The 64,763-nt window shown below is 41.1% G+C and overlaps 1 protein-coding gene across 1 annotated transcript; it reads right to left on the bottom strand.

Moving 5' to 3' along the window:
- Positions 1 to 4,148: 4,148 nt before the first annotated feature.
- GARS1 (glycyl-tRNA synthetase 1) lies at positions 4,149 to 46,824 on the bottom strand. Its single transcript, XM_058527707.1, has 17 exons — positions 46,588 to 46,824; positions 35,763 to 35,864; positions 34,908 to 35,010; positions 33,505 to 33,646; positions 32,164 to 32,252; positions 31,717 to 31,793; positions 27,911 to 28,056; positions 25,714 to 25,863; positions 21,724 to 21,886; positions 20,458 to 20,622; positions 17,147 to 17,259; positions 15,907 to 16,047; positions 11,133 to 11,218; positions 9,390 to 9,499; positions 6,589 to 6,682; positions 5,731 to 5,921; positions 4,149 to 4,326 (listed from the first exon to the last, which is right to left on the bottom strand). Exons 1-17 carry the CDS (start codon positions 46,807 to 46,809, stop codon positions 4,201 to 4,203), a joined length of 2,220 nt encoding a protein of 739 aa, XP_058383690.1. The 5' UTR covers positions 46,810 to 46,824; the 3' UTR covers positions 4,149 to 4,200.
- Between the last annotated feature and the right edge of the window lie 17,939 nt (positions 46,825 to 64,763).

Genomic DNA, 64,763 nt, shown 5'->3' with positions numbered 1-64,763 from the left:
AAGGATTTTGCTGCCCCGGGCATGCGCTCATTCAATTTCTCAGCACATGGGCACCTGTGTGCCTGCTGGCACTGGGTCTGGGCCGGGCTGGGGTTAAGCGCTGGGCAGCGCACCAGAGTGAGACGCGGCTGGGTGAGCCCTGCCTTCACTCTTGTCCAGCAGGAGGGTGGTGGAGCGCCCACTCTGCACTTTCCCACAAGACAGAACTCAAGTGTTATGGAAAGTCTTCCTGTGCACGTACATAAAGAATTGTAATGGCTGCTTCCATTAGCATCATCGGGGGCTCTTGTAGAGCATGGAGCTACAAATGGCTCGGCCCCAAGCGGCCACTTGATTGCTCTACCGGCCGGAAGACACTGAGCGCTCATCAGAGCAGAACCCAGGGCTCCGCAGAGCCTCAGCGCCAAGTCCTACCACTCATCACTGCTCCTCAGATGCCGCACCCGGCTCATTACCCTGCTGACCCTGCTCCCTGAGGGCCTGCCGTGAAGAGCATCCAAGTCGCTAACCTTTTTTCAGCAGGCAGTTTGACCTGCTCCCTCTCCAGTTTGGAGGAGGCCCCTCCTTGGCCCCACGCTGATCCTGCCTCCCCTCATTACTGGGGACCCTGGCCATGGCCCCTGCTGAGATCTGACCCTGAAATGCCACCAGAGCCATTAGGCTCTCTCTCTGCGTCCCCCACTTGTTAGCCTCGTTAGGCACCTGTTCTTCGTAGCCAAGCCAGTCCTCGTTAGCGTCTGCTTCAGCACAGGCAGCCCCTGGCTGAGCTGGCCTTCCTGGGAAGTGGCCTCATGAGCAGACTCTCCTCTTTTGCTGGCAAGTTCCAGCATCCAGACCCCTCGGGCCCTGAGGCTCTCCTGTTTAACCCTTTCACCCCCACCCCTCGATTTATAAAGCTGAAGAAGACTTGAGCTCACAGGGTATTCCTCACACCAGCCGCTGGCCCCACTCCCAGTGACAGACCACAGACAGAGCCCTGACCCCAGCACGGCTCCAAGCCCCAAGTCCATCATCAAAGTGGGGCCATAAGGTGCCTGCTGCGGTAGGAGCCAGTAAGTGACAAACAGGCCAGCAGGAGTGGCAGGTGCTGGAGCATCTGTGGGATGGGGAGTGAAAGATGAGGAGGACATTTCCTTCCCTGAGGCCCCGGCTGGGAGGCTCTGTGGTGGAGGTGCTACTAGAGGGCTGAAGCCTCAAGACTCCGTTTCCTGTGGAGGAGGTTAACTAGCAGCAGAAAAGTAAATGGACTTAAAGTGGAGTTAAGACATTCGCAGAAACTGACCACCAACACGTGGACTTGGGTAGAGGCAGAGACACACACGGAGGCTCACAGACGTGGAGGCAGACACTCCTGGGGCCAGAGGGAGGCCCAGATGGACAAACAGAGGCTCCCAGGGACACGCCGAGCTGGAAAAAATACTATGAAGAAGACAAGGGTCTTGTCTTCAAGAAACTCAAAATCTAGTTGGGAAGCAACAGCTCCCAAAACAGTACAAGGTAAAAGCAGGAAAAAGGATTTGTGCTCTGCGTCTCTACCTGGGTGGGTCTCGCGGCATCCATTTCTACCTGTCCTGGTGGGGAGAAGGGGGTCAGGCCTGAGGACTGGAAACGAGTCAGCTTCTGCAGTCTGCACCTGCCTTCTCCACATCTCTGAGCCCACGCCCACAGTGGCCCCCAGACAGATGAGGTTTATGGGATGCAAGAACCTCAGCCGCCCTCCCCCATTTCTTCCCTACTTCCCACCATCCAGGCCTCAGAGACAGACAGAACTGGGAAAGGAGCCCAGTGTTTGCCGCTCGTACTTCCTGAGCATCTTCAGAGCCCCGTGGCAGACGGGGCTGCATGTGTGGTGAGGCAGCTGGATGAGAAGCGGGCTGTCACAGGAGAGACAGGTGAAGGGCAGACTCAGAACAAGTCGTCCCCTTCACAGGTCTGAGGCGGCCTGGGGCATGTCTGGGGGTCCCAAGGGGAGTCCTTACCCAGAGTGACATTTCAGCCAGGGAGCCTGGCTAGGGGCCCACTGCCCTGAGAACACACCTGGGTGTCACATTGGAACCAGCTGGATTACTCGTTGACAGCAGACGTTAGGAACCTTGATTTCCAGACTGGGTGGGATCCAGGAATCTGCACTTTTTACAAGCCCCCAAGTGATTCTGTTGCTGACTGGTGTGGGAGCCACTGAACAAGGAAACATCTCCTGTCTCTTCTTCTACCACACACACACACTTGGGTACTGCAGAAAGTGAAAGTGAGTGACCTGCCTTTCTGGAAACCTCAAAAGGAAGGCGGCTGTAGCAGGAGGGAAAGAGGCAGGATTAAAGCATGTACATTTATTCATCAATACGCTCAGTATGGTCTCCAGGCTCTGCCCCTGAGGTGCCACTAATTCTCCTGAGGGGACAGCCCCACTTAGAGATGTTATTTAGCAGGAGGACCAGGTAGAGGGTGGACTGAGATCACTGCCCTGTGGACTGAGTTTCCTCCAGGTTTTCCTGTCAGGGATTTCTTTCCTTACAGCTGAAGGCCCTCCCACAGAGCTGTAGCACGCCTCCCCCACCACAGAACCATTACAGTGGCCTCCATCTGGCAAATTCTGTCCATCCCACAGGACCTGATTCAAAGAGCCTCTTTCAGGAAGCCTTCCTACCAGCATCTGTCTAATTTAATAAGGAATGCCTAAAAAGCACCAGGCAGAAGAGAAATAAGCTTCAGTAAAAGGCTTTCTACCCCAAAAGGTCTATTCAAAAATTTAAGACTCATCCGAAGTCTATTTACCAAATACCTACTATGTACAGTACTGTGGTGGGCATCATCAGAGATGAGATGAACATGAGAGAAGCCCTGGGGGATCCACTATCTCAATTGCTCTTCACGCCTGAGACAAAGGAAGACAGTCTGGAGACCACCCCTCCCCACCCTAGACTGTCTGAGAGGAGGTTGGGACATGAGACAAAGTCTTAACTCTTTATACAAATAAAGAGCTGTTCAAACTGGCGCATCCTTGAATTTTTTCCTAACTAATAAACATATGTGTTCTGAGTGTTCTATACGAAAACATAATAGAAGAAAAGTCCCTCAAAAGCTGAGCGAAAAACTACTAGGCTAGAATCGAGACACTGCGATGGCTGAGAATTGCTCAGTGAGACAAGGCAGACGGGATGCCTCTACCAGCAGGAGTTCAATGATTTCGAGGGCTACCTGGGAAGCCAAGTATAAGCCCACCTTAAAATAGAGGGCTTCTGTCAATGCACCCCCTCCTGGAGACTCTGAAGAGCAAAGACTTCTGTCAGCAGAACATTAGGGTTAGCAGCCTCCTGTTCTCCTCCTCTGCTCCCGCCACCCCCTCCCCACCTCAGCTTTTCCCAGAAGCCGTTCCACCTACTGAGAGACTGCTGTCTCTTTAGCACAATGCATCACTGTTTCAGAAAAAGACAAAGAATAGAAAAGGCAAATCAGGGCCAGCCTGGTGGCGTAGAGGTTGGGTTCGCGCACTCTGCTTCGGCAGCCGGGGGTTCGCAGGTTCAGATCCTGGGCGCAGACCGGCTCACCACTTGTCAAGCCATGCTGTGGCGGCGTCCCATATAAAGTAGAGGAAGATGGGCACGGATGTTAGCCCAGGGCCAATCTTTCTCAGCAAAAAGAGGAAGATTGGCATCGGATGTTAGCTCAGGGCTCATCTTCCTCACAAAAAAAAAAAAAAAAAGGCAAATCTATAGAAACAGAGTAGATAAGTGGTTGCTTGGGGCTGGGATTAGAATGGGGAGTGATGCTAAATGCACATAAGATTTCTTTTTGGAGATGGAAATGTTCTAAAATTGGATTGTGGTGGTTGCACAACTCTGTAAATATACTAAACATCACTGAATTGTACACTTAAAAGGGGTGAATTTTATGGTATGTAAATTTTATCCCAATAAAGCTGTTAATTAAAACAATGTATTAATTGTGTTTAACATTAAGCCATCAGAATGTCTACCCAAAGGTGGGAGAAAATGCTTTGCTGAAAATGTGGAAACATGAGCAAATGGATTACAAGTTTGTTAGAATTCCTTCAACTTTAATTGTTGGGGGTAAGATCAGGCAGCCAGAGGATAAAATGCAGTCCCCAGGAGCAACTGCAATGCTGTTTGTTTGTAAAGTGGACACGATAAGAGTTATTTTTTTATTAGCACAAGTTGTCAAAAGTTGCAAAAACTGTCCTCATTCCTCGATTGTCTCTTTTTTACCAGTCTCTTGCCCTTCAAAGAGAGGATACCTGGCCTCCACATTGGCCCACGTGGTGCTGCCATTGGCCAGATCGCGGACTACGCTGGGCAGTTCAGAGACCTAGGGTAAAAGGAGAGAAGTCCAAGAATTAGCCATCTTGATTAGACTGTCAAAAAGAGGATTCACCCTAAACTCAGGAAACCTGACAGAGGGCCACATCAGTGTCTGAATAATGACAAGACCTCTCTACAAACTGGTCCCACAGAATGTTTCTCGTCACTCTCACTGAAGCCTCCTTACTTAATTATACTCACCTCCCTCCCAGGCCTGGGTTCATGCTCTTCTTCCAGCCCAGAATGCCTGCCAGCTCCCCTGGATAACTCAATTCTCCCGCAAGGCCTTTCCTATCTACTCTAAAGCTCCATGTCACCTGAAGTTCCTTCGTTAAACTTAACTCTTAGAACAGGAGTCAGTCAAGTAACGTGAGTGAGGGGAGCCAGGGGAGACTGGCAAACTGGACAGCACCAACCAAGGGGCCAGCTGCTCCCCAGCCTAACCAAACACTGGCTGTCACAGAGCAGCAGTTCTCAAACCTGAGTGTACATCAGAATCATCTGGAGGTCTTGTTAAAACAGTTCTGCCCACTCTTGCCCTCTCCAACTTCCCACCCCACCCTGACTTCTGACTCAGTAGGTCTGGGGTGGAGATTTCCCTTATCTAACAAGTTTTCAGGCAATGTAAATGCTGCTGGTCCAGGGACCACACTCTGAGAGCCGGACCACACTCTGAGAGCCGGACCACACTCTGAGAGCCACCGCAAGATGGGAATCTATGTCAAGTAGCCAGATCTGGTTTTGTAAAAAGACATGCCAGAAATCCATGACTTCTGAATTAGACTATAAACTCCTTTGGAAAAAAGTAGTCTTTTACTTCTGTTTTCCTTACTACTAACACTCTGTATCAAGCTGAGCATATAATAGGCACTCTAAATAAAAACTTGCTCAAAATTAATAAATTAGTCAGACAGTTATCAATTAAAGTGGCCACTCTTTCCTTTCCCTTCTGTACTCTTCCCATCTCCATTATTCCCTTCCCGTTAAGTAAAATTACTGAAACAATGCATTAACATGGAAAAGTTCATGCACATGTCTACATTTATATAGAACTATAAAGATAAAAATGTTTAAGTCCCCCAAAACCTGCCAATAAAACTATGGCAACAACCACTTGGGATCACATTTCTCTTGCCCAAATAAACAAACAACTATAAAAATGAACTGCTGGAGAATGAGCCCAGGGTGATCCAAATGGCTATAAAATATTAGAGAAGTGTTAATGGATATTTTCATAATTAAACCAAGGGGATTTGGGAATCTGTGCTCTGTCTGATACAAGCCTCTGATTAAATTTAAAAAGAAAAAAAAAGGAAGGAAGTGGAGCATAAATACATCAAAATTCAGCTCAAATCAGTAGGAACCAGTACACGTCTCTGAGACTAAAAATGCCAAAGAGAAGGCCAGCCACCTCTGCTCTTATCTGCCGCATGGAGTCTCGGTCCCGCAGGGTTGCCGTGTGAGGGGTCTTGTTCACCGTATCAAAGTCAATGGTGATGCCGAAAGCCACGCCAATCTCATCAGTCCTGGCATAGCGTCTTCCAATAGACCCGGAAGAGTCGTCTACTTTGTGAGAGACGCCATTCCTGGTCAGGGCTTCCGCTATACAAAATAAATTAAGTAAATTAAAAATTAAAAAATGGAGAAAGTCCCAATGTCATCTACATGTCGTCTTGCACGCTCAGGAAACATAAAAGGGACTAAAATGAGAGCAGTAAGTTACAGTTGCAAGAGAAAGAAAAATCCCGTAAGTTTAGTAAGTCCCTGCCTGGAGCTCAACCCCTCACTCACTCCTACATCTCACACAGCTGCAGGGGAACGAGTGTCAGACTAAGAGCCAAGGCCAGGGGGCCGGTCCTGACCCGACCACCTCTACTTGCACGACCCTGAGCAGCTCAATGAACTCTTCCCACTTCCCAACTACGAAATAAGTGGGCCACACCAGATGACCACAGGATCCCTGTCAGTGCGTTGGGTCCAGTGGCTGTAGACCCACTAGGGTTCCCCTGATGAAGTGAGCACCACGGTCAGCAGGAGAAGCAAAGATGTTTTCAATCTGACTCTCAGGTCCTACTCTGACTCACTTAAATGCTAGGAGAAAACATCCTGAGCAAGCATACTCCTTCTCTTAGAAATAAGAGGAGAGGCTAAAATCACTCAGACTTATTCATCATTCAATATGTATTTTTATTGAAGAAAAGACACATTTCCTAAAATTCAGTCTACCTGACAGTGTTCCCATGGAGGTTACCCAACTGGATTTGCTTACATAATTCCTTGACAAATGGCATGAACTCCTGGTTTTGGCTCAGCGGAAGAACGGAACATTTGAATGGAGCTACCACGGCAGGGAAACTGAAGAACTAGATGGTTTAAGAAGAAAGAAATCCAAATACGTTAGTTTATAAAGATCTAAACATTAATGTCCAAAATTCACTATTAAAATACCAGAAAACACGATATGAAAAGCAGTGTGACAAAAGAGAAAAAGCAAGATACCCAGAACTATAATCAGCAAGATGTGGTTTTCAGTTCTGAATTCAGTCCAACTCAGTAAACTCTATCTATCTGGAACTTAGCTTCTCAATCTAAAAAGTAAGTCTCTACCATCTGCTCTGCTCACTTCACAGGTCTGTTGTAAAAAGTTAAACGATGTAAAAACATTCTGAAAGCTACCATATAAGATGGTAATTTTTTGCCAACACATAAAAGCCTTACTTCTTTCTGTGAGACCCCTAAAGAACCTCTCTCCAAATCGTCAAATAAGTGGTAGCACCAAGAAACAAAATCCCACTCCATCCTTTAAGAGATGCAGCATAGAAGGATCTATGAGCCTTAGCGACCACATGAAACAGAGAAGTTTAATTACCTCACAAATATATGTCCAAAAGAAACAGTATAAAACATAAAAAGATGATCTGTATACCTATACTGAAAAGTACAGCCCTCCTGAACTGCTCCTGAAACAGGCTTCAGAGTTACTCAGAAATTAAAGAAAGCAAAGATACTCTGTGGAAGGCAAACTAGGCTACCATTTTGGGTTAGAAATGAGAGCTGAAAACAGTTCTTAAATAATATTTGTACAGGGGCCGGCCTCGTGGCTTAGCGGTTAAGTGCGCGCACTCCGCTACTGGCAGCCCGGGTTCGGATCCCGGGCGCGCACCAACGCACCGCTTCTCCGGCCATGCTGAGGCCGCGTCCCACATACAGCAACTAGAAGGATGTGCAGCTATGACATACAACTATCTACCGGGGCTTTGGGGGAAAAACAAATAAATAAAATTATAAAAAAAAAAAAATATTTGTACAAAAGCTTCACTTGATGGCAAGAATATGCAACCCGGAATGAATAGGTCCCATAAAAATAATGAATGACATGGGTTCCAGTTTAGTCCCCCAAAAGCCTAATTAACCTTAAATGCCAAGCAACAGGGACTATCCCACACTAAGTAAACCCTAGACTCCACCAATACGGCTTCCTGAACCACAGAACGTTCAGAATTCCACTCCTCTCCTCCAGCTTGTCATAATTCTATTTAAAGTGAGAGAGAAGCAGGGACCTCCCTTTACAGAAAAATATATTTTTTTATCTCATTAGCAATGTTTTTACACCAAATTTATAGGAAAATGGATTAAGGGACTATGTGCTAATCATTTAGAAACATTTTTGGCTTCCCACAGCCTAATCAAATTTCTCTTCATGGCGGGAATCTCTATGCACTTCATAAAACTATCACTAATTTAGTCTTGCTTAGCCCTTATGAAATGTCTATTAAAACTCTAGTTATATCAATACTGTTAGAGTCAAAGGAACAGCTCAAACTTTTTTTTTAAATCTTTTTATTAGAAAAATAAGCAGGAAAAGCTTGAAGCAAACTTGACATCTAAAAAGAACATATTCAGTTATGCATGTCATCATTCCTCAAGAAGAACCACGCCTTATGTTTGCATGTCTGGGTCTAGCCCAGGTTCTTAGTATCTGTTGAATGAATGAAAAGCTGCTCCTTAAATGTCAGGAAATGAAGATGCAACTTTAGGGCAGAGAATAAAATAGTAACTTTATTAGCTACGTATTACCAACAGTATGTCAGACTTTTTAAAATACTGGCACCAAGAACTCATCAGTCCATTCCTCAAGGTTAAATGACCCAGAAAGAACTACAGAGTTGATGTCCAACGTTATGTACACACTCAGCTTTAGAATGGTCGTACAGATAGAATGTTTCTTTCAATTAACTTGACATATACTACCTCTCCTCCCTAGCCGTTCTTCTCCTGATTGATTTTCCTAGAAATCTGTACCTATAAATTAAAGGCGTATAATTTCTGCAGGCAGAAGAGAGGTAAGAAAGGTGAAGGCAGGCAAAATGAAGAGAGGAAGGGGATGCCATGGAGCAGCGAATCAGAAGCATCAGAGCCAAAAGAAAACTTGTGGGAGTTGAAGACTTCTTATAAACATTTATTTTTAGCAACGCCTGAATGCTAGGAAAGGCTGTATCTCAAATACTATTACCCAATTTATGATCTGTCAATCTCCCACACTGGAATCACCTGGGGTTCTTATAAAAAAAAAATACAGACCTAGGTCTCAGACCTGGTTAAGCAATACCCCTGGAATAGAACCTAAGAATTTACATCTTTACCCCAAAAGTACCCCAGACAATTTTATGCAGTTTGAGAAGATTCCCTTTAATGCTTTACCAGTGTGTAGATGCAGTTTTTTGGTTTGGCCAAATTCTATGAGCCATCTCCTCCTCCCTAATTTTCTGAATGTATCATTCCTTCCATTGTTACAATACAGATAGTTCCCCAAAGTACTATGTTCTATCTCAGAATAGAGTACCAGGCAACTAAAACAGTGGCATCTAGAATAACCTACACATACTAACACTAAAATGAAATAAGAAAGTGCTTTGCTTTGTAAACAGGTAAGCAAAGATGCGTGTCAACAACAGTAGTACATTAGAGTAAATAACAACTAATTGATCATTCCAGAGTTGTCTTAATGTACCTAAGTAAATTTCATTCTCCGACCCTGTAAGACAATAGCATACCGTACAAACAACTCACCGTTCTCTGTTCATCTCCCTCGCGTACATGGAATGTATGTTCAAACACCGTATACATGATCCTGCCCAGGCCAAAAGATGGTTCAATTACATTCGGAACAACTTCTTCCACTGCAAAAGAGATAGAAATTCAATAACATTCTCTCAAACCCCACATAATGCATTTCAGGTCCTCTCTAAACCATTCTTATTAACACTAAAAATAGCTCTATTCTAGATGGATTTTGATCAACCCTGTACATCAGGACAAAGAAATCAGAACGTTCCTAAAAACTATCACTGGTAGAAACATGATGCTTTTAAAGAGAAAGCTGGAGTGAAAAAAAATTTCACCAGATTTAATTCTTTGTTTATATAGCATAAAAATGAAACAAGGTACCAGGGTATTCCTTATGCAGGTGGTAAGCTATGAACAGCAACAGCTACACTCTATTATCTGCCTTGTCTATACAGAAAGTATTAAAACTCTAGAGCTTTTATAAGACTTAGCTAGAATTAAAAATCCATCCCCATAGCTGGCAAAATTAACAAAAACAATTCCTACTTGTTCCTACAGCAAGAAGTATCACACGGGTAGTGTTTGTTTTACTTTTTATCTTGCTATCTTGACAAGAACTCTTTAAGAGAGCCAAGTAATTGCCACTGTATATTTCCAAGGTCCTGGGGCAGGAGGCCCTTAAAGAAGAGTCTGCTCAGGGATCAGCACTCAGTCCAGGACATTTAGCAAAGGCCCCACAGCTCTTCCCGTGGGTGAGGCTACACCTGTGGTATACAGAGGCAATATATTCATTATTACCTATTATTCAAAAAGGAAGCACTGCTAAGCACTGTCCAGATCTAAGGTAACTGGCCCTAACCTTAGAAGAGTTTATGTTTCAAGGGAAATGAGATAACTAGAACCGAAAACTCACATATGTGGAAGAAAAGAGAGGCTGTTTCTTTTGTTTGTGATAAAGAGTAACATTTTAGAAATATGATCAAGGCATTTTCTGCCCATCCCTCCATGCCATTTGAGCAAGGGTGAAGTATAGCTTTGAACTAGCTGTCAGGATAGTGGCTGAAAAGCCCCAGAGCATGAAAAAGGATTCCTGCTTACTCCTCTCACTGCTGAGACTGCTTTTACAGCTCCCTGAAGCCTGGCCACAGGCAGGCCAAAAACAGATGGAGAAGGAGGCCTGCTCTCTCCACTGGCAACAGCTTCTCAAATACACACTACTCTCAGCCACAATTAACCATAAGCATCCTTCATATGTTTTCCAAAATGCTCATTTCCCAATTCATCGAATGTGCTTTACAAAAATTAATCATCTCCTTGGCTTTCAAAAAAGCACGCAAGATCACTAATCCAAATGACTTTTAACAAGCTAATCTGCCCAAAAAAGACAGAAGGGGTGAGTTCCCTCTTTTGCTTAGAAAACAGAAGGATTTTTCCTTAAAATAAAAAAAAGATGTTTTTAAATCAAAGAAATATTCTTCATATGCACCTCAGGTCATTGGAAATATAAAGGTGGAATTATAAATTATTCTTTAGTTCTTCAGTTTATATTTTATATTTAAAGGAAAAAAGGGCCCAAGATAATGCCTTAAACATATTCACCAAATTTAGGGTTGTGGCATTAAGAATTTATTTTTCCTCTTCAAATTTTCTGTAAAATGGTTGTTATATAAAACTTAAAAAATATATATAACTTTAAGGAGCAATAATATTTTTTTGTCTGTTTCTTAATTATTTTTACAAATTTACCATGTAGCGTTTTCTGGAATCTCTTCACATTGACCATGTCTTTTGTTAACTGAAATGTTTTCCCTTCAGTTTCAACAGTGAATTCCCTATTTAAAAAAAGCAAAGCACATTATATATTAGTGAAAACATGCATTCCTATGTCTTAATTTAAAGGAGTTTTACAGACTGGTAACCATTTTTCATTTTAAGTGTAATAACAACTTAACTCTCCAGATAAAAAAGCTGAAGTCAAATTTAAATTATTTCATAAGGAATACCAAATTATTATTCTAACGATACCAAACAGTATTTTGGGAGGCACCCAAAAATAGGTTAGTTTTATAAAATTCCACAAGTGACTTAATGACTAATTCCTTTGGTTCTGAGATCAAGGTAAAACCAAAAACAATTTTTTAAAAATTCAGTTTTAGAATAATTACAATAAATTTGTCAGAAGCAGGCCTGCTGGCAAAAGACCACCATTCTCATTACTGTCACACAAATGTAAAAATGACCAGCTTGTCATCTTACAGAAAGTAATTTTAAAACTCTCACATTATTTCCAAAATAAACTTTGACACTTATGTTGATGGAGATCAGCTTACAAAAGTTTAACGATTTTGTTTGAGACGTCAATATAAAATATTACCCCCCCAAAAACCGTTGACTGCAGTATGTTCATATCCTGAGATATGCCCACTTCATTTTATGTCATAAGAATTCACCTTTGTAAACTGCTTCATGTAATACCTATATTTCAGCTTATGAGGTTTTCATCATATTATGGAGATCAATTTGGATTTGTCCTCACAAGCAGCTCAGTGCTGGGAGAAGAGAGCCCTCGTGTGGTTGTCTTTGAAGCTATATAGCTGGCACACATTGCATTGTATTTTGCCGGTTTCTTGCAGTAAAAGTGTCATACAGCATATGAATGGTTTTCATTGATTTCCTTCATTTTTACTATTCCGTCTGAAGTTTGTGTATGTGTGCTTTAAAGACTCCATTACATAAACAATTTCATATATATTCTCTCTGTAAGCACAGTCTAGGTGTAGAGTAGGTAATAGTTATCAAAAAGCTGAAATTAGCAAGGAGATAGCCATCATTTGAGAATAATTAAAGGAAATCATCCTGTTTGTGGATAATGATATCTAACTAGTGATCTATGTCCATTTTAATGTGATTTGATGTTGTTTTAGCATAAATAGATGTTAATTCTGGGAGACCAGAAATGTTTTAAAATTTTCCTACTGAAATGGGTAATTATACCTTCAACTTACAAGAGTTCATCTGATGATAGTTCTTTTGACAAACGTATATGCACACGCAACCACCATCCCAAAGGTTCCCTTGGGCCCCTTCTCTTTCAATCCCCTCCACTCCCTGTCAACCGCTGATGAGTTCTATCACCATAAACTAGACTTGTCTTTCTTCAAGTTTCACATATAATCTTTTGTATAAGACTTCTTTCACCTAGCCTAATGTCTATGACAGGGGTTGGCAAACTTTCTCTATAGGGTCAGATATAAAATATTTCAGGGTTTGCAAGCCATATGTAGTCTCATATTCTTTGTTTTTTTAAACAACCCTTTGAAAACGCAAAACTCATTCTTAGCTGGAGGGCTGTACAAAAAACAAAAAACAATATGAAAGATGTTTTAAGTGTACCTAAAAAAATGTGTACTTTGGGGCCGGCCCGGTGGCGTAGCGGTTAGGTGCACGCGCTCCGCTGCAGTATGCAGTAGCCTGGGGTTCGCCGGTTCGGATCCCAGGCGCGCACCAATGCACTGCTTGTCAAGCCATGCTGTGGCGGCATCCCATATAAAGTAGAGGAAGATGGGCACGGCTATTAGCCCAGGGCCAATCTTCCACAGCAAAAAGAGGAGGAGTGGCATTGGATGTTTTTTTGTGTGTGTGTGTGTGTGAGGAAGATCAGCCCTGAGCTAACATCCATGCTAATCTTTTTTTTTTTTTTTTTGCTGAGGAAGACCGGCTCTGAGCTAACATCTATTGCCAATCCTCCTCCTTTTTTTTTTTTTCTTCCCCAAAGCCCCAGTAGATAGTTGTATGTCATAGTTGTACATCCTTCTAGTTGCTGTACGTGGGACGCAGCCTCAGCATGGCCGGAGAAGCGGTGCGTTGGTGCGTGCCCAGGATTCGAAGCCGGGCCGCCAGTAGTGGAGCACGCGCACTTAACCGCCAAGCCACGGGGCTGGCCCCAGGCACTGGATGTTAGCCCAGGGCTGACCTTCCTCATACACACACAAAAAAAGTGTACTTTGGTTATTAGGTATTCTATAAATGGCAATTAAGTTGATTAATGGTATTTGTATTTTCGAATTCCCATTGATCTTTTTGTCTACTTGCTCTACCAATTACTGAGAGGTATAGAAATCTCCAACTATAACTGTGTATTTGTCTATTTTTCCCTTCAGTGCTGTCAAGTTTGCTTTGTATATTTTGAGGTTGTTTTTAGTCGCACACAGTTAGAAGCAATATGCCTTCTTGATGAACTGATCCCTTTATCATTAGGAAATGCAACTGGGCCCCAGGTAATTTTCCTTGTTCTGAAGTTTGTCTGATATTAATACAGCCACTCCAACATTCTGATTAATGTTTGTATGGGAAATATTTTGATGCTTTTACTTTTAAGCCTATTTGTGTATTACAATTACTGAGTTTCCTGTAAACAACATTTAATGGAGTCTCGAATTTTTTCTGACTATCTGTGGCTATTAGATCATCATATTTAATGTAATCGTCGATGCTGCTGAGTTTAAATCTACCATCTCACAAGTTATTTTCTTTTTGTCCCATCTGTTCTTTTTCATTTTTCCTCTTCTCCTGTCTTCTTCTAGGTACTTTTTGTGTGTATGTGAGGAAGATTAGCCCTGAGCTAACATCCAATGCCAATCCTCCTCTTTTTGCTGAGGAAGATTGGCCCTGGGCTAACATCCATGCCCATCTGCCTCTACTTTATATAGGACGCCGCCACAGCATGGCATCGGTGCACGCCCAGGATCCAAACCCGCGAACCCTGGGCCACCGAAGCAGAGCGTGCACACTTAACCACTATGCCACTGGGCCGGCCCCTGGAATATTTTTTATTATTCTATTTTATCTCCCTTATTGGCTTATTAGTTATATCCCTTTGGTTTTTGTGGGGTTTTTTTCCAGGTAATTGCTCTAGAGTTTCCTATGTGTACTTTTTTAAACTTATCATAGTCCACCTTCAAATAATATTACGCCCCTTCACCTATAATGTATGTACCTTACAACAGTATATTCCAGTTCTTTGCTCCCATCCTTTGGGCTACTGATGGCATACGTTTCATGTTGGTACATTATAAATTTCACAATACATTGTTATTGTTTTTACTTTAAACAGCCCATTATCTTTTAAAGAAATAAAGAGATGTCATTTTAAAGAAATTAAAGCAAATGTCATTTATCTTCACTCACATATTTATCATTTCTAGAGCTCTTAATTTCTTCGGGTAGATCTAAATTTCACGAACTTCCTTTAACATCTCTTGTAGTATAGGTCTGCTGGCAACGTATTCTCTGAGCTTCTGTTTGTCTGAAAGTACTTCCTCTTCATTTTTGAAAGATACTTTTGCTGAGTATAGGGGTTTTGTCTGTAAGCACTTTAAAAGATTTTACTCTATTGTATTGTGGCTTGCATAGCTTTTGACAATAACTCTAATTATTTTTATCTTTGCTCCTTTTTATGTAATGAGCCTTTTTTTCCCCTGGCTACTTTAAAGATTTTTCTCTTCATTATTGGTTTTTGGCAATTTGATTCTGATGTGCGTTCATGCGGTTTTCTTTGTGTTTATTCTGCTTGGGATTGAACTTCTTGAATCCATGGGTTTATAGTTTGCATCAAATTTGGAAAATTTTCAGCTACTGTACCTATCTTCAGATATTTTCTCTGTCTATCCTCTCTCTGTGACTCCCAATTACACATACAGTGACTGCCTCACATTGTCCCAAAGGACATTTTTTTTTCCAGTCTCTTTGTTTCTATGCTTCATTTTGGATAGTTTCTATTGCTGTGTCTTTAAGTTCAATGACCTTTCTTCTGCAATGTTTAATCTACTGTTAATCCCATCCAGCGAAATTGTCATTTAAGATATTGCCTCTAGATGTTCCATTTGGTTCTTTTTTATATATATTTCCATTTCTCACCTTATGTGGTCACGTCTTTCCTTACATCCTTGAGCATACAAGGCATATTTATAATAACTGTTTTAACATCTTTATGTATTAATTCCATCATATTTGTCATTTCTGGGTGTTCCTTTTGACTTACTTTTCTTCTCATTATTGGCCTCATTTTCATGTTTTTTATATGTCTAGAAAATTTTTATTGTTTGCCAGACACAGTAAATTTTACATTGTTTAGTGCTGGATTTTGTTGTATTCCTTTAAAGATTCTTCTCTACTGTTTTTATATTTATGCTTAAAACAATTACAGAGACCACTCTGAAGCTCAAAAAAAGAGCTCAGACTTGAGAGATAGATGTAGTTTCTAATCCTTCGTCAGTCACCATCTTGGACAAGTCTCCTCCTCTAAGAAAGTTACTGGGGGGAAAAAATGATTTTATAGTCCATTTCAAATCTATTTCCAGGCTATAACGGCAAAATCTTGGCAAACACAGTCTTTGGAACCAAGAGACAATACTTTCCCGCAAAAAATTTCTAAAGAAACTAATCTCACCCTAACTTTCAGAACCTGGCAGAGGACACGTCTGACTGGAGCCCATGTAGAAGGAGACATCTTAAATCTTACCCTTTTTCATTCAGTAGTTCCTCCATTTCTGTAACGTAACACTCATCACAAAGGGCAAGGTACTCCATCAGTAGCTTTGCATCTTTCTTATACGCCTTACCAATTGCTCCTTTATTGGGTTCAAACTGAATGACATTGACTGTTTTGTATGAAGTAGTCAAGGAATCCAAAAATACAGAACTGCTCAGTATTTCAAGAAAGAATCTTGAGAATGATCAATCATTGACTTAAAACAATTACTGGTTCTCTACTGGTACTCTAGATCTTGTGTATGCTGACTCCAAGTGCAAGATGAAACAACTACCCACAAAATCATTTAGACAAACCTCACTCAAACTAAGTAAACATCACCAATAGAGACTTTTTCAAAGTTATAGTGAGATAAAGTGGTATTATCTAATCAGCAATATAACCCAATACACAGCATAATAAACTTTGCTAATAATTTATCCATTTCTAAAATGTCCCAACACAACAGGATCTATTTCCTGTCACTGGCTTAGCTCTAAGATCGCTCACAAGCTCACTGCCTGGTAAAGGGAGAAATTTCTACTTTGCTGATTTACAGATCAAGTGAGCTAAATTATTTCATCTACCATAAAATTGCACTCATCTTTTTAATAGAGAAAGTATTCACCAGATACCCTTATTTAAAGAGCATGTAGGTAGGTGCAGCTGTGGAGAAATGCATCTTGGAAATGGCTGAGAAAAATTAGTCAACACCCTAAAAGACATTCAGAGCATTTCTCTAAATATCCTTCTTTTAAAGACCAAACATTGAGTTGGCACATGTCAGATGACAAATGAAGAGAATAGGAAAGGAGCAATGAGATGGGTAAAATAGGTTTAAATAATTGTTACCACAATATCCAAAACATCTCAATTTATCCATAGAACAAGGTATAGACGTGGACTTATTCATTTCCAAGATGTTTGTTTACACGTTAGTCCTGAGGAGTTTTTTTTGTGTGAGTGTGTGAGGAGGACTAGCCCTGAGCTAACATCTGATGCCAATCCTCCCCCTTTTCTCTTGAGGAAGACTGGCCCTGAGCTAACATCCGTGGCCATCTTCCTCTACTTTATATGGGATGCCGCCACAGCATGGCTTAACAAGTGGTGCATCGGTGCGCACCCGGGATCCGAACCTGCGAACACCAGGCCAGCACAGCAGAGCGCGCGCACTTAACCTCCTGCGCCACCGGGTCAGCCCCAGTCCTGAGTTTTTAAAGTGACCAGAAAGGATATGGGCTCTTTCAGAGGTTTCTCAGCTACAAGTGGGACTTTGGTGGCTCGTGCATGACAAGAAAGGTCATAACAGGAACGATCAGCACATCCGACAATCTCAATCCAGCCCTAAGAAGACACAACAGATAAAAACATTTACTGCTTATACTGGGTTCATTCACAAATGTATGCGCACTATAACAACTCTTTCACATATTCGAGGATAATTCAATAATAGAATCTCCACTCAACTATTATAAATGTTTGCAGTGGGAATAGTTTTACACATTGGGCAGCTAACAACCTTATAAAATATAATTTGCACACGTACACAAAGTGGTCTTATTTTCTGGACAGATTTTACCATATTGTGAATGTGGGGTAAACTAATATATTCTGGGATTTAATAATGGAAATAAAATGTGAACCTAGACAAAACCAGTAGATTGGTTTCAAATTTGTGACCAGAATTCAAGATGAATCTGGCAGAAACCACTACTCTCCTTGGATGAAGTGTCTACTGCTCTCACAACTTGGCATCAGATGGCTGTACTAAAACATACTCAGCTGGCTATGAATGTGGGCACTTGCACTCAATTCAGTTTCCTACCCAACAAAAGAAAACTCAGTAAAGGGCAGGTAATGTTTAGGTCACAGAATAAAACTTAATAACAGCATTACTATCACACTGGTGCCAGGTTCCACTTCTTGTTAATACCTAAGATACTTTTCAAAAGCAAAATCTAAATTGTTTTCAAAGACCTTAAGAACCTGTTATTTGAATAAGCACAAAAGAGGTAAAAGGCTTATTTTAGTAGCTGTCTAGTTAGTCCTTCTCATGAATACTTATTTTTTGCCTTTGATCCAAAGAGTTTGGGAAAATGCAACCATCACAACTACTAAGCTTTCCAAGCCCATGTTACCCCGTGAGGTGCTTGGAATAGAGGGCAAACGTAAAACTCACATAAGCTCAGAAACCCCAACACATAACAACAAAGGAATTAAAGGACAAAACCTAAAAACATGTAACTTGATCACCCGACATTCTCTAAAGATGTCAACTAGCATATTTATGTTCTTAAACATATAACTTGGTGGTTATCAGTCACTAAAGACGTCAACTAACATATTTATGTACCCACAGGTAAAATTACAAAAACACGCCTGAGAATAGTAAAACAACAACTTTGGGATACTGGTTACCTCTGAAGAGGGAGAGAAAAGAGTAGAGCACTAGCTGCGTCAGTAACTTTTTTTACTAAAAAAATAAAATGTGAAGCACACAAAAAGAAAATATTAAAGTTTTTAAACAAGTTCTCCCCTCTCCTTAAAAGTTTCTGTTACTTTGGCGCTTCTGGTTTTGTTTAGTCCTGTCTTCCAATGACCTTATACAAAACACTGTAGCCTAACCTCAACGCTAGGCCCACATTTTCTGATCCCCAGCCCTTGAGGGTTTGGCCTCAGCTCACAGCGGCACTCAGACAAATCAGCAGGAATGCAGTAGGGTTTATTAAAGCAATGCAGCACAATGGTTAAGAGCATGGGCCTGGAGTCAGACAGCCCGGGTTCATATCTCAGCTCCACCACTCACTAGCTGTGAGACTCAAGCAAACTAGTGAACTTCTCAGCACTTCAGTTTCTTCAGAAATAGGACCAATGAATAGGATTATTGTGAGGATTACATAAGATAATACACGTGAAGCAGTTAGAATGATACCCAGCCCTTAACGATTACAAATGGTGAACGAACAAACAAATGAAATTTATGAAATGTAATCCAGGCCAGATTCAGAATCTAAATGGAGATAGCAAAAATCTGTGTCTAGTTTAACTTGAAATTAGGGTCAGAGCAAACTATGGAAGGAAATTGGTGTGGAACAACGAGAAAAAAAATCATCTTTTCTCACACAAAATGGAAAATATTTTATTGGTATGACTTGAACATAAAAAGAAATTCCCCAAAATCTAAAACATGTAAAGAAATTAATGATCACCTACAATCAAAATATAATTACTGCTATCATTTTGGCACACATATATCAAGCAAGCTTGTGAAGAAAATAAAGTAACAAGAAAAATCTAACAGATTACAGTAATTCCTTCCTAATTTCACAAAGAAAAAAGAATATATTAAAAACAACATCAATAACAGTCACTATAGACACATGCATATCATTATGCATGTATACATGTGTACGTCTGTAATGCATATAAAATCATCTAAACAGAGGTTGACAAAACAAAGCCCATAGGCCTAAGAATCATTTTTACATCTTTAAAGGGTTGTAAAAACAACAACGAAGAAGATAGATAACAGAGACCCAGGAAACCTAAACTATTTACTATATTTACTACAGAAAATGTATGCCAACCCCAATCTAGAAAAAGAGACGGAAAAGAGGCATACAATTGGAAGTTTCACTTTCTACATAATATTCTTCAGAATTATTCTTTGCTTTTTGTTTCACAAAAAGGAGTCATTATTTCCTTTAAATGACTAATTTTTATTTTTAATTTGAAAAAATGAATCTATTAAAAGAAAGTCACTTTAAAAAGCAAAAAGTGAAACCAAGGGCATATGAGAACCAATGACCATGAATTAAAGTCTGTCTGGGTGAGGAGACTCGCTAGCACCAAATAAGGGAAATGCCAGAAGGCTCTCAGCCCTTGTATTAAATTCCACCTTGTTTCTACTGCCACGAATGCAGAAAGCATCTCCTATATCCAATGCCTTTCAATCCTTCCATACTAATGTTCATGTTTGGGGCATAGGAGTGGGAAAGTACAGTGAAGAGGTAACCTGGAGGTCTTCTCTGAATTAGTATTAAATGAATACCTAGAATTTGAGAAAAGGTAGTTCCTAAACAAGCGACCAGAATCTATTAATCTATCCCCTCAATGTATCGAAAAGCTCTCTAAACTAAGAGCACTATGACTTTCTTTACTCAGCCCCACCACCATTTCCAACGTTTCCAGCCCTTGTCAGGAGGGAGGCCACCCCATGTTAGCTGCACTCAGGGATATTACCAATAACACTGCCCACTCCAGGAATGGACACACCAGCACTGCCCCATTATTGGCCTTCTTTCTCATTCGCACTCTCTCTGTAAAAGGCATCAAAGTCTACCAAGGGCTCCTGGGACACGACAGTAGCCTCCTCCTTATAAGAGGGCAGGGGGTATTTGCGTTTTCCGTTTTGCTCAGGAAAAGATCTCTTTTCTTTTTGTTTCACTCTGACACAAAGCACACAAAAGGCAATTATGATTTCCACACTTCGAAGTTAACAATGTGAAAATCATACAGTAAAAACCATTCCATTCTACTTACATAGGATGTTTTGGATTCGGCATCCCAACAGTCACAGGCATAATGGGCCATCTCATTCTCCATGTGCTGTCGGAAACGGAGTTTATCTGGAGATACTCCAACCTTCGTGAGGTAGAGGTAGATGCGGCCAATGAAATAGCCTAATACTGAGTTGTTAATCACACCCTAAAAATAAATGAATAAACGAGTAAGTAAATAAATAAGCAAGCAAGCAAGCAGAGGAAGGAAAAACACACATATTAACACTTTTGAAGGCCAAGGTACCATTTTCCATTGAGTTACTCATAAGCTACTGAAAAATATTTGAAATACAAGGTAAGCTAATTTATTCAGCTTTCAGAATAATCTCAAATACCCAGAATGTAATCTTAGCTATTTTTAAAGGGGTTAATGTCAAGTTAACAAGCTGATAATAACGGAGTTATTCAAAATCTTTCCACCATACTCACTGGGTCAGCAAAAATTCAGCCTAATATCTTAACACTTTCTAAATCTACAGTACTAAAAATGACATTCAGAATAATGACCCCAATGAATGGCAAATATATTCCATCTGAATCAACAAAAGCAATGACATGTTGAGAGGATTTTAATGTATTCTTATCCACTGAAATTTATATATAAATCCACTGAATATACCCCATACAGTATATGTAATCTTACAATTTTAGTACTGGAAGGATCTTAGAAATTATTTGGCCCCATCTCCTACCCACTGCAGGGCTCTTTTCTGCAAAATGGCTGACAAGTTATCACCCAGCCTCTACTTGAATATTTTCAGGGACAGGAAGCTCATTGTTCTCCAGAGCAATTCATTCCACTATTGGGCAGCAGCTACTATTGGAAAGTTATCACTCATTTATCCAGGCAAATAACTAGAAAAATTCTATTATATACAAGACTTTATCCCAATTGCTATGGTAATACAGAAGAGTTTAAAATCCAGAGGGCTTGCTTTCTGTGAGTCAGTGTCTCCCCAAAAGCAGTACATATTGCTAAGCGTCAGACTGACGGGGCACAGTTCAAACCAAGATCTTTATTCCAAGTGCTCTGCTAAACATTTTTTTCATGTTAGCCCCAGTGGCCCACAAATTGGCATGTTCAGGTAATTTCCTCCCACTATAATAACAGTGTATAATAAATACTGTATAAAAAAATAAAATGACTGCTAAAATGAAATATTTTGTCAACCAGTACACAGAATTTGCTAAGTTCTGCAAACCCTGAATAGATATAATCTAAATTAAGTTACCTGTGGAATCTTACCTGTTCAACAGCATCTCCTAGGCGCATTTTCCGAGCAGACTGTCCGCTGACCTGGGCTTTTGCTGAATACAAATAAAGGTGGAGGTCTGCCACATTCTGGAACTTAGGATGGTCTTTCTCATTGGGATCTACAAAGTGCTCAATTTCTGCCATTGTGAATTCTCTGAAATTATAAATATAAGGGATAAAAATTACATGATTAACTATAAAAAACAATAAACATGGCCCTTATTTTCAACTTCGTTCTAAAATGATAAAAGCCCTCACGCTACAGGAATCTTTTACCACTAAACAGAAAACTGTTTCCTAAAGGAATGGCCAAAAAAATAAAGTTGAATTAGGTTTTGTCTGGGTGGTTGTTATTTTTAAACACATTAATGAAAAGTTTATTATTCACTTGAATAGTATTTTACATAAATAATCAAACTTCTCTCAAATATTAATTCCTTCTGTCTAGTGACAGAGATTGTTTGCTTGACCAAACTTTAGTCAGTCTCCTGAACCTTCTCCTAGGCCCATCTGTGCACTTTCTTGTAAAATCCAGTTTTAGCAAGAATCCTGCTAAGTCAGTTTAACCAGAACCGCTCCCCACTTGCTATCTGACCACCCTTGGTATTTTATCGGGTTTGCCATCGTCCACCATCCCCCAAGTGATGTCTGATCACCCTGGCCTGTCTTTAGCAAGAATTGTTAGGTGGGTTTAGCCAGAATCCGCCTTCCTCCTGATGTTCCCTCTTAGTACGTCTCCATCCACTGACCCCCATCCTGCTCCTTGGCTATAAATCTTCACTTGCCCATGCTGTATTTGGAATGGAGCCCTGTTCTATACTGAGGTCTCTTTCTCCTACTGCAATAGTCCTGAATAAAATCTGTTTTTACTACTTTAACTACTGTCCATCTCTGTTTTTTCTTTGACACTAGCCACAATCACAAAAGATTATTACTTTTAATGGAAAATAATTTTCAAAGAACAGTTTTGATACAGTTTTTAAAATCAGGAAAACTCAAGCAAATGTCAGACACAAAAAAGAAATGAGATACTCGATACTGACTGCCAAATAAAATGGTCTTCCGTAAAGCATTAGCAAGTCTTTATAAATATATACCAAATGAAGCTCCTGATACTTAGTTTTCGCAGAATGGGAAATTAAAAGTGAATTGAAATTGTTCTTTAGCTTTTATAGTAGCTTGATTTCTTCTTTTTTATTGCTCTGAACAAGTCATGACTGATAAAGGCACCCTACAGCTGGTTTCTTTAGAGTAACAGCTTCTTAAATAAAGTGTTATTCAAGGCAGAGGACATAAGGCATGAATTGAATAAGCTAACTGCATAATGATGAAATAAATATGCACATAGTAATGGTTTCCCAAAGAGATTTCTCTGAATGGTAATTTAGTAGCTATTGGGGGGAAAAGTGTTTTAAGTTAATTTTATGAGTTAAAATCAAATCTCTCTTCTTTAAACACACACACACACAAATTTACTAGTGCACTTTCATGATTATCTCAGATGTTTTAGAAGAAATGAAAAACTGCTTAAATGGGTCCTAAAAATACATGAAATGTATTGCAAAGGAGCTTTGATTTTTAAACTTTATTTTTTAATGGTACTTCTTATTTGGTCCTGCAGCACCCATGTCTTAACTGTCTTTCAACAACTATCAAACATCTTCTGTGTGCACAGAGATATGAAGAGAGAGAGAAGCATGAAGTCTGTCCTCACAGAGCTTGTAACTGGGCTGAAGCGACAGAACATCTAAAACGCAGGGCAGGGGCCAGCCTCATGGCATAGCAGTTAAGTTCACATGCTCCGCTTCTGCAGTCTGGGGTTTGCGGGCCCAGATCCCAGGTGAGGACCTACACACCGCTCATCAAGCCATGCTGTGGTGGCAGCCCACATATAAAAAATAGAGGAAGACTGGCACAGATGTTAGCCCAGGGACAATCTTTCTCAAGCAAAAAAAAAAAAGAGGAAGATTGGCAACAGATGTTAGCTCAGGGCCAATCTTCCACAACAACAACAACAACAAAATAAACATAATAAAATAAAATAAAATGCAGGGCAGATCAAAATAAGGGCCTTGCCTAGAATCCCAAAGTGATCTGCTGCCAAAGTTTTCCATCTGCTGTCAAATAATCCCAGCTCACAGACAGGAGACGGAAATCTACACTAACACTGCTTTTACCAGCTATCTCATCTTTGAGTTCAGAGGCTATACCTGGAACTGTACACATAGACCTAGAAGACAGAACCAATTAAAAATTTTTTTAAATTTCCTATGAACAATCTAATACTCCCAACCTAAACAAAAGGAATCATAGTTATAGAAAGACCAATCACCTGGTAACTCCATGTCACCAAGAAGAAATCTAACACTAAACAAACAAATCCTAGCCCTATCATGGAACAAAACCCATGGGGACATTGACTCATGGGAGTGGACTTCTAGTCAGGATCCTGCAGAGGCACATAACAAAACCTGCCAAAATCCAGACAGAACATTTGGAAGTGAAAACGACCAAGGAATAAAATGCCAGGAAGCCCCAAGGGCCTTTCACCAGCTAACCCCTGGGATCGCTCCTCAGTTCTAAGCTGGTTTGCCTATTTACCATTTTTTACTCCACAGCCCCCAGGTTTTGCCTTACTTCACAGTCCTTTATAAGCTTCCAATAGCTACTCTACTTGATGTAAATCCTCTCCAAAACCCTGGGTTTAGACAAGGTCAGTCTTACACAGCTTCCTCGGTATTTTGAAAGCATGCTTGCAGACACTACTGCAACAGAGGGGAAGCCAAAAAACAAAAGGAAAAAAAGATAGAAAAAAAACAGATGTTGGGAAATAAAGCAGACTCAAATCTGACAAGTTTTTCGTGGTCATAATCCTGGTTAGAGTTTCTCATTACTGCATGAAGGCCCAGAGGGATCCTCCCCACTCCACTTCTCTAAGTTGTGTAAGCTCTTTCCTCCATGAAGTCTCCTCTCTCTCTCTAGACCATAAGGCTGAAGGGACTATAGGCCTGAAGATACAGTTTGGTCAGAACGTAGGGGCGTTTCCTTAGAGGGTGTCATGGGGACTAACAAGATTAGGCAGGTGCTCTGGGTGCTTCGATGAAGAGTCAGTGGCTGGGATATGTTAGGACTGAAATCTGTGATTACAATGAGTAAGAAAAGAAGAGAGGAAATGGGTGGGGCATTGGGAAATACTTCTGGAGCCTAAGAAAGTTAAGTTGACCTACATATCCTATTTTTTTATATGGAATTTATTACCCTAAGAGATGATATCAGTAAAAAAATGTACAGAAATCACAAAAAGCTTAAGTCATTAACAGCTGAGTCATAATAAACTTTCAAAGAAAAATGGAACTAAACAATGCCAGTATGCCTTCCCACACTTCCTGGATCCATCTGACAAAGGGAAGTTATTAGAACAGACGCAAGTGAGTGTCTGAACTAGAGCAGACAGCAGTAAGCTTGCTAGCTGGCCTTTCTGTCATATAGGCACCCCAAATATCTAGATGAACACCAATCGGTTATTGAAACAACCTCACCCCCTCAACCCAACTCCAGCAATGCTGTTGCCCTGGACACGTAGAGTGATCCTCCTGTCATATCCATCACTTCATCCTTACCTCACCCTATACTTACATATATCACCATTAGCAGAAAATGCTTGGTTTAGACAATCAAGACCTTGCCATCCTCAAAACACATGATGAACAAGGGGAAAGATCATTTTGGAGCAGGTGAGAAACTGAAGCTCTTCTTCACCCCCTTTCCTTTCCCTTCAAGTTCACTCAGATCACTCAAAACTACCCATCATCCCGGAGACCACATTTGGAGATTATAAATGTAAAACACACTTTTTTGGAGGACAAAAATAAATACATAATCATGTAAGAATGAAGCAGAATTGTTTCAAAATAGCAAGCTTTCGTTTCCAATTCAATGCCAATGTCATTCACTATATCAGAAGAATAACACAGGCAGTACCTGACTCTGATCAGTCCAGATCGAGGAGAGATCTCATTTCTAAAAGAATTTCCAATCTGGGCAGCAGCAAAAGGCAATTTTCCTTGGTTGAATTCCAAAAGTCGTTTGAAATTCAGGAAAATTCCCTGTGCAGTTTCTGGTCTCAAGTACCTATAAATTTAAATAAATCAGTCTGTTATAAAGAAAGAAATTATGTTTTCCAACAAATCTGAAATTCTAGATACAAATCCTAAAAGTCCTAAATATACTATTTTCATACAAAACTGTATAGGCTGTAAAACAGAGATCTAGAAACAGATACTTCCCTCGATAGCAAACATTCTCAAGCAAGTATTCGAGAATGTATCAGGTAATTGGTATGGCAATACTACTGTTAGAAATGTTTTTTTAATTTTTACTTAATCACTCCAGTTAGTCAAACACCATCTCTCTCATAATGTCCCCAAAACCTCTGATATTCTCCTATCATTTACATGGAGGCAGATGACAATTTTAGATCCTTCTGAAAATAAGACCCAGGCCTAAGTATACCTCTGTTAACCCACATATTAGAGCATAACTGTGGGGCTAAAGAAGCCAGCACAGGCTAACATTTAACATTAGAACTCACTCATCACAATAAGCCAGACAATTTTCAAGATTTTTCATACTGCTTTCTTCTTTGTGGTATTTTACATCTTTAGCCAGAGGCGGCTTCTGTATTTCTCCACATTTTAAAGATACAGTTAAGTGAATACACCACTATAGCCATTGACCTCTTTTCAATTTCACAGAAAATATTCTGTGTAAAACATCAACTAAGAAAGCGTTCCCAAAAGCCTACTTCAAAACAAATGTTTTATGAAAACAACTTTAAAACAAAAGAAAAATAAAATTTTACCCTCTTCTCACCCTAACATACCAACTCTTCATTTTTGTGGTCCTTTCCAGATTTCATCCAAATATAAGTATAGCTACAGTTTATATGCATATTTATAAGCAGAATGTATAAAATTATGTATTCTTTATTTTAAAATTTTCCATTTTCTAAATAATCGTAAAAATTTCTCATATTTAACAGCTGCAGAGTATTCTACTAAAATGATCTACTTTACTATAATTTATTTAACCATCCTCAAATTATTGGATAAAGACGTTATTTCTACTTTTGATTTATATACTCTTGATAAGTATAGCTTCTTTTCCTTTTGAATTATTTCCTTACATAAATTCCCAGGAGTGGGATGACAGGTCAGAGCGTATGGAGCATTTTATGACTCTTTGTACGTATTGCCAAAATGAAAGGTTGACCTTTGGCCTCTTTCCACAAAATATCCAAAATCAATCTGGTGTCTTATTAAAATAATTCCAGTAATACATTCTGTCACAATTAATCTTTATTACTCTTTAGTTTCTACTCTAGGAAACATGATCTATCTAGCTTCACCTAGCAAAAACCTACTCTCTCTTACCCTAAAATGAGACCATAAGAAAACTATCTGAAGCTATGAAATGGAATACTTTGGCTAAGTTTGTTAACAATGGATAAGGAAGCTGGAAATTCAGATTTTAGTTCTGGATTATATTGTAAACTGCTCAGGTTTTCTTTATCTGTGAAAACTACATCTTTTAAATCAACAAGCTAAACCTATGCTGAACAATATGGTAGGCCACTAGTCACATGTCTATTTAAATTCAAATTAATTAAAATTAAATAAATTTTAAAATTCAGTTCCTCAGAAGCACTGAGCCCCATTTCAGGTGCTCAACAGTCACATGTGGCCAGTAGCTACCATATCGGACAGCACAGATTATAGAATATTTCCATCACTGCAGGAAGTTCTATTAGACAGTGTTGATCTAGACTAAACAGTTTCTAAAGTCTCCTTCAGCAGTAAGTTCAATGACTTTCAGAATCATTCTTCAACTGTCTCTTTTGCCCTATGCAGCTATAACTACAAGATTAGATGATCACAGATTTTTATGTTTATTTTATGGCAAAAAAATCATCATATATGCTAAAAAAAATTATATTCAGAAAGAATTAGAAGAAATAAAATTTAAGAATATGTCTGTCATTATTTCTCCTTAATATATTTATCTGCACTTTCTACATATCACTTTTAAAAATTTTTCCTTCATGGCTGATACTGATATTTACCCTTTATTACAAGCAATTTTAATAACTTCATTATATAAACATATAAGTGATACATACCCAGGCATATTTCCTCCAGGCCCAATGAAGGTCTTGAACATTAAGTTAAAAGATACTGGAGGGGAGAGATCATTTCCAGTAATGGGAGATTTTACATTATAGTTCACGAAAAGATCCCCAAGTTCTTGCTGTCCATAGTTATCGAGCTAAAGAACATGTCAAAGAAATAATTAGCGTAAAAGACTGAGAAAAAAACAAGGCATAAGATAAAGCATTATACATAAAACCCCATCTTTCATTAAAACTCACAAAAATAAGAACATCAGAATTAACCTAACCTTCAACAAATCCACATTAAAACCATAACCAGTTTACACACTTTCCATTTACCAACAGAGAAATGGAGTATCTTTCTGGGACTGACGTAAAACTCACACACTCACCACTTCACAATGAAAGATAAGGCAGAATACCTATTGTTCAATTGGAATAATTACTGGTTGGCAAGAATCTGAAATCATGTAAAGTTTTCAAAGCTGAATTTTACCACTCTGTGCATATTTAAGATTCAAGCTCACTTTCCTGTCTATTAACTAAATGTGCATATAACTTTCCTTTCACGCTAGATGTTAAGCTCCTTGAAGGCAGAAGCTATGTCTTACTCATCTCTGCATTTTCCAATGTCCTGCACATTCTATACACTGATCAATGCCAAACCCTCTAAAATGATGTATGACCTCCAATTCAAGAATTTCAAATGACTTCAACAAACTATCTAATAGTAAAGAATACTTAAAACTTAAAAAAAAAAAACCTCCTAATAGAAACAAAATAATTAGATAAATCAACTCATGGCCATAAGAACTCAGGCTTTGGAATCAGAAAAACCTAGGTAAATCACCCAACTCTACCACTTATGGGTTGTGTGACCCAAGATTAAGTTCTTACCTAACTTCTCTAAGCCTCAGTTTGCTTATCTGTGAAATAGGGAGAACATAATCTACCTCACTATGAAGGGCTACTATGAAGATTAAATACATAAAATAATATACATAAAGTACTCAGCACAGGGCCTGGCACACAGAACTTACTCAATAAAAGGTGACTATTACAATTACATTCACTCCCCTCATAAATTCAATGAACATGTTCACTCCACAGAAAGATAACCTACTCACACTAACCACATGTTCCAAATTTGAATAAATAATTTAAAAAAAATTCAGCCATCTAGGCTCTACATCTATAGAAGTTCCAGGGTGAATTCACAAAATCTCATATTCATACCATTTCATTCCCCAGGAGACTGGATCAGTGAGGAAACTGTCCCAGGGACTTCAAGATATGAATACTACAAACATCAGCTGGTCTCCCTACTCGAGGAGAAAGTCAAAGAGCCTGTGGAACATCTCTGGTTCCCAGGCAATTCGAGAATATATACTGTTTTCAATAGAAGACATAATGAAAAAAGAAGTCAGGAAGAAAAGATTCCGAGGATACAGACAGGAATCAAAACCCCTATGGAGGGGAATTTGGCAATATCATGTTGTTATTAATATTTACCAAGGTAATAGCAGTGAGGTTCATTTTTAAAGGATTTTTATCTTTTCGAGATATATAATGAAATATTTACAGATGTAAAAAATTGATGTTAGAAATGTGCTTCGAAAAACTTTGGGGGAAGAAGGCAGGAAAGTGAGTAGGGAATAGATTCAACAAAATGTGATAACATTGAAGAAAGCTGATGGGTACATGTTTATTATACTATTTTCTATTTTTATATGTTTTGAATATTTCATAATAAAAAGTTAAAAATGACTTTAAAAACTGGTACATGCAGAGATGGGTCAGCAAAAATAACAGAGAAGAGAAACAAGAGAATTAATTCTGAGCGTTGAATCTACATACCAGGAATAAAGCTCTTCCTATCACAGAGGGTGAGTCAGCACCTTATAAAGAAACCGTCATGCTTCAAAAAGCTGGAAAATACTCACAGGCACTAACAGGTGCAGAAAACGCTATTATGTGCTCAAGCAATAGATGGGCCTTCGGCCATGAATCCACCGGGGCCATTTCTGAGCACTAGACCATTTCCCATGAGCCCCTAACTCTTCACTGAAGATTATATTGACAGCTGTATACATATCTGATACAGCAAATCAAAAAACACAGTGCTCTCCTAGAACCTGAATCTCAGATGAAACAGTAAGTCAGTGCTCAAACTATAAATTATGACTTAACAAATCAGCTACCTACTTTCTGCTTCTGAAAATTCACTTGAAAATGAATAAAACTGTGAAGACCAAAGACACATATACACAAAACCTTAGTAAATCTAACATTCTGAATGGGAAACAGAGTAATTAAGGGGTAATTAGAAGTGCTTTTCATTTCTTCTTTCTAATAAAGATCATGCCCTTGGAAAAGGAAGGAAATGAGAAACAAATGTGTCACTGTAACAGTATCAAAATACAAGAATCAATTTTCCAGGAGTAACAATACTAAAGCAATAAGCTTCAAGTAAGGGATAAAATTATACTTCACAAGGACCAAAATAAATTGGCAGATGAGGCAACAGCCGGATTAAGATGATTTTCAATTTAAATGAGGAAGGAAAAAATTTCTCAGCTAATGTTAGAAAGCTAGATAACACAAAGAAAAGTTAGCGTGTTAAAATAAATTAGGGCAATAATGGAAAAGTCTCCAGTAAATTCTCATGAGAAAAAAAGCAGAGTTAGGGAGTCCTACATTCAGCCTCACATATTTATATACCAGTGTAAAGAAAGTATGTATAAACACAGCACAGCACTGATGGTTGTTATTTTTACCCAGGGAAGTAAATAAAATTAAAGAGGTGAGCCTTGGTGAACCTCATGATCAAACATGGTGTTGGACAAATGTACTTTGCTTAAATGGATACATGAGGTGAGAAATCAGCAACACATACAAATGGACATTTGCATCTTCCTGGGGCAAAGATGTGCAGTTTTCATCATATTCTTTAAGTAGTGTGTGACTCAAAAAAAGGATAAGAACTACTTCTGATACAGAAGATATCCCTTCATTTGGTGAAAGTCAAAACAGATTATCTCAATGGTCTCTTCCGTCTTCTCTAAAATTTGTCAACTTAAATAGAAATTATAAAACATTAGTCTACAGGAAAAGTAGTGGTCTCCTGATCAGGATCTAAGAACAGTAGCATGTAGTTGGGGACAGTGCAACCAGAGGCAGATCAAGTGGCTGATGAGACAGTGCTCATAAAGACATCTGCCCTAAATCTCCACACCAACACTGAACACTATTCATCATTTGTCACTCCTCCGGTTTTTGCTATTAAATCCAGAAAACCAGTTTCCAAGGAGAAAGAATAAATTTCATGCCTATTTACACTGACTTGCTAGTTTCGGCTAAAATAAAGGGTTAGCCACAAAAGGTAGAGAGAGAAGAATAAAAATGCAAAAAGAGGGGCCGGCCCGGTGGCGCAAGCGGTTGGGTGCGCGCGCTCCGCTGCAGCGGCCCGGGGTTTGCCGGTTCGGATCCCGGGCGCGCACCGACGCACTGCTTGGCAAGCCATGCTGTGGCGGCGTCCCATATAAAGTGGAGGAAGATGGGCACAGATGTTAGCCCAGGGCCGTCTTCCTCAGCAAAAAAAGAGGAGGATTGGCGGATGTTAGCACAGGGCTGATCTCCTCACAAAAAAAAAAAAAAAAAAAAATGCAAAAAGAGACGCTATGAGGGAGAGAAGGTAAACTCTGCTTCCTCCCAATTGTGGCAGGGTCAGCACAATGTGGAATTCAACAGTCATCAAATGCTGAAAGAAAGACGGCACCTACCTGAGTCACTGATAACATCTCCCAAGTACTCACCTGCGCCAAGACACTTTCCATCTCTGATTTCTTCTCAGCAGAACATTTCTTATCAGACATCAACTTCTGTAAATGAGCTATAAGAACAGTATTGGTAAATGTCAATTTCAATCAAAAAGGACAATGTACTTCTGAGTTTCAATGCTGGACAGGTAAAAAAATGAATCCAAGGATAATGTTCTTAATTTATATGAATTTCATGGTTAACTTGACAGGGACAGTCGTGATAGATACTGTCTTCTTTTGCTGACTTAGAATCTCTATCTGTATATAACTACTTTTTTTTTAAAATAAGGAACTAGATCTGTATACTTAAGATCTGTGCACTTCACTCTGTTTGTTATGCCCCCCCAAGAAAATTTAATAGAAACATTTGAGAAAAGTTTAATCTAAACCCTTTGATCAAATCTACTTGAAAGGATATTTATCTGAGATGAAGAATCATACCTTTTAATAGATGGTCAGCACGAAAACACTCTCCATTTTTTACATCTTTCACCATGAAGTCAGCAAATTTGTCTACGTGGCCAGAAGTCCTAAGTTAACAAATGCCAACAATGTGTCATTTTCATACAAATTAACACACTGATTTTACCTTATAAGATAATCTTCCTTTTACATGTTTATCCATAGTTTATATTTGTATATCTGAAGATGGAAGCTCCTGTTTCTATAATGATGTATCCATGGTAGATAATAATGTATACGCCAGGGAAAATTCTTCCTCAAATCTATTCCTACCCTTTCCCCAAGTTCTTCCTCCCCATAGGAAAAAAGACATCAACTAGATTATACTTTTTCACAAGTTGTCATAAAGTCTGTGCTACTCTGAAGAATCAATTAATCTATGCCTGTCCTATTAGTATTAGTGATCTAAGCAAAGGCCAAAACCATGGGGAATCTGACTAGCCAAGAATTTGTGATAATTCAGTATAGACAGTGAACCTTAAGGAAAGAGTTTTCTGCCACCTGAAGCCTTATGGACACTGGTATTATCTCTGTACAGTTCTTATCAGTGGGCCAAGTTGCTAAAGAACAGGTTGTCCCGATCTTTTAGACCCATCATCAGGAATTCATCTTTTCTTCACTGACTGAAATTATTAAGACAAAGCCTAAAGAATGCAAATAGTGAAAATTAGCTCTTTAGCAGGCAACATTAAATGAATGACGTGATAAGATACCAAATGGTAAGAATTCCTCTTTTACAGTTTTATATTTGAGAAATCCTGCCTGCCTTCAACAAATTTGGTAGGAATAATCTAAATTTCTGCACTGAAACTTCAATACAAATAGTAGTCTTTGATTTAAAATGTATACACACCTTTGCCCAGAACTTCCAAGAACTATACTAAGGAAATAATCAAGGATATACACAAAAATACATCTATTATGGATGTTCAGTGCAGTCAAAAGTCAGAAACCATATAAATGCCTGCGATACGGCACTAGATAAATAAATTTTGGCACATTCACAAAACAGAATACTACACTGTCATTAAAAACGTCATTAAAAATTTAGAAGAACATTTAATGACTTATGTTCACCTACATCATGTGAAAAAAACTGTGTGCTACTAACATTAATATAGATATAGGGACTTACAGAGAATAAAGACAGGAAAGATAAACACAACAATTTTAACATGGCTATATGTGGACAGTAGATGTATATTTTCTCTGTTTTTCTTTATTTTCCAGATTTTTACAACAAACACAGGTAGTTTTTGTAATCAGAAAAAGTTACTTAAACATATTAAAGAATTTTAGCCGTCAAAGTAGAAATCTTACTTTAAAACTGGCTCAGGGGTGAGCATGGTGCAATCAATCTCCAGGATCTGTTCCTCCTGGATAAAGTGCTGCCTCCAGGTCTGAATAATATTGTTCTTCAAAGCACATCCAACTGGCCCAAAATCATACAGACCACTAACACCTATAAATCATGAACAAGGAAAATGTGTACTGGACCTTGTCACTCTGAACAAATGAAGGCAAGGAGACATGAGAAACAGATACCTGCAAGATTTCACAATCTCCCTAAAAAGGCACTGAAATCAACAATTCAAATCCCTCAACAGTGAAGAGCCTTACTTCCGGCTAGCTGACAGAAGTACAATTAAAAAGCTCTTATTCCGTTCTACAATTTCCATATTAAGTATTTCAAGTAGGATTAGAAAAAACTAAAAGCAAAAGAAGGTCCTCCATATGAGAGAAACATAAAGAAAAAGCAGATTACAGTCATGCATCACATAAGGACGTTTTAGTCAACAACAGACCGCATATATGACGGTGGTCCCATAAGATTAGTACTGTATAGCCTAGATGTGTAGTAGGCTACATCATCTAAGTTTGTGTAAGTACACTCTATGATGTTCACACAACCGAAATTGCCTAACGACCCATTTCTCAGAACATATCCCCGTTGTTAAGTGATGAATGATTGTATAGTTTTCTTCCATAGAAACTAGAAAATAATCTGTTGCATCAGCTGATAACAATGATCTAAAATTTTAACACCCAATTCTCTAACTTATTCTTGGATATCTGCGCCACTATTTAAACCTCAGGAAGTTAAACATTTAGAGATCTGCTTAGTCAAATTCGAATCAAGTTTCAGTGGCAAAGTACTAAAAGTTTAATACCATGGCAACGATCTCTGTGGACTACGAAAAAAATATCGTTCTACATTTAATCAGTGAATTATATTTGCCTACAAATCTTCATATAGCATTTGGAAAGATGTAGAGATTTGCCTACATACCTATGAAGAATGTCTTCTCCTGGCAGTTGCCATAAAGAATAATCTAGGGACTTGGTTTACCACTGCCCTTGTGTGGAAGTGCACAGTACAGCTGGCCAGTGTCACTATGGCCCTCTACTGCTCCAAAATCTCTACTGCATTTTAAGAAGAGTCTATCTGAGATGTACATGGATACATTAAATGCTTAATACCTGGGCTGCCAAAAATTCCCTGTCCTGATGTAAAAAAAAGCCATTTTCAAAAATAAGTAGGGTAGAAGGGAAAAAGAACAGGTATTACACTAATGGATGACTCTAAACAAATGAAAAGAAAATATCTATCCTCTGCTGTATGTGACCTGACACAATCAGCTATCAATTGGGAAGCCACGTTTTTAAGAACAATATTAAAGCCACTAACAACACAACTGTCCTTTCTGTCATTAATCCCCTACCTCCATAAATAGCAAAAGCTTGATCGTAGAAAAACCTCCTCTTCAGCGTATCTTCCATTTTCGCTCTGTCTACAATGTCATCTTTGGGCTGTAATGCTAGCTCCTGGAAGGGATTTTTAAATACAAAACGTGATTGGAGGAGTCAGTGGGAATTTGAATTTATATATGTGAATTTAGTTTATTCCTCAGCAGAATTCAATATAAAATTTATCAGACATTTTGATACCCTTAGAAAAAATAGAAACCCTAGGGTTTTTGCCCCCTTTGAGTAATAGAAAAGATACCTTTACTTAATTATTTAGGAAAGTATATGATCATTTCCAAGATTATAAGACTTAAGCTTACTTAGATGCAGACACTGATAAGCAATATCTGAATTTTTAGTGGATCATCGTAGCAAAATAGGGACTTGAAACTCCAAACTACTTCAGTTTGGTGATGGGAGATTTATTGTTTGAAAGATTTGGGAGCAGGTATCAGATGGACAGACCTTTTCCTTTAAGGAAAAAAAATTTTAACACAAAACCATTATTTCCAGGCATGGAATTTATAAAGAAGAGCAAGCATAACGTCTTCCAGGGACACTGATGGCGTGCACTGAGTCTAGGAATTGTGGGAAGGGGCAGGGCAGGGGTCAGGAAGGCTTCACAGAAAGGGTGACACTTAGAGTTGCACTCTGAAAGGATGAGGAGTCTGCCAGGTAGAGGAGGAGGAGAAGGCGTTCTGGATAAATATAGATAAAGCAAATGATACTTGTTCTGAAACTTCTCTAGGTCATTCCCACCCAAAGAGATTAAATAAAGATGAACAATCCTATACCTACTTACATTCCTATTTTAGGATCTCCAGACTCACCTTGGCTTCCAGAACCCTCTTCCGGGCTTTGAGCTCAGCTACCGCTTTGTCTACATCTACTTGGGGTGCTTTATCTTCTTTCAGTTTTCGCACAAGATCTCCCTAGTCAACAAAGAGAATTTATATTCAGGATTGGTTTCAGAAGTCAAGAAAAGTTAGAAATGTGTTTTTAAGCATGCTCTTTGAAAAAAGTAGCTGTGCAAGAATGAAGCAACTCAAATGTTTATTATGTGAGAGGTCATTAGGAACAACTGAAGGTCTCTGCCCTCAGCATTTATAATCCAGCAGTATATACAAACAAGTATACAAACAACTATGCTCTAAGGGCGATTATTACTAGTGTGCTTTTTTCTTTCTTTTAGGGCAGGAGACAGGTAGAAAAGGAGAGAAGAGCATTGATAAAAGTAGGAAAGAGCAAGATTTGTACTAGGAACACAGAGGAACCAATAAACAGACCACTCTCTCTTTGAATCTCTCCTCTCTCACTTACAAAAAATGACTGTCTTCGTTTTCCACTTACTTCTCTGACCAATTCTTTTCAATCACTCCTAACTCATCTTCTTCTACCCTTTTCTTAACTGTTAGAATTTTTTCCTTGGTAATTTCTCTAAATTACTTTGTTCACTTCCAACAACCTACCACCTGTCCACTGATTCCTACACTTGCAGTGATGTTGTGAAAAAGGTAATCTGGAAAAGCAAACAAACAAAACACTACCTACATGGTCTGGGTACTTCAAGCTGAGAAAGTAAAGCTGTCAAATTGATAGAGCCCTTGAGTGCCCCACAGAAGCAACTGCTCTCTGGAGGAGTAAACCTTCCACACAGGCCTTTTAGGATTTTCACAGATTAAAGTCACCAAAATAATAACCACTCAAGTCAAAATTTAAAAACCTATGAGGAAATAAGCCACCGTAAGTGAGACTCAGCAGAAAGGACAAATAATAGAATTAGATCCTCCAAAAGTATCAGAATGACCAAATACACTTTTTAAATGCTTAAGATATTTTAAAAAAATAAAAGGAGAAATGAAAAACATGAGCAAAGAAAGAGACTATCAAAAACAATTAGGGTGGGCCGGCCCTGTGGCTTAGCGGTTAAGTGCGCACGCTCCGCTGCTGGCGGCCGGGGTTCGGATCCCGGGCGCACACCGACGCACTGCTTCCCCAGCCGTGCTGAGGCCGTGTCCCACATACAGCAACTAGAAGGATGTGCAGCTATGACATACAACTATCTACTGGGGCTTTGGGGGAAAAAATAAATAAATAAAATTAAAACAAAATTAAAAAAAAACAATCAGGGAACTTGAAAAAGAACCACATAGATCATCTGGAAAGGAATCACTGAAATTAAAAACTCACTGGACATGTTAAATAGTTGATCAGACACAGCTGAAAAGAGAATTAGTGACCTAGAAGACATACCTAAAGAAACTATCCATGGATAATCCATTGAATGTAGGAGAGACAAATAGTTAAAAATATAAATGAGGTAATGAGACAGAGAAGAGAATGAGAGTCTGATATTCACCTAACCTGAATTCCAGAAGAAAAGAATAAAGAAAAATTATAAAAGTTATATTTGAAAAGCTAATGGCTACTAATTTTTCTATAATTGCTCAAAGATACAAGTTCTCAGATTTAGGAAACATCGTGAAATCCAAACAACATACAAAACAAAAATCCACACCTAGACAAGCTGTATAAAACATAGTGCTTAAGAGGGGTTAAAGACCTGGGTTTCAATCCCTGATCAGCTAACTGTGAAATCTTGAGCAAGCTGAAACCTCTTTGAGCTTCAGTTGCCTCAACTATAAAATCAGGATGACAATACTCACCGCATTGGATTGTTACAAGGAGTAAACAAAACCATTTAAGCAGAATATTTTCAACAGTACCTAACACACAGCAGACATACAAAAAAAGATAGCTGTTATTATGCTATAAAACACCTCAATTAGCGGTAGCCAAGTTATATCTCAGATACTTCAAACCCAACTTGTTTAGAACTGAATTATTTTTCTCTGCCCCAAATTGTTTCTTCTCCTGCATACTGCTCTCCATTTGTTAATGGCAGCAATATTTATCATTTCCCAAACAAGAAACATCAAGTTATCCTTCTTTATCTCCAACATCTGGTCAATTTCACTTAGAATTTCAACTCTAATCTCTCCCTTTCGCCCCTCATAAAGAGACTACTACAACAGACTACCAGCTTGTCTCGCATCCAAAGGCGTCTACGCTAAGATTACACCGGGCCCCAATCAGTCTAATTCATGTCATTTCTCTTCCACTGTTATAAGCGTTCTTTTCACAAGCACACAGCCTCCCTAATTTGGTGACTGTTCCTACCCCCATGCCTTCAATGTTTATCCTCTTACCCAAAAGTGCTTCCCTTCACTTAAGGAACTTCTTCCACATCCTTTACGAAGCGTTTCCCTAATATTCCAACCTCACAATAGCTCCTTGAGGACATTTCTCCCTTTGAAGCTGTCTCAACTAGAGGCTGGGTTTTCTCCTTTATCCCTTTGATCCTCAGGGGTTGGAAATGGGACAGATGTCCTCCTTACCCTCCTCTGTACTTTCAAACTGATTCCTCTTTTCTCCTTCTAAAACCCCAGCTCCTTTGAAGGACCTGTCATCACCCTTGCCCCTTGCTGTTGATATTTTCCAAGCTCCCACTTACTTCTCCTCATTCAACGACAGACTCCCTCTCCTGCAATTCACACTACTCTTGAATGTCCCAGTCAGGAGGTGAAAAAACTGTTTATAATTATCTGAACCTAGAGTCTAACTCTGCTTACATATAATCAGAAGTATTTTCCCAGTTTTAACATACACTGAATTTTCCAGGAACCTACCCAGGAAAATATAATTTAAAGGAAGACTATATATTGTTTTCTTTAGAATTCTACAAAAAGTTATTATTTGAAACCAACAAACAAAAACCATGTGACCAATGGCAATGCTGCTGTGGTATCTGAGCAATCAACACAACATCCCTTTATCAATGAGCATTTACAGCACCTGCATTCACAGTAAATCTATGTACAGGTATAAGCATCTGCTTCCTTCAACATAACTTCCAGTGGAGTCATACCCCAAAATTTACATATTGAAACACACATCATTTTATTATAAACTACTTTTTATTTCTTTGTATTACATTTACAGCATTATGTGTACACATAGTTTTTCTTTAATTAGATTTAGTAGATATTTTGTATGGACTTCAGTACAGGATAGTAATGGGGAATTCCAAAATATCTGGTGTAAAAGATGACACTGGGTCTGAAAGTTCAGAGCCACTGAATTAGCTACGCCTCTTATTCCCTTATCATATAGAAATGTCTGGTCTGTTATTATACTAGCAGTTTTTATTCTATTATCCCAACCTCTCTAGCTAAAGTAACATTCTCAGTCACCTTCTAACTTTATTTTAGCTTCTTCATTACCCTTACAATACCTGAAATCACCCTATCAATGCATTGGCTTATTTATGTACATGCATTTTATCTGTCCCTGTCTTAAGTCAGGAATTTTGGCATGTCAGTTCTGGCACTCAGATATTTGTTGAATGATCTCACAACCTAAACCTAGCACAGTGCCAAGCACTTGGTATTCAGTATCTACCTGCTTATTCTTTACTCTTTCAGTGGTTCTTTTCCCTTCCTTTACCTATCAGAACACCTAGCTCATAAATGTCACTAACAGTGCTTTTTCACGGGGATAAGAACCCTGTGAAAGTCTTTGTTCTGAAAAGAGGCTGGCAAGTAGCAGTTCTTTTTGAAAGTCTGAAAGAAGTAGGCAAGTAGCTCTTCTAAATATCTACCCGTGTGTCAAGTACTGGCATTCCCACATGTCACTTACTTTTTCTTTTAGAACTTCTCAAAGCACTGACAACAAGACCACAAGTAAAGGTAAAGATAGGAAGAATTTAAAATCAATTTCCCTGAATCACTTTTTTTCTTTTAAAGTTCAGGCAAAGAATTAGGCACACATACATTGAAGGAGAGCTAGCTATCACACAGAAGCAGTGTGAGAGCAAGGATTCCTGGTTGTTAGCGTCGTTGAGTCAATTCCAACTCCTAGCAACCCTGTGCACAGCGGAGCGGAACCGTGCCCAGCCCTTTTGCATCATCCTCTCACCTTCCGGCACTAGATCAAACAATGCTCCGCTTCTATTCACAGGGTTTTCATGGCCAATTTTTCGGAAGTGGGTAGCCAGTTCCTTCTTCCTGGTCTGTCCTAGTCTGGAAGCTCTGCTGAAACCTGTCTACCATGGGTGACCCTGCTGGTATTTGAAACACCAGTGGCATAGCTTTCAGCATCACAGCAACATGCAGCCACCACAGTATGACAAGCAATAGACAGGTGGTATGGTTCCCTAACCAGGAAATGAACCGGGCTGCAGCAGTGAGATCACCAAATCTTAACCACTAGATCACCAGGGCTGGCTGAGGATTCCTACACTGAGTTAATCATCTCTAAAATGCATGAAGAAAGGAAATAATCATGTTTATTCTGAATAATGGAATAATTAAAATCATGATTTGTAATGATCCAATCTTGAAAACAAAAGAATTGGAAGTGATCTAAACATGGATGAAAGTACTTAAGGATTCCTAATTTCCAATTATTTTTCTTCTTTCTTCACCATCCAACTATATTTTGGGGTGTGGGTATGTGTATTAAAAGAAACTGATGTGAAACATCACCAATATCTCTAAATTACTCTTAAGAAATATCAACTAGAAGCTTAGTTCCTGAATATATTCTTACCATAAAGACATATATTCGAACTAAGAGCCTGTGATTATAAAGCAACGTAGTTATTAGACGAGAAATCATTCCAAGGGAGCTTCTTCATGGATCCTTCATACAGATCATGGTGCATACTCAGTTGGCCAAAAAAGAACAAGACGACATTTCCTCACCTTTATAAGGTGTTTGGCTTTACACACACAGGGCTGGAGGGTTCTTGTTAAGATGAGCTCATGTCAGATTTCCAAGTGTTTTATAGCTGTTGACAAAACTTCATAAACTTTCCATTTGCCCTTTGTGGATTAAACAAGAGCTTTAGCGGGCACTCTCAGTTCAGAAAATTAAAGCAGAGGAAAATCCAGGGCTCTTCACCCTAAGTCTTCTTATTACTGCTAAGATCTAGGTTTTATCTGTGTTCTCCCAATTACAGTAAAAGAAAATTTGAAATACTAAAACACAAGTAATGTTATTCACACACCTATTCCTATATTAGCAATTTAGACAATAAATCATCATTTAAAGACCTCCCAGGAAATCATTAAAAAGGCTCTTCTATCATCCTTTCTTACCAAATCCAGAAGACATCAATCCTCTTGTAAAGGTTCAAAATGTCATCAAATCGGCAATCACAAGAAAATATGTGAGCTCCATGCCAGCACTGGTTTCGTAAAACTAGCATTCCAATAAGCCACAATCATTTTGGAATAATACCTAACATTTTACTAAGCGCTTACTAAGTACTGTGGGCAGCGTTCTCAGCACTTTTCATGAACTAACTCATTTTTTTTAATGAATTTATTATTTATTGTTAGGAGCTACCCCCTGCCTAAATTGAGCGGTTTAATAGGCTCAATAGGCTAATAGGCTGATTTTCTGTTTTTTTTTTTATTTTTTTATTTTATTGAGATCATAATAGTTTATAACATTGTGAAATTTCAGTTGTACATCATTATTTGTCAGTCACCCTATATATGTGCCCCTTTACCCTTTATGCCCACCAACCCCCAACCCCCTTCCTCTCTGGTAACCACTAATCTGTTCTCTTTGTTCATGTGTGAACTAACTCATTTTAATGTTGCTAACTCCATTCCCATACTACAGATGAAGAAGTTTGACTACAGAAAGGTTAAAAAATTTGCTGAACATCACCAGCCAGTAGACAGTGGAGTCAGATCCAAACTTTGGAAATATAACTTCAGAGCCTACGCTTTTAATTACCAGGCGCATTAACACAAAAATAGGCGGCGGTATAAAGAAAGCCCGTCCAGCAATTCTTCAAAAACCTCTCCTATCTTGACAATTTTCACTACAGGTTAACATAAATCCTTCTTGGTCATTTTTCTCCGTACTAGTTACTTTGTTAGAGCATCAAGCTACATCTACCTCAATCATTTCAAAGTGGCCTCAAGTCCAGACAATGATACTAAAAATACCTAAGCAAATCTCTACACCAGTGCCTCCCTAAACCTCCAGATCAAGTGAAAGTCATCTCAGCAGGTCTGTTTGCACTAAGAGGCCTTAAGACATATACTTCTTCAGCTACTAAATCTCACAGTGTTTAGACAAAGCCAGGGCAGGGGGGCAATTCTCGACAGAAGAGTGTGATCAACATAGTTAAATGCTGAAGACAGATAAAATGCTGATACAGAAAAGCACCCTTTAGACTACTAGGCAAGGGCAGTGGTGGAGGCCAAGGGCAGAGAGCAGAGGACAGAAGAATGAATGGGAAATGAGAAAGCGGAGACCATGAGAAATATATAGGGGAAAACCCTGGGCTGTAAAGGGAAAAACAGGCTAAGGGAATGGGAACTTCTGGGGAGCTGCATTCCAGATAACAGCCCAAATCTGTCTTCATATAAATGAGATACTTCTGTTCCCCTAAGGCAACAGTTATACAACTTTTTGGTCTCAGAATCCCTTTATACTGTTAAAACTAACTGAGGACCCCAAAAAGTTTTTGTTATTGTGGGTTATTTCTATCAATTTTTACTGTATTAGAAATTAAAACGCAAATTTTAAAATATTAATTCATTTAAAATAATAATAAAAGCTCAATATGTGCTAACATGCATAAAATTAACATTTTGTGAAAATAACTATTTTCCAAAATAAGACAAAAAGTAGTGAGAAGAATGACAGTTTTATAATTTTGCAGATGTCTTAATTTCTAGCTTAACAGCAGACAGCTAGATTTACGTATCTGCCTCTCTTGCAATATGGGATTTTGGGTGAAGTATGCGAAGAAAATCATACATAGTTAGAAAAGGGAGGGAATTTTAAAAGCCTTTTCAAATAATCATAGATATTCTTCTTTGATACTATACCAAAACTCAAGAACAAGTGGTAGTTTCTTAAAGGTTTTTTTTTCAGGGCAAGATTCATCCTAAGCTAACATCTGTTGCAATCTTCCTCCTTTTTTCTTCTTTCTTCCCACCCAAAGACCCAGTACAAAGTTGTGCAGAGTTGTAAGTTCTTCTGGTTCTTCTATGTGAGCCTCCACCACAGCATGGCTACTGACAGACAGTGGTGTGGTTCCACGGCTGGGAACCGAACCCAAGCTGCCAAAGCAGAGCTCACAAACTTGAACCATTAGGCCATCAGGGCTGGCTCTTAAAGGTTATTTCTTAAAGGTTAGAAGCAATGTGGAATTGGAAACTACACCAATGAACTTTCTGTACTCTGTTACATTAAATCCATTCATGTATCTTAGACTCAGAATGGATCTTTTAACAATACCTGATTTCATAGTATCATGCATCGGTCATTTGGAAAATACTGGTTAACAGAGTTATGTAGATCTTCCAAATAGTGACCCATTTACTATACAGTATCAAAAAAACCCACATTTGTTAAGATCACCACTCATCACATCAAAAGCTTGATTTTATTACGGGCCACAAATACTATCAGTTGTTTTCTCTAAATGACAGGCTCACTTCACTCATTTTCCAGAAAATGAATGCCCAATACCTAAGGCTGCATAACAATACTTTGTCACACATTTTACAAACAGTGTTCCATGAAAAGAAGCAGACAGTTCAGCCTGCAACTCAATCATATGAGTGTTTTTCCTGAGACAATCATATTTCATATGCTTTATGCATACTTCCCATTCGTCACACAGAATATTAAAAAGATATATGAACAAAGGTCTGGAGTTAATAAAATTAATAATTTTTACTGCTCCATCAAGGATACTCCAAAGCAAAACTGACTTTTTTTTTAACTGTTAGAGTGTGACAGAGAATATAATGTTTGGGTCTGGTGCCCCTCACTTGATTAGTGCTAACAGCAGTTTTACCCACCACTGCTTTGGCACGGTCAGCACAAATGTCAACATAGTGAAAAACGAAAATAACGTCTTAATTTCATTATGAAAATGGCTTTGACCTTGGGGACTTCCAAGGGTTTGCAGACCACACTTTGAGAACGACTGCCCTAGAGCAATGGTTCCCAAACAAGACACTCCAGGACAGAGTTTTCACCAAAACATGGTAAAAGGTGGAGGGGGGGCGTGTATAGATCTTTTTTCAAAGCCAAACCTACTAAATATAAAAGACTGCTCTTTATTCTGGGTATGATCTGCCTTTCTTTGGTATTAAAATATCCCTTCTTTTATAAAAAGAAAGGGGAAATCAGACGGTAGTTTGATGATTGTACTGTTTTTTTTAATGTCATTACTTGGCAAAATAAAGGCTGGCCACCCTACACTAATTCCCAATTTTTTAAAAACTCAATTGTCCTAGGGTGCTCTTCATCAAACAATTAATGCAGTCACCTAGATGCTCTGACGCCTTCCTACAAGTTCCATAACTAATTCTCCAGAAAATAACTGGAAAGAATATGCCGTGCCAAAATACATTTCAGTCAATCAACAAACCAAACCTTTAAAAAATAACAGCGTCCAGGTAGCCTAGTAGATTAGCAAATTTATATGAAACATGTTTACACGAAACACATGCCACTAACAAGACCAATTGTTAAGCACCTTAAAAATCTCTCCAGGGGCAGGCCCTGGGGCACAGCAGTTAAGTGCGCACGCTCCACTTCAGAGGCCTGGGGTTCCCAGGTTCGGAACCCCCAGTGCGAACCGACCCGCCGCTTGTCAAGCCATGCTGGGGCAGCGTCCCATATGCAGTGGAGGAAGATGGGCATGGATGTTAGCCCAGGGCCAGTCTTCCTAAGCAAAAAGAGGAGGATTGGCAACAGATGTTAGCTCAGGGCAGATCTTCCTCACAAAAAATAAATAAATAAATAAATAAAAAATCCCATGCCAAGGATGTCTTCAATTGTACAAACTCCACAACAAAAATATGTAAAACGGATAGATGTGACAGTGTGTCTCACTTCCTCACAAGCAAAAACAGAGGTTTAACTAGATAATCTTTAAAGTCCCTTCCAGCTGAGACTGGAATCAGTGTGATTCAAAGTTCCAGAGTTAACTGATGCATGTGTGGTCCTAGAAAATTAGAAAAAGAACGCAAACTAACTTACATATTCAGAAAAATACCTTAAAGTACCAAAAAAGTTAACAACCAAGCCAACATAAACAATATACAAAATAGTACTCGCACCAGAAGATTATTCCACAATTCAAGTTTACTTCTGTTAACTAGTTCCACAGTCTCACTACAGATAGATAATCTGCACTGCAGTTCCAGGCTAACGTGGCAGAGGGAGGGGTTTGGGTGTGTGTTTTTCCAAATTAGATGTATTCTGCCTTCTACAGAGAGGAATACGAAAAAAAAATTGAGAGTTACAGAAAAGACAAAGGAACCACACCTAATTTTATTTGGGAAGGGTGGGTGGAGGAAGACGCATACACAGCGTTCTGATACCAACAATAAAAAAGAAAAAATTAAGCCCATAGTGAAATGTCACAATAAAACACTATTGAATCAGTTAGACTCAAACTAGAGAGAAGTAGACATTGCAAAGTAGCAGAATTTGCTGAATTTGCGGCAGCTCTGCCCCAATGAATTATTTCCGAGAGAGGGTTCCACCCTCCCTAGCTAAGGCAAGTTATTGCATCAGGCGCCCGTGCAGGAGAAACCCGTTCGGGGTTTACTACTAGGTCACGGATCCCCGGGGTCCTATTCCAAGCTTTGGGCTCCAGCTGACTGGGCTCCAGTGAGAATCCATTTGAAATCACCTTTTTCCTGTCCTCTCCAAATTCTGATATCCATGCTGTGCCCCAAGAAAAGGAGGCCCGTATTAAATCACCAAGCCCTCCAGCCCATGCAACCTCCCTCCTTTCCGCAAAAGCAAATTGCCAAATGTTCCATACGAAGGAAGGATGACTTCACCGAGTAACTCAGCAACATGTACAGTTTCCCAGGTTTACCATCTGAAAGCTCACTCATTCCAAATGGCCCTTTCGGAACCCAGAAAAGATGATATGAGCAAAGGACGATGAACTCACATCATTAGGGGAAAAAAATTCAACACCTCCCCACACCCACGTTTCAACTATTTTTATTTCCTCAGCCGATCATTCAGCTAACTAAGCACTGAATGGAGGAAGACCTCAAGGAGCAAACACTATTCAAAGCATCCTGAAGACTAAAAAAGAGAGTCTGGCTGTATGAAGAGCGAACCGGCAGCTTCGGCTCATAACTGACCGGGAACCTCGCCACCCACGGTGTACAAAGAACAGAGCTGAAAGTGGAAAACTGAAGCTGAGGTCACTGAGCGAGGACAAGAGGAGACCCACAGGGTCAGAAATCCCAGCTCCATCGGAGACAGAAGAGGCGCGGGCAGTAACAAGGAATGGGAAAGGAGAGCAGAGCGCGAGGGGAGGGACGCAGGATGTCGAAGGGGATCGGAGGAGTCACCTAAGGAGAGGGGAGCACGGGGTCCACGGGAGGAAGGTGGCCGGCGCACGCGGGAACGGGGGTCCAAAGTGGGGGAGGCGAGGAAGATGCCAGGAAACCAAGGGCTTCCAGGGGATGAAGGAGAAGGGTAACCGGCGAGGTGCAGGTGCCCGGGGAGGAGAGGGAGTGACCTGGAGGGGACCAGAGGAGGAGGGCCGGGAGCTGAGAGGAGGGCGCGAAATGCCGGTACCTGCTGGCGCACGGCTAGCCTGAGAGGAGCCAGCACCTCCTCAGCGCCGGCGCCGTCCATGCTGCTCCGGGAGGCGGCGGCGGGGAAGGAGGTCGGGGCGCGCGCGGGCGTGCTGAGGGGCCGGCGGGGCGGGGGCGAAGGCCGGGCCGGGAGCCGGGGCGGCAGCGACAGCAGCAGAGCGGCGCGGGCGGCTCTAAGCAGCGCCGGGCGCGGAGAGGGCATGAGCCGGCGGCCCGGGGCGGTGCGGAGGGGGCGGCGGCGGAAGCGGCGCGCGCGGCCCGGCCGGGAGCATGATGAAATCGCCGCGTAAACGCCGCGGCGCGCGCGCAGCCGCACATTCCCCACCCCGCGGCGCGGCGCCGCGTCGTCGCCAGCAGATTCGACACGAAACCCCGGGACGTCCGGGCATCCCTCGGAGTTCGGAGAAGGCTTCCTCCACCGTGGGCGCCGGAGAGGGCTAGGTGGTCTCAAGTACCCCCCTGCAAACGGATTTGCACAAAGAGGCGTCAGGCCACTCCACTAGGGTGGACATTCAAGGACGCAGCTCCACCCGAGGCATGCAGACCGAGACGCACAAGGACCTTCAAAGGCATAGGCTTCTACACCGGCACTGACTCTCGGGCTGACCCAAGGGAAGACACACTTCTGTTTCTGTTCTCTGGCCCGTGAGCCTTAAAGGGTCATAAAACGTCAAATCAGTTAGGGACTTAGATTCACTCTTGCTCGAGCTCAAATGTTCGTTCCTCAGATGAGGAAACAGGTCAAGAGAGGTTAATGATTTGCCCAACTTCCTGGTTCCATGCCTTGTCAATGTCAAGAAAAAAGCTGGGGAAGGGAGAAGTGAGGTGCTTTATGGAGAAGGTCAATACTGAGCAGCCCTTGCAGGGCGAGCAGGATTTGAACCAGAGACGAGGCAAGACAAGAGGCAAAGAGAAGTGGAGGAAAGGGGAAGTGGAGATGAGAATCCAGGTGTGCGGGATTCCCTCTGTGTAACCTTGCCTCAGCTGACTCGCCTCTTGAGGTTAGGCCCCAGCTGAGGACCATCCAGGGATAGCTTCCTCCTTCCCTCGTGCCCCAAGGGTGGATTGGCTGGAAAAGCTAGATTCCCTTTCCAGAGAGGGAGTAGAAAAATAAAGAATGTGTTGGTTGTAGAAATAGCATTGTGCACACCCACCAAGGTGCCTAAAATGAAAATAATGGAAAATGCCAAGTGATGCTCTGGGACTCTCCCACACTGCTGCGAGGAGTGTCAACTGGTGCAGCCACTTTGGAGGACTGTTAGACAGTATCTACCCAACCATACACACCTTCCCTGAGACCAACAATTCCACCCCAGGAGTGTGCGAGAGTAGACAGGCTCATCAGGACGAAGTTGCCTTTCGCAGTAGTGTGGAAGTCCGTGTCACTTCTCTTCCTGTTTCAATTCGTGATTCTAAAGAAGTACTCACGGTTTAGCATTAGCGGGGCAGGTGCAGAAGAACCTTCTGCAACATTAAATAATTTGTATTTTTAAAACTTTTTATTTGAAGATCTGATATTTATTAATCATAATTTTTATTTTAGCAGGTAATTTTGAATTTATCTTAATATTTTTAAGTTAAATTATTGAATTTTTGTTTTTTGTTTTGAGGAAGATTGACCCTGTGCTCACATCTGTTGCCAATCTTCCTCTTTTTCATTTCCCCAAAGCCCCAGTACATAGTTGTGTAGCATAGCTGTAGAGTTGTAGCTCTTCTATGAGGGACGCCACCTCTGCATGGATGAGCAGTGAGTAGGTCCACGCCCGGGGTCCGAACCGCAGAACCCTGGGCCACCAAAGGGGAACGCAGAAACTTAACCGCCATGCCACTGGGCCGGCCCCTATCTTAATATTTTTAAATATGAAAAACCATTTTAATTTTTACATGTACTCTCATTTACATTTTTATTAAAACATTCAAATTCTGTATACTTTAAATACAATTCTATATATTTTTTAATTCTTTAGATCAGTAATGTCTCATCCGTGTTCATGTGAGGACAGTCCTATCCCTAATGTCCCAGTCCATTCTTTCCCCCCACCATTTCGTCCTCCCCACTGCGCCTCAGTGATTATCTCTAAAAGGCAAAGCTGTGCATGTTGCTCCTCTGCTCAGGAAACTCCAATAGGTCCAAATGGCCCTTAGCAGAATTTCCTAAGTGGTTTTCCTTAGAAACATCTTCAAGACAAGGATAATAGCTTATATTTGTTGAGGGCTTACTATGTGCCAGTTAGTGTTCTAAGTTATCTCATGTGATTTATTCACCAATCCAATGAGATAGGCTCCATAATAATTCCCATTTTACAGATTCAGGATTCAAGGCATAATACATTAACTTGTCCACAGTCACACAACTGCTAAGTGAGTGGAGGACCAGAGTATGAGCTGGGGGCAGACGTGGTTTTACCATGTAGCTAATGAGGCTAATGTGGATGCAAATAATCAATAACCAATCTATAGATAAGAAAGATAAGATGAGATTTATTTGAGCCATGATGGGGACTAGCCCGGAAGTGCAGTCTCCACCAGGGAAGAAAGCACTCCAGAGAAGCATGGTTTATAGCATGATTACATACCGTTTCAGAACAAAGAACATACATCAAGCATGACAGCAATACATTTTTTTCAAAGTCTTAAGGAGATATTTTGCTGCAGTTTTGCATGTATGGGTCAACTTGACCCTGGTTTTGTTACCGGACCAAAGTGAGTCCGCTCCTTGGCAAGTTAATCAAACTGCACCAGAAGTAGTGTCACACAAAGCTGAATTTTATTTATAGCATGCAGCAAACAAAATGGAGACCATGGGGAATAATCTCACAAAGCTATGGCTCTCTGAGCATGGGGAGTGGGTGCCTTTTATTTGGGGTAGGGGATGAATATGCACAGAGGAAGCTTTGTCTTGGGGCATGCATAGATCTCCCTTCTTACACGCAGCACCTTCTGCACACATCTCCTTCTGCCCACTGCCCATCTCCACTGCCCACCTTTTGCACATGTCTCCCTCTGCACATGGCACCCCATCGCCAGCTTGGATCTTCCTGGTTTGGCTCGGTTCTGTGGTTTGCCATCTGACAACGTTCTGTCTCAATGTGTCACCTTAGTTCCTATAAGCAAGCATAACTTCAAAACAAAGTGCTAGGTATGGAAAGTTGTTTTAAGGACATCCCAACTACTTTGGCGAACTATTAACTGCTAATGGGAATTTTGTTTTTTAAGCAACTCTTTAAGTAACTCTTTAAGCAACTCGGGGCAGTTAGCTGGTACAGTTTCTGGGAAGGAAAGCTTATCTTCAAAGGAGTACTGGTGTTGACGTCAGAGGAAGGGAGGCATTCATCCCTGTCTTCAAAGAGTGCATTCCTTGCTTTGGGATAGTGTGTAAAACCAATGTACAATGCATGTTTGACAGGCCATAAATTAGGCTACTCTGGAAAAAACAAGTTCAGGCCAAATCAGGTGTAAACCAAAATGGCTTGCCCACATACCTCAATATGTGAAAATTTTCTTATTATTTTCATTACTAATGAAGGTTTAAGTGAGCTTCAGGACCCCTCATTTCGATGGGCTCTTTCAAGGCCCTGCAAGAGGCCCTAGCATTGTACACATATGGTCATATGTTTTTCTTTCTTTCTTTATTAAAGTTCTTTATTTGAGGAAATAAAATTTGCATTCACTGAAATGCACAGATCTTAAGTGTACGGTTCAATGGGTTTTGACAAAGGAGTACCCTCTTATAACCCATACCCCAATCAAGATAAAGATAAAGAACACCCCACCAAGTTCCCTCCTGTCTCTTCCTGGTTATCCCACCCCCCACAACCAGGCAACCACTATTCTGATTTCTTTCCTCTTAGATTAGTTTCTTCTCTTCTAGACCATGGTATAAATGGAATAATATAGTATGTACTCTGTGTCTGACTTCTTTCGTTGAGCATAATGTCTGTGAGATTAATCCATGTTGTTTGATGTATAAGTAATCCATTCTTTCTATTGCTTAGCATTATCCCATTGTATGAATATGCCATAACTTGTTAATCTACTCACTAATTGATGAATATTTGAGTTGTTTCCTGTTCTGGGCTATTATGAATAAAGCTGCTGTAAATATTCCTATACATCTTTTTTTGTGGACATATGTTTTCATTTCCCTTGAGTAAATACCTAGGAGGGAATTGCTGGATCAAAAGGTAGATGTATATTTAGTTTTATTAGAAATTGCCACAGCTTTTTCCAATGTGGTTATACCATTTGCAACATATGAGATTCTAGTTGCTGCACACCCTTGTCAACATTTGAGGTTGCCAGTCTTTCAGATTTTAGCTATTCCAGTGGATGTAGTGGTATCTCATTGTGGTTTGTTTGTTTTTTGTGAGGAAGATCGGCCCTGAGCTAACATCCATGTCCATCTTCCTCCACTTTATATGGGACGTCGCCACAGCATGGCTTGACGAGCAGTGCGTCGGTGCGCGCCCAGGATCGGAACCTGCGAACCCCGGGCCGCCAAACAGAGCGCGCACACTTAACCACTTGCGCCACCGGGCCGGCCCCGTCATTATGGTTTTAAATTGCCTTTTGCTGGATGACTAATGGTGTTGCATGTGCTTTCGTGGCATTACTGGCCATTTGTAAAACTTTTGTGAAGTGTGCGTTCAACTTTTTGGTTCATTTTTCGGTTCATTTTTCATTGGGTTCTTCACTTTTAATATTGAGTTGTAGGAGTTTTACAAATTCTGGATACAAGTGCTTTGCCAGATATATGTTTCATGAATATTTTCTTCCAGTCTGTGGCTTGCTCATTCACTTTGTTAATCATTATTTTTGATAAGCAGAAAGTTTTTATTTTGATGAAGTCTAATTTATCAATTGATTTCTTCTGGGTCCTAAAAAATCTTTGCCTACACTCAGATCACAAAGATATCCTCCCACATTTTTGTGTTTGGTCTGTGATCCATCCTGAATTAATATTTGTGTACAGTTTGAAGTCAAAGTTCATATTTTTCCCACATAGATATCCAGTTGCTCCAGTACTATTCGTTGAAAAGAAGAAAGGCTTACGATAAATTACTGATTTCACCATTGATCAAGTATGGTGCTTTTGTTGAAAATAAATTGACTATGTAAGTGTGGGTCTATTTCTGTGATCCCTATTCTGTCCCACTGATCTGTGTGTCTATCAGTCTTTCTGCCAGTATCCCACTTCCTTGATTACTACTGCTTTATAGTAAGTCTTAAAGTCACGTAACGTACATTTTCCACCTTTTCTTCTTTTTCAAAATTGTTTTTGCCTATTTTAGGTCCTTTCCATTTCCACATAAATTTTAGAATTGACTTGTCAATTAAAAAAAAATACCTGTTGGGATTGTGAGTCTATAGAACAATTTGGGGAGAATTCATAGCTTAACAACACAGGCCTTGGATGTCTTTCGTTAAATTTATTCCTAAGTATTTTATTCTTTGACTCTGAGGGTTTTTTTTGTTTTCTTTTTTTTTACCACACACCTGTGCCCAACTGACTCTGAGTTTTATTTTGTTTTTGTTTTTATTTTGTTTTATTTATTTTTATTTTATTTTTTTCCCAATGGTTTGTTTCTAATGTATATAATTGATTTAGTATAGTGATCGTGAGTCCTGAGAGTTTCACTTATTAATTTTAGTAGTTGGTTTTTGTTGTTGTTGTAGATTCCTTGGGATTTTCTACCTTAATAATCATGTCATTTGTATAGAGAATATTTTACTTTCACCTTTTTAATCTTTATGTTTTTTTTTACTTGCCTAGTTGTGTAGTCTAGGTCATCTTGCACAATACTGAAAAGAAGTGGTGAGAATGAACATCTTGCCTTGTTCCTGATCTTAGAGGGAAAGTGTTCACTGTTTCTCCATTGAGTATCATGTTAGATGTAGAATTTTTAGCAGATGCTTTTATCATGTTAAGGAAGTTCCTGCCTATGCCTAATTTGCTTAAAGATTTTGTCATGAATGGGTGTTGAACTTTGTAAAAATGCTCTGTATGCATCTATTAAGATTACCATAGGGTTTTTCTCCTTTATTCTCTCAATGTGGTGAATTAAATTGTTGGATTTTCAAATGTGATGTCAACCTTGCGTTGCTGGGACAAACCCCACTTGGTTTTATCCTTCTTATATTTTGTTGTATTTATTTGCTGATATTTTGATAAGGATTTTTGCCTCTATGTTCATGAGCAATATTAGCCTATAATTTTCTTTTCTCGCAATATCTTTGTAAGATCTTGGTATCAAGGTTAGGCTGGCTTTATAAAATGAGTTGGAAGAGTTTCTTTCTCCTCCATTTCCTGAAATACCAATCTTTGTAGGATTGGTATTATTTCTTCCATAACTGTTTAATAGAATTCACCTGTGAGTTTGTGACTAGGTCCTTTCATAGAAACAGAACTATCCATGCTTTCTATGTCATCTTTTGTCACTTTTGGTAAGTTTTGTTTTTCAAGGAATCTGGCCATTTTATATAAGTTATCAAACTTATTGGCATAAAGTTGTTCATAACATTCCAATATTATCCTTTAAATATATGTAAGATCTGGAGTAAAATCTCCTCTTTCATTCCTGATACCAGTAATTGGTTTTTTTCTCTTCCTCTTTTTTCTTGATCAGTCTTGCTAAACATTTATCAAGTTATCAGTTTTTTCAAACATCCAACTTTTGGCTTTGTTAATATTCCCTATTGTTTTGTCCATTTTCTATTCCATTGATTTCTACTTTTATCTTTATAATTTTTTCTTTTTCCTTAATTTGGAGTTAGGTTGCTCTTCTTTTTCTAGCTTCTCAAGGTAGAAACTTAGATAATTTACTGTAAGCCTTTCTTCTTTTCTAAAACAGACATTTAAAACTATAGATTTGCTGCTAAGTTCTGCTTTAGTTGAATCCCAACATTTTGGGTACATTATGTTTTCATTTAGTTCAAAATACTTTCTAATTTCCCCTATGATTTCTTCCTTGACCTATTAGTTATCTAGAAGAGTGTTGTTTAATTTTCAAATATTTGGGGCTTTTAAACTTATCCTGTTATTTTTATTATTGCTTTCTAGTTTAATTCCCATGTGGTCTGAGAAAAACTTTTGAAATTTATTGACTCATTTTATGACCCAACATATGGCATATCTTGGTGAATGTTCCATATGTACTCAAAAAGAAGGTGCATTATGCAGTTGTGGTGTGTAGTGTTTTATAAGTGTCAGTTAGACAAGGTGGTTGATAGCGTTGTTCAGATCTTCTATATGATTACTAATGTTTTGTCTAGTTGTTCTATCAATAACTGAGAGAGGATGTTAAAATCTCTATGATTGTGAATTTGTCAATTTCTCCCTTTAGTTCTGTCCCATTTGCTTCATGTATTTTGAATTTATTAGTCATATACACATTTATAATTGTTACATCTTCCTGATGAATGACATTTTTATTATTATGAAATGATCTTCTTCATCTCTAAATATCTTCTGTTCATTTCCATTGCTAAAATCCATGTTCAAGCATCATCATTTTTTCACAGAGATAATAGCTACCTAACTGATCTCCAGCTTCTATCCCCCCATGTATTCTCTGCTGAACAGCTAGAGAATTTTTTTTCTCAAAAAAAAAGTTTTGCCTCAACTTCCAGCCTCCCTTAGCAAAGATTTGTTTCAGCCTCTGTCCTCCAAAAACAAAGAGGCAAGGTCCCTTGAAACCTGAGTGATAATGTCAATGGCTGAGGCAGGATAACTTATTATAACATTAATTTCTGTTGTGATTTTGCTGGTGTGGAAGCATCAGGAAGAAAGAGAAATGCTTTCCTTCCCTTCCACCCTTGATTCCCAGGGCATAGTTAGGAGAAGATTTTATCTTCTAAAACTGATAAATTAGGGGTTGAGGGGGAAGATGCCCACTCAGGGGCTTAGAAAGTGAGAAGCAGAAGTGGCTGCAGAGGCAGGATTTTGTCTGAGACAAGCAATGGAGGTCTGTGGATCCTTGAAGAAATGGAGACCAGCAACTGTTCTCAAACACTGTCTTGGCCACAATGCCAGGGTCTCAGTGAGGAAGGGTCATGTGGTCCCCTAGGGAGGCTGGATCTGAGGGCTGGGACTCCTAGCCTTTGGCAAGATTCCCGTGTTCCAAGTTGGCCACACAAGTGACCGTACTGTTGGCCTTCAAGGGACCTCAGGATTTGAACAGTGAATGTCACAGCAGTGAGGTAGTGTCCTCCCTGAATCTTCTGTGCTGCATAAAAGCCCTGGCACCAGTCACATAGTCATTCAATAAACATTTACCAAACACCTACTATGTGTCAGGCATTGTTGTAGGCACTGCAGGGACAGCAATCAACAAAACAGACAAACTTCCTGTTCACAAGGAGCTTACATTCTTTGGGACAAGACTGGTAATATAAAAATAAGCTAATTAATACATAGTTTCGGATAGTGATAAAGACTTGAAAATAATAGGACAGAGAAATTTGATAGAGTGTGGATGAGGGTGGTCTTTAGATAGGTGGTCAGGCCTCTCTGAGGAGGCAACATTTGACCTAGACATGAAGATAGCAAGAAATCAGCCATGAGATCTGGGGTAATAGCATGTGCAAAGGTCCTGAGATACGAACCTGCTTAGCCTATGTAAAGAACAATAAGAAAACCCACATGCCTGGAATGTTGTGAGTGAAGAGGACAGAAGAATGAAATAATATCAGAGAGGTAAACAGAGTTCTGATCATAGGCTGTGGTAAAAATTTTTACATTTATTTTCAGTGCAATGGGAAGTCACTGAGGCATTTTAAGTCAGAGAGTGAATGGTCTGATGTCTGTTTTAAGATGATCATTCTGCCTGTGTGTGGAGATTGGGCTGGAATGAAACAAGAGTAGAGGTGGGGAGACCAGTTAAGAGGTTATTATAGCTACCCGTTAGATTGCCTGGATCAGAGTGGGAAGAGTGGAGATCCTGAGAGGGGTAGGATTTAGGAACTATTTTCAAGGTAAAGCAAATCAGACATGCTGAAGGATTAGTCGTTTTGGAGAGTCAGGAAAAGAAAATAATAAAGATTGACTCGTAGATATTGTGAGCCTGAGCAAATGGGTAGATTGTGGTGTCATTTCCTGATATGCAGAAAACTGAGCGAGGAGCAGGATCCCTGCCTCAGAGGGAAGGGATCCAAAAAAACATAGGATACAGATTAGACCTGAGGAAGAACATGGCGACGGAGGGCAGGAGAAGGAGATGGAGGAAGTGAGAGGCAGACGCTGCGTGAAGTTAAGGGACTTCCCTCCTGTCGGCGTCTGTTGCTCTGTGAAGGAGGAGGTAAAGTCATTGGTGAATGTGAGGGGGAAGGTTGCAGGGCTGTAATGTTGAGGAGGGCCTGGAGAAGGTTTGGAAAAGCCCGTGTGAAGAACGGCTGAGCAAATCCACATTGGAGAAATGTGGAAAGGAGTCAGGTCACGCTGGAGGCCCAGCCGAGGGCGGAGACTGTTGTGGGTTGAATTGTGTCCCCCGAAAAGGCGTGTTGAAATCCTAATCCCCGGTACCTCTAGATGAAATTAGCGAGTTCTGGGTTTACCCAGAGCATCTTTTGTTCAAACGAGTCTTGTCCATCCTCACCACCTGCACTAGGTGACTCCCACCAGAGCTGAAGTGGTCAGAATGCCAGGGAGTTGTCTCCTGCGTTGGCTGGGTCCCCAAGATGCAGACACCAAGACAGGATTAAGTGTGCAAGGATTTTCTTAGGGGAAACACCTGTGTGAAAGGAAATAGGGAGGAAGCCAGGGAGGCCAGGAGAACCACCGGACCACGATGCTAGTCTGACCCCGAGTGAAAGAGAGAGGGAGCGACAACTGGGTGAAGCAGCCTAGCCTGCCACATAGTCTAAGGAAGGTTCAGCAAAGCCACTGGGGAGTTCTGGCACCAAAGCTGGCAACATAAGAGTCCCCTGTCCTCACAGGAACCACCCACCTTAGGATGTCAGCTGCACTCAGTCATTGCAGGGAGCAGCCTGTGGGGGGCAGGCTTCGGCACAAGCTGTCACTGATTTCAAAGAGCAGTGGCTGGGGCCCCAGGATCCATGACGCCCCCTGTAGTAGCAGGGCAGTGAAGTATATTCTTATGGTGCCACCATCAGATCAACATCTAACCCAGGTTTGGACTTAGTTTTTCCTTGTCCTGTCTGGATCCTTTGAGTTCTGGCCAAAGGAACATCACGGAATTTGCTGTCCACCACTTTCCAGCCTGGCCTAGAAGAACTCCCATGTTCCATCCACCATGCACTTCCTTTTTCTGTGGACACGAGCAAAAAGTAAATTTCCATTGCGTTTGAGCCATGATACCTTCTGGTCTCTGTGTTAGAGCAGGAAGCTTGCCCTAACTACCCTACCACCACTGGCCACATATGAGAACAATAGGAAGGGCATCTGGGACACAGGAGAAGGAGGGAGAGGGTAAAAAGAGAGTTTGATTTACAAAAGTTCTGTTTATATTTGCCTTTTTAGGAGTATGGGGTTAGGCAAAGCTGGGATCCTCACACAGGCTGATGGGGCATTATCCAGAGTGAGTGGACTGTCTGGTGGTCCTGGGACTCTTGTCTGGGTCAGTATCTGTCCAGCTTTCTGATACCGCTACGTGAAGTAAGGTACTCACCCCTTCTCCTTTGCCTCCTCCCTCTCCTGCTGTTTGTCCTCCAAGCTAAGGTGTGCGTAGATGCAGGAGCCCCACCTGGTTTTCTTCCAGCCCCCACCTTCAGGATCCTAAGGGTGCATCCCAGACTTAGTGCGGGAGGGAGATGGCACATGTCTAGTCCCAGCTCCTCCTCAACTCTCTGGGTGGTCTTAAGCAAGGCCTTTCCCCTCTCAGGCCTCAGTTTCCCCCTATGAACAATGAGGGGGTCTGGACCCGCTGACCTCTGGCCCCTTCCTGCTCTTACTCTGAGTTTGTGAACTTGTGATTTAGGGAAACAGAATCCCTAAGAAATGGAAGGAGAGCAGGTTTCCCTCTGTCCAGCAGAGGGGAGCAGCTCCCCACAAACCAGCACAGAGGCAGAGAGGGCTGTGACAGGCATGGGCAGGCCCTGCCTTCCAGGGCCTTCGTGCAGGAAGTAGCCTCTGAGCCAGAGTTCCAAGCACAGGAGGCCCTGGGCCAGAGGGTGGGCACAGAGAAGCCCCGCAAGCCCCTCTGAGCCTTTACCTAAGGCCCCCCGGCCCCCACCACCTCTCCTGCAGAGAAAGGGTGGGTCAGTCAGTAAACAGCGGTGCGGCTCTGGCTTTGCCAGTGGTGGGAAGGAGGAAGCTTATGCAAGCTGGGAAGACAAGATACTCGAAAACAGACAGGTAAATCAAAGGCTCACCAAAGGTGGGCGTTACTCCCAGGTTGACAAGTCCCCAGCGGGAAGGGACCTCAGACTCCTGGTTAGGGTTTGAATTGTGTCCCCCTCACCTCAGAATGGGACTTTATTTGGAAATACTATCTTTGCAGATGTAAGTACTGTAATTAAGTTGAGTTTGTAATGGAGAAGGTGGAACCTTTAATCCAATATGACTGGTGTCCTTATGTGAAGAGGGAAATCTGGACACAGCCATGCGAAGATGGAGGCAGAGACTAGAGTTGTGCTGCCGGAAGCTGAGTAACACCTGGGGCTGGAAGGACCCTCTCCTAGAGGCTTCAGAGAGAGCAGGGCCCTGCCAACACTTTGATCTTGGACTTCCAGCCTCCAGAGCTGGGAGACAATACATTTCTGTTGTTTAAGCCACCCACTTTGGGGCACTTTGTTATGGCAGCTCTAGCTGCCATTCCGCTCCCACCTTCCTGGCAGGGTTTGCATGGACTCAACCCCACCTCTGCCGCAGGCTTTGTTCCAATTGCTCAGGGTTTGTTGCTGCTGGTGGTTTTAGTCTTGAATTTGCGTGCCTTTGGCTGGACAGCACCTGCTCATGCCTTCCTGCCTCCTGTGGGTGTTTGAGCTGTGGTCTCTGCTCCACACTTTCCTGGGGAGCTGGGAGGAGGAACCCCTCAGCATCCTCCCAAACTCCTCTCAGAATAGACTGTTTCATTCCCTCCCTGGGCTTCCTGTCCACACAGGGTAGCTCTGACCCAGAGAAAGTTCTTTATATTGGACAAAAATCTGCTTCCCTGCAGCTCCAGCCCACCAGTCCTTGCTCTGTGCCAGAGGGCCACACAGAGCCCTCTGCTCCCTCTGCCTTCGGACGTTTGCATGCAGGAGTCTTATCCCCTAAAAAATTGCCTATCCCCAGGTCCCTCAGAGCTTCCTCACCGGTATGTTTCCTGATGGTCACTTACCTGGACAAGCTCCATTTGTTAAACTCCCCCTTGTAGTTAGGGACCAAGACTGGACATGATACACCTGGGGTATGTTCTAACAAGAGTCAAGAGCATCACCTCCCTAGTTCTGAACTCAGTACCTTTGATTATGCAGCCTGAGACCATCTGAAAAACTGTGACCATTGTGACTCCAGGAGAGGGATGAAAGGTGACAGGTTCTTCGGCCACCGGGAACACTTCCATGGGTACAGGGGTGTGATGAGGGCATGATAAACTGCCTACTGGAGGAAGGAGTGGTATCCATCCAGGTGCTCAAGCCAGAATTCTTGATTCTGAACTTGACGTCTTTCTCTCCTTTACCCACCAAGTGCAGTTCTTGCCTATTTTATTTATCTCCAAGCCTCTGTAAAATCTGTTTCTCCTTTCCCCACTGCCTCCATCATTCCCTTATCTGGATTCCTGCAACAAGTTTCCTGTCTTCAGACTGGTTCCCTGCAATCCTTTCTCCTTGCTACATTAGTGTGAGCTTCCCCATTTGGAAATGGGATCATGTGACACACACACACATAAAACCTACCCACGACTCCCCAGATCCTTCAGGATAAAGTCCAGTCTCCTTGTGGCGATCTCTCAGCCTCACTCTAGCCAACCCCCCTCACACTCTATGATCAGCCTCTCTAACCTACAGGAAGTGTGGCCTCTGCACACACTCGTGCCTCTACCTGGAACGTTTTCTTTCATCTCCACCACCCCTTCTCCCCCATCGCACCCCTAATCTCAGTCCCTCCCACCTGGCTTATGCCTTATACGGGGGAGGGTTCTTGGAGACAAACAAGATCCCATTCAGGCTAGCCCAAGTGACAGGTCATCTATTGCAGGGACAGCAGGGAGGCCCCCAGAGTCAATGGGAGTCTGAACTCTGGCCAAGAAGCAGAGAGCGGTGTATTAGTTAGGAATTGCATTTGGTTGCAAGTAACAGAGACATGAAAAACAGAGGCCTAACAACGCAGTGCTCTATTTCTCTCTCCTCTAGAAAGAAGCGCAAAGTCGAGAAGTCCAGTGTGGGGACAAGGCTTAAGGATATTAGCCCTGAGTTCTTTGAGCTTCTCTCGGCTTTTCCCTCAAGGCTGGTTCAAGATGGCTGAGGAAGTGCCAAACACTAGGCTAACTTCTCAGGCAGGGAGGATGAGGAAGAAAGAATAGGACATGGACCAGCATAGCTGCCTCTCTCCTCAGAAGCCCTCCCAGAAGCCCCACTTGACAACTTCTGCCCACATCTCACTGACCAGAACTGGGTCATGCAGTGTGATGGTTAATTTTGTGTGTCACCTTGCCTAGGCCATGGTATTCAGATATTTGGTCAAACATGTCTAGATGTTGCTGTGAAGGAATTTTTTAGATGAGATTAACATTTAAATCAGTAGACTTGGAGTAAAGTAAACCTCCATAATGTGGGTGGGCCTCATCCAATCAGTTGAAGGCCTTAAGAAAAAGACTGAGGTCTCGGAGGATTTGGTCCCCAGGCTATGGTTTGGAAGCTCTTGTCTTAGGGTAGCAGCAGACAAGGAGGTAGGATAGCGCAGGAGGGGAGAAAAACTGAGAACTAAGGGGATACTGGAAAAATAGGAGCCGTTTAAATCTTCTAGGGACAAAAAGAAAGAAATTCTTTGATGTTATTCAACAGTTGACCTGCCTGTGAGAAAAGGGTGAAAATGTCTATGTGGCTGGAAAGGTGTCTCGGCCATCTCAGAGCTGGCCCGGCATCCATCCTGCAGGATTCTGCACGTCCTGCTGGCCAGATGCCAAAATGCAATCAGCTTAATGTTATTAGTTCCTCCTGAAGACAGCAGGTGGATAAATCGCTCTCTCAGTGCCATGGCAACCAGATTACATTCTCCTGTAACAAGAGGACCAGCGAGCACACCCCTGCAGGGACTGATCCATTAGTGTACACTGAGCTCCTTTCAAGGCCAGGCCCTGTGCCAAGTGCTCGGAATACAAAGATGTGTAAACCCAAGTGCCTGCTTGAAAAGAGGCCACAGGCGGGAGGAGGAGACAAGAGTGCAAAGGCAACAGTGTAAGAAGTGACCCAAGGACAGAACACACCCAGTGCTTCGGGAGTGGCTCCTCCTCGCTGGGATCAAGGAGCTGACCTGCTGGGCCTCTCTGCAGAGCTGAGCTCGAGCTGAATTTTGCAGAATTGGTCAGAGTTGGTCAAGAGGATGAGCTGGGGAAGCTTGAGAGCTGTGGCACCTTCGGGGAAGGGCAAGTCTGGCTGGAGCCCGGGGCTCTCCAAGGTGCTGGAGATGGACAGGGAGAGGCACATGGGAGCTAACCCAGAGCCCTCTGCTGACACTGCTCTCCCTGGGTCCCCACAACCTAGTGCCCAATCCAGGGGCTATTTCCCAGACCATTTTTTACCCCCTCCCTTCTCTTCAAACGTCCTCTCCTCATATCAGGATGATCGTGAGAGCTGATACCACTGTCTCCTGATGTTTCTGCTGCCGTCTGGCTGCTCTTTCTCCCCCTTCTGATTTACTCGCTCGCTTCCTTAAGTTCTAACCTTCTTCTCAGGCTGTGCTGCCTCTAGGTAGATTAGGAATTAGAAACCTCCCCATTTCTCATTTCCATCTCCATTTCTCTTCGCATATTGGTCTCAGTTTCTCCTACCACAAGATAAGCCTCCTACACGTGTCTGGGAATGTGGCTGCAAGAACCCCAGCGTAGCGATCTCCATGGAAAGATGTTTTCCCCATATCGATCTATCAATCCTGGGAAAGGATTCTGATTGACATTGGTTGGGTCATGTGCCTGCCCCGGGGCCCATCACTATTACTAGATTGATGGAGGAATATGATTTATCATGAAGGAAATGAGGTTCCACACACTATTGGCCCCATTAAAGTCACATGAAGTGAGAGAAGATTCCCAAAGGCAGGTGTGTCAGTCAGGGTCCCGATCAGGAGATGGGAACTACACAATGGTAACAGGGAGTGTGAAATACAAATAATTACTAACTGATAACAGAGGGTTAACCACTAAGGGGTAAAGAGAACTCTATAGGATACAGAAACAGATGAATGATTAACCAAAATGTGGTATCTACATACCATGTAATATCATTCCACCACAAAAAGGAAGGAAATCCTGACACATGCAACAACGTGGATGAACCTTGAAAAAAGTATGTTAAGTAAAATAAAAAAGACACAAGAGGACAAATATTATACGATTCCAGTTGTATGAGGTACCTGGAAAAGGCAAATTCATGGAGACAGAAAGCAGAATAGAGGTTACCAGGGGTTGGAGGAGGGGGGAGTGGGAGTTACTGTTTAATGGGTATGGAGTTTCAGTTTGGGTGATGGAAAATTCTGGAAATAGATAGTGGTAATAGTTACCCAACATTGTGAATGTACTTAATGCCACTGAATTGTACACTTAAAAATGGTTAAAATGGTATGTATAGTTTACCACAATAGAAAAAAAAGAATACAGGAATGGTGGATACGGGGAGCAGGCATGAGCTCCAGGACTGAAGCAGAAACCACCCAACAAAGAAACCACCTTGGAAAACATCTTCCCAAGGCTGAGATTCAGACCCCACTGGAGAGACATTCTGTGGCCCCTCCTCCCTCACACACGAAGACACAATCCAAGGGGCATAGGTCACTCCAGCTTGGGATTTGTTGTGAGATTTGGTTTGGCTCACCCTTACATTGGTTTGGTTAGGGAACATGAAAGATCACAGAGTCATTGCAGCCTTGATTGCCATACATGCGTAACCCAAGACGACTTGGGCATGGGGAAGCATGTGACTCTGTATCAGTCAGACAGAAACAGCTGCACCAGTCTGGTGTTTGAACAGTATGCGGGGTGCTACTGGCAGCATCAGGCATGGAAGAATACTTCAGAAGCGGCCATGTCGATGTGAATTTTCCTGTTTTCATAGCATGCGGGCCCGGATGACAAACCCCACAGAAGGGCAGGTTGTAGCAAGAGCTGCTGCCTGACCCAGGCAGACTGTATGACTGTGCCAGGTGTAGTGGGCAAGGAACCATTCATTGCACCCCTGACCCCAAAACTCAATGCCTCCAGGGTCCCAGGTGTGCCTTCCCTACCTGCTGGCGTTTTTGGTCTCCTTCCACCACCACACAATTGCACGTCTCCTTCCAGTTCCTGTACCTTCCTCTTTCCTTCAGTCATCCTCACAGCGTCCACAAGGGTCAAGCATGAGAGTGACAAGGGCATTTTTACAAACCTTCTAGAGACCCATCACGGTGCCATGGGGCCACTGCAGGCATGAGGTGGAAGATTTCAGTGAGCACGGCTCTCAACCAAGTGGCCATTCCCTTTGTGATCTAGGACCATCTCAAGCCAACAAGAAAATCCAGGCAGCTGAAACAGAATTAAGTTTGGGTTCCCTGGGTCTCTTTTTGGCTGGGCTGCCACCTAGAGGGTACACCCCAGCCTGGCCTGGTGTTGCTTTTAGGGGAAAGAAAGACACTTCATGCCCAGGAATGGTTGGGGTCAAATCCTAAATTTTCAGAAGAGGCTTTACATTGCTCACCACCCCTTTTATCTTGATCATTACTCAGGAAGCACCAAGCAAAGATGATCCCTTTCTAGGCAGGGCCACATTCAGTGACTGTACTAGTCGGCTCCAGCTGCCATAACAAAATACCACAGGCTGGGGGGCTTAAACAACAGACATTTTCTCTCTCACAGTTCTGGAGGCTGGAAGTCCACAATCAAGGTGCTGTCAAGTTTGGTTTCAGACGACATCCTCTTCCTGGCGTGTAGGCAGCCACCTTCTCACCGTGTGCTCACATGGCCTTTCCTCTGTGTGCGAGCACTTCTGGTGTCTCTTCCTCTTCTTATAAGGACACCAGTTCTATCGGCTCAGGGCCCCACCCTATGACATCATTTAATGTTAATTACCTCCCTAAAAGGCCCTATCTCCTAATACAGTCATATTGGGGGTTAGGGCTTCAACCTACAAATTTGGGGTGAGGGGGCACAGTTCAGTCCATAACAGTGACCAAGCTAAGGAGGAGGTGACAGGGGCAACGTTAGAAGTCTTCGTAGGTTAAGTTTTGAGGAGGCTGTTTAAATGCTGGATAACACCAGATGCCTGCAGATGGGTGGGAGTGTGAGAGGTCCACGGAAGACCTTGACTATGGGCCCTTTGTTGGGTGGCCTTTGCATTATTGACACTAGATTGTCTGGAAAGCTGAAAACAAGACAGCATTTGTTTCAAGGGCTGTAAGGGCCTGGCCGAGGTCGGTTATGGAGCTGCTGTATTCCTAGTTCCAGAACAGTGCCTGGCACATCAGAGGTGCTCAATAAATTAATAAGTGTTGCCCATCCTTTGCCTATCTAATTCTTTTAAACTCTTTTATTTCCATTTGTTTTGCTGAGTTTTTGTCCTTTCTGCCCTCTACCTTCTTCAATATTTGCAGCAGTGTTTTTTCTCCCTTGGGCTAATTTCCATTTTCCTTTATTTTATTTTCTTTTTCCACTTTTTTCCAGTACTCTTTCTTCTTAGAGGCAATCCTTTCGTTAAATTTTTTAAATGCCTGGTAATTGTTTGGTCACAGCTCTTGTCTGCTCCCGGGCAGTGTTTTCCTAGTGAGGATTCCCCACCTGCCTCCAGCGTTTCCTGTCCCTTTCCTCTGCTGGGAGAGACCCTGCACAGCTTCCTGCTTGATGCCTCATCTTTGAATGAATGGAGCTCTTCCCGGACCAGCTCTTTGCTGGAGCGCCATGTGAGAGGGGGCAGGGCAATATTCCCTGTTAGCTGGAAGTTTCCTTATGACCCAGGGTTTTAAATGCGAGCCTCATCAGCCCTCACTCCTCAGCTTAGGCACATCTGGGCGTGTTTGGCAACCCAGAGATA

Source organism: Diceros bicornis, chromosome 3 (genome assembly GCF_020826845.1).
Source record: "Diceros bicornis minor isolate mBicDic1 chromosome 3, mDicBic1.mat.cur, whole genome shotgun sequence".
Taxonomy (NCBI): Eukaryota; Metazoa; Chordata; class Mammalia; order Perissodactyla; family Rhinocerotidae; genus Diceros; species Diceros bicornis.
The sequence above is the reverse complement of the archived record's forward strand: the minus strand, read 5'-3'. Positions and strand labels throughout refer to the sequence as shown.

Coding starts and splice junctions, on each gene's coding strand:
- GARS1 (XM_058527707.1), bottom strand. CDS start 46,809: ATGCCCTCTCCGCGCCCGGCGCTGCTTAGAGCCGCCCGCGCCGCTCTG. Junction 35,865..46,587: donor GGCTAGCCGTGCGCCAGCAG/GTACCGGCATTT, acceptor TTTGTTGACTAG/GGAGATCTTGTGCGAAAACT. Junction 4,327..5,730: donor TGCGGCAGATAAGAGCAGAG/GTGGCTGGCCTT, acceptor CTTTTACCCTAG/GTCTCTGAACTGCCCAGCGT.